The 60,948-nt window shown below is 38.9% G+C and overlaps 1 pseudogene across 1 annotated transcript; it reads left to right on the plus strand.

The window, feature by feature from the left end:
- The first annotated feature begins 32,194 nt into the window (after window positions 1-32,194).
- On the plus strand, window positions 32,195-37,512 carry LOC307126339 (ciliogenesis and planar polarity effector 2-like; annotated as a pseudogene). The gene is made up of 2 exons: window positions 32,195-32,205; window positions 36,904-37,512. The product of its transcript is annotated as a ciliogenesis and planar polarity effector 2-like (transcript).
- Window positions 37,513-60,948: the final 23,436 nt, after the last annotated feature.

A 60,948-nucleotide genomic window follows, 5' to 3' on the forward strand; every position in this document is an offset into this window, starting at 1 on the left:
TCCGTGGGCGTGGTCGCATTAGCAGATAATGAAGTGGCTCGCAGGTGACTGTCATCTCTCTCTTTTCAAACAGATTACATAATCAGAATATTTGTTTTCAATTGGGTTTACATTGTTTAAAACCTGACATTTCAGCATTTCTTTAGACATATGTCTCATGTTTGTGAGACGAGTTTTCCCTAAGCTAGAGGTCCTTTTCTGAAGACTGAAAGAACGTCTTTGACATAGAGGCTGCAGATCGCGCATCATGTTTGTTTTCTTTATTTTGCAAAAAGCACAACATTTTGTTTTTATTGTGAGTGTACACAAAAAAAAGAAACTAAACAGATTATAATGATGTATAGCACTTGCCTGAATGATAAAAAAACTGAATGGTTATTTGAGTTTCTTTGGCACTGTTAAGAAAAAAAGCAAGTCGATCGCGCCAACGTGACCGCTGACTCGAGGGGGTTAAGGACAGAATTTTTTTTTCCAGTAAACCACTGTTTAATAAAATAAATAAAAAAAACTGCTGTACCGAGCACGCACCGAACTGTGACTTCAAAACCGAGGTATGTACTGAACCGTAAGTTTTGTGTACTGTTACACCCTTAATATATATATATATATATATATATATATATATATATATATATATATATATATATATATATATATATATATATATATATATATATATATATATATATATGAGCATACTGACACCTTGTCCGCTCTCAGTGGGTGCACCTATAAGCCTGTATCCTATTTTTCCTATTTTCTGTCGGGTCGTTTTTTCCCGCGCTGTCTGCGGATGTGACGTCACCACCGCTGTGAGAGCGAGCAGAAAATAAGAGCAGTTCTGTTTTTTGGCCACAGGTGTCAGTCGTGAGTTTAAATTTCAGAAAAACGCATATAGCCCCTTTAACCACATTCTCAGCTCTAATAGGCTTATGGACACTGAAGAGGACCTGATTTTTATTTGTCGTCACTATGGATTTCCAGAAGAGGAGACGAATGCAGAATTGTCACTTTTCAACACAATGTCAACTGATACTTTTCTGATGCAGGTTGGCCTACAAAAAAACAAAACAAACAATCTTGCCTGTTTATATATCTATCTGTTTATATATATTGTGACGACTCCTCTGAGTGGGGTTTCCCCAGGCTCAGGTGGATGATTGGCTGGCTCCACCCTTTAAAGTGGTTATTCCGTACACCTGTGGTGGACTTCCTGTCGAGCGTGTTGAAAAGGAGCACGAGTAAAAGGCCAAGGAGGGCGACAGACTGGACATGATTTTCATTTACGTTTGGGTTCCTTTAAAGTTGTTTTTCCTTTGATACATCCAACACTAGCAACAGCACATTACTTTTCCATGCATTCATTACATTACACCACTGATTCCTGACTGTTACATTTATATACTCTTTTCTTTCTGTATAGGTCTATTTTTGTTAATAAATTTGGGTATTTTTTTGGCTTTCTTGTGTCCCTCTTTTTGTTGCGTCCCTTTTTGAGCTACGGGACGTAACAAATGTGGGCTCGTTCTTTGTTGATACTTGGAGACCTTTGATAAATTTGTTCGTTTCGTCGTGTTTTGCGAAAATTTGTACGCGCTTTGAAACGATTGGCTAATCGTGACGTTGTAAGGGGAAATCCAATTTGAATAGTTTGACGTCACATTACGTGCGTTTTGGGACACCTGAAAGCGTTTGGTGCAGTGTTTGGCCGCCGTTTGGATTCACCGACTGGTAAGTTACCTTTTGTGCAATAGTTTGACTTGAAGTTTTTCCCTGTTAGGTTTAGCGACTTGTTTCCTTTGAGACATGTCGTTTTTCTTTTCGTAGTGTTGTGGTGAAAGCGGGTAGCAGCAGTTGTCTCGGGAGCACTTCCATGGTGTGTGAACTGTCGCTGTTTAACCAGTTGCAGTCCCACCCACTGGGTTTGCGTGCTTAATTTCCCCCCGCCAGTATCTGCATGAAGATTAGGTTTTAGGTAGGTAGATAGGCGTATTTTAAAGAGTTAGAGAGTGGGGAAGGTTTCAAGTATTTGATTGCACATTTGGTAACGGGCAGTCTGTGGGTTATTTGCTTATGGCTGATGTTGAGAAGTTTTTTGAATCACCTTCGCATGTTCTGTTACGTAAATGCACAAAAGAGCAACTTTTAATAATCGCTGAGTATTATGAAATATCTCTTAGTGATAAGAGAATAAAAGAAAGTAGCATTAAAAGTGAGTTGAAATATAAATTGATTGACAAGGCAATTTTGGAAGCTGAGATGGAGGAAATTCAGGACGTACAAACAGCTACGCGGTCTGCTTTGACTTTTGATCAACAAAAAGAGTTGTTATTGTTACAAATGGAACATGAAAAAATGAAGCAGATGTCTGAGCAAGGTAGAATTGAGTTAGAAAAAGCAAAAATGGACTTGGAGTATTTAAGACTTAAACTCAGGAAAGAAGGTAAAGTTAGTGAAGATGGTTTCGAGGAGAGTGGTGTGCGTGGAAGTTTTCCGCTGCATCAAAGTCTAAAACTTGTTCCTAAATTTAATGAAGATGATCCGGATGTTTTTTTTACTCTGTTTGAGCGCGTTGCTGAGTTACAGGGTTGGTCTAGGACGAATTGTGTGCTTTTGCTGCAGTGTGTGTTAGTTGGTAAAGCGCAGTTAGCCTTTTCTGCTTTAAGTATAGAGGAGTGTAAAGATTATGAAGCTGTTAAAGCTGCAGTGTTGAAAGTTTACGAGTGCGTACCGGAAACATATCGACAACGTTTTAGGTCGTGTAAAAAGGTTCAGGGACAGACACATTTGGAGTTTGTGAGGGATTTAAGACGACATGTTACACGTTGGTGTGCATCGCTTGATGTTAAAACGTTCGAAAATTTACTTGAGTTGATCATAATTGAGCAGTTTAAAGGTTCGGTTTCCGATCAAATTGCGACGTATATCAGTGAACACAAAGTTCAGTCTCCTGAGGAGGCAGCATCGTTGGCTGATGATTTCGTGCTCACTCATAAAAGTATTGCTGTTGATTGGCGGGCACGGGAGGAAGTGAGCGCGAGCCGTTTTACAAATAATACTCCACAGAGTGGTCGCATTTCTCCATGGAGATTTGATCCGTCTAAAACGTGTAACTACTGTCGTGGAAAAGGACATTGGAAAGCTGACTGTTCTATTCTTATAAATAAAACTAAACGTGCTGATGTGGATCCGTTTAAGCCTGCTGCAGCCGCAAATTCTGTTCAGTTGAGTGATGCTGAGACAAATGAATTCCAACTGTTTAATGATGTTTTTTCCACTTATGCTCCTTTCATTACAGAAGGTCGAGTGTCATTAGTGGATGGAGTTGAAGAGATTCCTGTTAAGATTTTACGAGATACAGGAGCGATGGATTCTTTTATTTTAGAGTCAATTTTGCCGTTTTCCTCTAAATCGGAAACCGGTGACAGTGTTTTGGTTCGAGGAATGGGTTTGAATACGTTAACAGTTCCTCTGCATAAAGTCAAGCTTTACTCTGATTTAGTGACTGGTGAAGTGGTAGTAGGGTTGCGCCCTGCTTTGCCGATCGAAGGGGTTCATCTCATTTTAGGAAACAAACTAGCAGGTGATCGGGTGTGGGCTAATGTAACTACTTCTCCTTTGGTTGCCTCTAGTGGAGAGCTGGTTCAACAGACAGTGGTTGTCGACCCTGTGGGGGCTGTAACACGTGCCATGGGAAAAAACATTGAGGGTTTAGAGACGCAAGATAAAAATGAGTTAAGTTCACCAGGTGCTGTACTGTTTATACCTGACTTGTCTGCTCTGTCTTTTCCTCTGTCTACAGACGAGCTGAGTAAAGAACAACATTCAGACTCCTCGTTGGCTGAGCTCTTCACTGCTGCGCTTCATGACCGTGATGTGTCAGATAAGGCCAGAGGTTATTTTGTACAGGATGGATTGCTGTTAAGGAAATGGAGTCCTCATGGTGAGAATTTTGTGGGGGACCCGATTGTCCAAGTAGTGGTTCCCACAAAATTTCGGGATACCGTGTTGGAAGTTGCACATGACAAGTCTGGTCATCCTGGGGTGCGAAAGACTTATGATCGCGTTTTGCAAAAAATTTTTTGGCCACGCTTAAAGCATGACATTTCTGTATACATTAAAAAATGTCACACTTGTCAATTGACTAGTAAGCCAAATCAGAAATTAAAGCCTGTTCCACTGCATCCGATTCCAGCACATTGTGACCCATTTGAACATATTATTGTAGATTGTGTGGGTCCTCTGCCATGTTCAAAGTCTGGGAGCAAATATTTGCTTACTGTTATGTGTTTAGCCACACGTTTTCCTTCTGCCTATCCGTTGCGTACGATTACCTCACGCTCAATTGTAAAAGCTTTGGCGCAGTTTATGTCAATTTTCGGCATTCCTAAAATCATTCAGAGTGATCAGGGTAGTAGCCTTACCTCTCATCTTTTCCAACAAGTCTTGAAACAACTAAGAATTAAGCACAACCTTTCTAGTGCATATCATGCACAAAGTCAGGGAGCATTGGAGAGGTTTCATCAGACTTTGAAGTCTCTCCTTCGTGCTTATTGTGTGCAGTTGGATAAAGATTGGGAGGAGGGGTTGCCCTGGTTGTTGCTGGCTGCGCGTGAGGTGGTGCAAGAAAGTACCGGATTTAGTCCAAATGACTTAGTTTTTGGTCACAAGGTTCGTGGGCTTTTGACTGTGCTTCAGGAGTCAATTAAAAGTTCTGATTCGCCTAAAAACTTGCTGTCGTATGTATATGGTTTTCGTCAGAGGCTGTTACAGGCAAAAGAGCTGGCTGGTGCTAAACTTGAAAAACAGCAGGAAGGAATGAAGCGATTGTATGACCGTAAAGTAGAACCTCGGGTATTTGAGCCAGGAGACCAGGTTCTGGTGTCACGACTGTTGCTTTCTTCTCCTTTTGAAGCAAAATTTGAGGGCCCATTTGTGGTAAAAAGTAGATTGAGTGATGAAAATTATGTAGTTGTAACTCCGCATCGGAGGAAGTCCACCCAGCTATATCATGCGAATCTACTGAAACCATATTATGAAAAGTCTAAAGTGGATGATGAAAGCTCTGTTCATTCAGCACTTTGTGCGGTGTCAAATACTACGAGTAATTTTTGCTCTGACGAAAAGGGCATGGAGGGTAATGAGCCTGATGATGGCGTTTTGCGTGGACGACTAAATAATTCTGAGTCTTTGAAAAAGCTTGACGTTATTCTTGCTCATTTGCCTACTTCACAGTCTAACGAGTTGGTTACTCTTATACAGAGTTTTCCGGAATTGTTTGGGGATGCGCCGTCTCGAACCAGTTGGGCGGAACATGATATTGATGTCGGTAATGCTTCTCCCATCAAACAGCGTTATTATCGCGTGTCACCAGAAAAACGGAAGCTGATGGAAGCAGAAATCCAATACATGCTGGACAATGATATAGCGGTCCCTTCCGGTTCAGATTGGGCATCTCCTTGCCTGCTGGTTGCGAAGCCTGATGGCTCCGTAAGGTTTTGTACAGACTTTCGCAAACTCAATAGTGTGACAAAACCTGATTGTTTTCCACTCCCGCGAATGGAAGACTGTATTGACCAGGTAGGTTCTGCAAAGTTTGTAACCAAACTTGATTTGTTGAGAGGCTATTGGCAGGTGCCTTTGAGTCAGAGAGCTCAAGAGATGTCTTCATTTGTTACTCCATCAGGCCTCTATTCTTACAACGTTATGAGTTTTGGACTGAGAAACGCCCCCGCCACTTTTCAACGTCTAATGAACCGTGTAGTTGCAGGCCTTGAGGGGTGTGCGGTGTATTTAGACGATCTTGTAGTGTTCAGCGATAGCTGGGACTTGCATTTAAAACGTTTGAGTGCAGTTCTGAGGCGTTTGTCAGAGGCAGAACTGACGGTGAATCTGGCAAAGTGTGACTTCGCTCGTGCTACAATAACTTACCTTGGTAAAGTTGTGGGGAATGGTGAGGTTCGCCCAGTAAATGCTAAAGTTCAGGCCATTCATGATTATCCTGCACCCACTACGAAAAAAGAGCTTATGCGTTTTTTAGGGTTAGTGGGTTATTATCGTTCTTTTTGTTGTAACTACTCCTCTGTTGTTGCACCACTTACTGATTTGTTGAAGGCCAAGGTAAAATTTGTTTGGTCGTCAAGTTGTGCGTTGGCTTTTGAAAATGTTAAGTCCCTACTGTGCTCCTCCGCTGTCCTTGCTGCCCCTTGCTTTGAAAGGCCTTTTTCTCTACAGGTGGACGCGAGTAAAGTTGGTGCTGGAGCAGTCCTTCAACAGGCTGATGAGGGAGGAGTAGTTCGTCCTGTCAGTTTCTTCTCACGCAAGTTTAATTCTTATCAACTCAATTATTCGGTGGTGGAAAAGGAAGCATTGGCTTTGATTTGGGGGTTACAACATTTTGACGTCTATGTTGGTTCGAGTCAACCTGTTGTGATTTATACTGATCACAACCCGTTGACGTTCTTGAATTCTCTTCATTGCCCGAATCAAAGGCTCATACGTTGGTCTTTATTTCTGCAGGCCTATGCCCTGGACATTCGACATGTTAGAGGATCTGAAAATCTTGTAGCCGATGCGCTGTCACGCGCCCCTGTGAATCATTAGATTTTATTTTTGTTTTGTCTTTTTCCTCTCTTGGCCTTTCCTAGGTCCTGAAGTATTGTGTGCTAACTCTTGTTTATTACAGGGATTCTTGACAGACCCCTGTCTTAAGGGGAGGGGTGTGACGACTCCTCTGAGTGGGGTTTCCCCAGGCTCAGGTGGATGATTGGCTGGCTCCACCCTTTAAAGTGGTTATTCCGTACACCTGTGGTGGACTTCCTGTCGAGCGTGTTGAAAAGGAGCACGAGTAAAAGGCCAAGGAGGGCGACAGACTGGACATGATTTTCATTTACGTTTGGGTTCCTTTAAAGTTGTTTTTCCTTTGATACATCCAACACTAGCAACAGCACATTACTTTTCCATGCATTCATTACATTACACCACTGATTCCTGACTGTTACATTTATATACTCTTTTCTTTCTGTATAGGTCTATTTTTGTTAATAAATTTGGGTATTTTTTTGGCTTTCTTGTGTCCCTCTTTTTGTTGCGTCCCTTTTTGAGCTACGGGACGTAACATATATATATATATATATATATATACAGGGAGTGCAGAATTATTAGGCACGTTGATTTTCTGATCATATTTTTTTTCCAGGCACATTTGACCAATTCCAAACCACAGTAATCCTAATAACTACTATTGATTTAGTATTTAATAATGTATAAGTGATATATAATTGTTCATGAAGGCTGGAAATGAAAATCACCTTATATTCAGGTGTGCAGAATTATTAGGCATGTTTTCTTTTACAGATAAATTGAGCCAAAAAAGAGATTTAACGCAGACTGAAAAGTCAAAAAGTATTAAATGCCCATGAGAAGGATGCAATACTAATGCAATACTAGACATTGCAGTTAAGGCATGACCATTGGACAGTGAAATGCTCGTTGGGTCAGCAGGGTCAGACAAAAACAGGTGGCGGAGAAAAGACACCTGTTAACTGCAAAAGAATTAAGAATTAAGGTGAAGAATAAAGGGTGAAACCATCAGGAACCCTTTAGTCTCCAGCGCCACCATTTTCCAGAGCTGCAACCTACCTGGAGTCTCCAGAAGTGCAAGGTGTCAGGATCTCAGAGACTTCAGTTAGGTAAAGAATCCTAAAAAATGACCCCCACTAAATAAGAATCACAAGCTGAAGTGTTGTAAAATACATGAAGAAGGTTTTTTATAGGCTTTATGGACAGATAGGTTGAGAGTGACTCTTGAAGGACCAGCTCCACATCCTCTAGTACCACTGTTTGAAGAATTCATCTTCCAGAATCTGGCAGTACGTTTTGGGAGTTCATTTTAGTCCATCCTGAAGTCCGTTTTGCAGAGATGGACTAAAAATGAACTCCCAAAACGTACTGCCAGATTCTGGAAGATGAATTCTTCAAGAGTCACTCTCAACCTATCTGTCCATAAAGCCTATAAAAAACCTTCTTCATGTATTTTACAACACTTCAGCTTGTGATTCTTATCTAGTGGGGGTCATTTTTTAGGATTCTTTACCTAACTGAAGTCTCTGAGATCCTGACACCTTGCACTTCTGGAGACTCCAGGTAGGTTGCAGCTCTGGAAAATGGTGGCGCTGGAGACTAAAGGGTTCCTGATGGTTTCACCCTTAATTCTTCACCTTAATTCTTAATTCTTTTGCAGTTAACAGGTGTCTTTTCTTCACCACCTGTTTTTGTCAGATCCTGCTGACCCAACGAGCATTTCACTGTCCAATGGTCATGCCTTAACTGCAATGTCTAGTATTGCATTAGTATTGCATCCTTCTCATGGGCATTTAATACTTTTTGACTTTTCAGTCTGAGTTAAATCTCTTTTTTGGCTCAATTTATCTGTAAAAGAAAACATGCCTAATAATTCTGCACACCTGAATATAAGGTGATTTTCATTTCCAGCCTTCATGAACAATTATATATCACTTATACATTATTAAATACTAAATCAATAGTAGTTATTAGGATTACTGTGGTTTGGAATTGGTCAAATGTGCCTGGAAAAAAAATATGATCAGAAAATCAACGTGCCAAATAATTCTGCACTCCCTGTATTATACCACATGATATCATGACCTCAAAACAAATACTGTTGAAAAGAAAATACCACAATGTCTCTTTATTCTCTTATTTATTTATGCAGGATGAAGATACAGATCCAGGATCAGCAACAAGATACACTTCAAAAGATATGATTCAACATTTATAGATTTACTGCTTTAACAAAACAGTCATGTGATATTCATGAGTCCTGTCTGTCTCAGTGATGAAACTCTTTATATAATGTGACATATAGAGACAGCTCAGAGCTTATGAATATAGTGTCTCATACTGACTTTATACAGTAATCTATAGCAAACATCAAACACACATTATTCCTCATTAATGCAGGTTCATATGTTAATGATTCTTCATGATTATCATCTTAAATCATTCGCTGAAGGTTCAGAGTTACTGGAATCACATTCTGCAAAGCTCATCTTATCTTAAGGGGAACAGCAGGAAACCACTGAAAGTGCAGTGGTTATACAGGGTATCATCATATATCCTCATGCCAGACCAAAGCCTCACATAGACAACATCTCCAACCTCCAGGAGCAACACAACTCCATTTGAGGAGTTTAATGAACCCTGAGGCTGATTATCAAGTGCAGTAACCACCAGCTTTCCATTCTTAGCAATAGATGCAGTTGCTGCTATTGGGCCACCACCATGAACAGAGACTCTGAACATGTAGGCTCCTCTCAGTGGGGCTGTGAAAACACCTGAATCAAACAACAAGAGACACAGAATCAGCTTCATCAGTTGAATGACCAAACACTGTGTTATAGTTTTGAAAGATGGCAGATCATTTAATTCTCTTACACACATTACACAACATCAGGTCTGAAGATTTTCAAAAGCAATCTGTGATCAATCCTACATACGGTTGCCAAACCAACCGTCTCCATTGACTTTGCATTGTGTGAGGCTGCCTTCTCGTCATTTCGGACTCAGTGCCGCCGTTCCCATTACGCGCATCATGCGCTGCGCGTAGAGCACCAAGTACTCAGGGGGGCACCACAAGAAAATGCTCTCAGCACCGCTTCATCAGCAGGAAGAATGGGTACATTTTGGGATCACACTCAGTGTGCCTGTGTGTGCAGTAAACATTTTGTCACTGTTAAGTCAAATATCCAAATGTGAGTTTTATATATTATATTTCCTGTCTCTGGTTATGTTCCCCTTTAGTGGGTGTAGTTCTCAGTGTAATATAACATGTTGGGATCTGTCTCAAGGGCCTGTATCCACTTTTGTGTCTTGTTTTTTGGGTCAACAGCTTATAAAAACTTCTGGGTTTTGTTTGTCACATATCAGCTTTTAGACATTGTTCTGTTTTTACAAGTCCGAAATGACAAGGAGGCAGCCTCACGCAATGCAAAGTCAATGGAGAGCGTTGGATTGTTTTCCCTCCCGGTGGGCGTGGTCTTTGACGCGTGTCGCTCTGTCTCTATTACTTATTTCTTTTGTATTTTTGTTTAAGCTTATGATTGTGGTCTGAAGGGATGTATTTCTGACATGAAGATTCCTCTGGTCTAACACTATAAACTGAGTTTATGACTCATTTCATTGATAATTACCTGTGATTGGGTTGTAGGCGTTCCCTATGTTTGTGAAGACGTTCTTGTAGGTTAATGTGATCTCAGTGGTAAAAGGACCAAAATATCCATAGCCAGATTCCATCAGTGAAGCTGAAAAAGCAATCTCTCTGTCTGTTGTTGAAAACATAAGCAATATTGTGATATATTACTGTATTACACTGAGAATGTATTCACTGAATTTAACATCACTCAAGCTCTCATTGACCTCTGTTCTCCAGCCTCAACTCCTCCACTTGACTCAGAGTAAGATTTGTAGTTTCTGTGAAGGAATAAAGATTCTGTTAAATCACATTCACACCGATTATTGTAATAGATAACACAATTTACACAGTACACACTCAACTTTACACTGACATTTACACTATACGATGTATTGCACTGGTGTTTTACTCTGAGGATCATTGATAAAAGAGTGAATGTTTTGGTGAGGTACCATCAGTTTTCTTCTTCAGCTCTTCCAGGCTAATCGTCTGTTGTTCAGCAGCCTGTTCAGCATCTCTCAGTCGCGTCTCTAAAGCTCTGATGTTTTCTTTCTGCTCTATGTCCGTGGCTGTCAGTTCTCTGATGTTTGCTTTCTGCTCTGTGTTCGTGGTGGTCAGTTCTCTGATGATTTCTTTCAGTTCTCTGTTGATTTCTTTCTGCTCTGTGTCCGTGGCGGTCAGTTCTCTGATGTTTGCTTTCTGCTCTGTGTCCGAGGCGGTCAGTTCTCTGATGTTTGCTTTCTGCTCTGTGTTCGTGGTGGTCAGTTCTCTGATGTTTTGTTTCTGCTCTGTGGCCGTGGCGGTCAGTTCTCTCAGGGCTGCATGGATGTCAGGGAAGCACAGATAGCAGTATTGTTGGCTGTCAGTTGAAGCTTCAGCTCTCAAAGTGTCTGTTTGAGGTGGATTCTGTCTTCTGTCCTCAGAGCTGAGCTGTTGACTGATCTCGTTCTCATTGAGTTCTCCATTGACAAACACAAAGGTTTCCAACAGCAGCAGTAAACACACTAAACCCTTCATTCTTCACTGATGTCTGTTTCCAGCTCTTGCTCTGTCATCCCCACAGCCTCTCATGTCCTTTTATAGTGTCCTGATTTACTGCTCCAGATAAATAAGTAGTTCAAGTTAATTGTTAATCATAACTAAAGGAATGTCCCAGGCTCAGTAGATGTTTAAGATTTAGCTGTTGTCATGTTCCAGTGATTATTCCTCCATGTGCCAATGTTGGCAAGCTCTGATATAGACGGTCACAACACTCTCTGGTATCCATGTGCATATCTTACAACAGTTACCAGGTTTGCCAGCTTTATTTTATGTTAAAAAGTAAAGATTGGATGTAAATTTACATAGAAAAAAAGTAAGTAATGTTTACATATATAATGTTGAAGCCTGGACTAATGCACTTATGATAAAGTTTACATTAACTTGTTTTATGGCACAATAATGTGAGCTGTTGTTTTGCGGTGTGTACTTTGATCGTAACACCTAACCTTATATTAATTATTATTCTCAGGTTAGGTAAAGTGTAACAAACTGACACAAAGAGACACAAAGGCTGAGGATCCAAATTAAGTTTTATTTAAAGGGTAATCCACAATCGTAGTCCAAAACAGGCAAAGTCAAAACACAAGCAAGCAGTCCAAACAAACAAACACAACAAGGCAGGGAACACAGGCAAAAGACTAATCCAGTAACACACAAAAATCCAAGAGACATGAAACCAGGGAGAATGCTCAGAAATGCAGTGTTAATGCACGTACAAGACTTCGTAATGAATGACTGACAAAATCATTTTCTATCCTGTTCCCTTACGTAATGTCACATATATCAGGAGAAGTGGATGATCTTGTGTTGTAAACATATAATGGCGGCGCCCCGCCCACAGCCTGTGATAACTTACCGATCAACAAACATATACATTTCTTTTAAGTATTTAAACCATAAGGAGTTCACTTGCATGTATTTAATTTAGTCAGTAAATATTTTTTTATAAAAAGAATAAAAAAATAAAACATTTGAACAGTCATGCATTGCAAGCATTTTCCCCGCTGACAAGTTACCTCACACTCACGTTGGTACTAACTTGAGACCAGTTTTTATCTACTCCAGAGAAAATGACAACTTATTTAAAAGAAGACAGCTGACAAATGAGGAAATTGGGGACATTTTTTTAATTCTGATGTGGAGAATTTGGACAGTGGCAGAGAGTGCCAGGCAGAGAGTGCCAGCGATGATGACCTTCCCCTGAACCTTGAAGCTCTTGACAACATTGAAGGTGAAGACGAGACTTCATCCACAACGCCAGTCCATGTTTTACCCATGTCAAATGACACAGCCGAGGTAAACTCAGCATCCTGGAATGTAACCAACCTTTTTTATCCTCCTGGCCCAGGCAATATTGAAGACCAACTGTGTGGTGTGCAAAATCCACCAATCCCACAGTGAGGTCAACAGTTTTAAATTGTTCCTCACCGAAGAATTTATCATACACATTTTTAGTGACAATTCTCCTAATGGGGGTGATCAAAAAACCATCGATTCGTGATTACTGGAGCACAGACCCCATTTTGACACCATTTTTTTGGGTCTTTGTCTTTACAGGACCGCTTCCTTCTGCTCCTCCACGTCTTCACTTTGCCAACAATGTAACAGCAGTTTTCAATGCCCCTCAGAAAAAAATCTGAAATATTTTTACGGCTCTCACCATAAAAGATGAGTGTGGATGAGTCTCTGATGAAGTGGAAAGGCAGGCTGGCATTTTGTCAGTTCATTCCATCTAAACGGCACAGATTTGGGGGCAAGTTTTTGTGTGTGTGTGATGTGCTCACTGGTTATGTGCAGGTAGTGGCGTAACTTTGCTTTGAAAAGTGGTGGGGACACCGCACAACTCGTTTTGCTATGTGTTTATTTAATAACCGAATTTACTTGGGGACTGATTTCAGAGTTGGAAATGCACTTAATTTTCACTTTGATGTACATGCATCACATTCACAAATTATTCTATAAACATCCAATAAGCAAAACGTAACATACAACACATAGGGTAACGTTAGCCTAATATCAATCAAAATATGCAAGATAAATATGGCAAACTTACCATTTCATAGTCAGCTCAGCTGCAGCATATTCATTAATTGCACAATTCTTGTGTGTGAGTAGCTTGTGTGTTTCCATTACCCTTAAAATTGCCAAAATTTAAATTGCGAATTGAAAATACGGCCAATGGAAACATGTCAATTTCGCAAAAACTCCCATATATCGCAAAAACGTTTTTACGCTCGCATGAAGTGGTTTTTCAGGCAATTCGAAAAAGGAAATTTTCGCAAAACTGCAATGGAAACACTTTTTTTTTCCGCATTTACAGGTCACGTGGTACGGTCATGCATTGCATTGCCTACATATTATTTATTTATTCTACATAACAGTAAACTGTCTACTTTTAATTGTGTAGGCCTACACTCACAATAACAGCAAAGGCCGTGGACTCGGGGAACAGATTATTTTGCACTCCACTCCAAACGCTGTTCATTTCAAAAATATATTTTGTTTATTAAGCGCAAAGTTTTTAATTTCAAAAGCATTTCTAAATTCAGTTTATATTTCCAACAAACGAAATTCCAAGCCAAAATAACAAAGTGGTAAAAAAAAAACCTTTGAGTTACCACCATGCAAATTCAAACATTTGCCTCGTCTCTGTATGTGGCAATGCATCACAATAACCTGGCGTATGTAAAAGTCGATCATTCTTTACTGTTGATGGTATGTTTGAACAGAAGACGAGACAGAGTTCTTTATTAAACTCATTAAAGACAATAGAATAGAAAATGCCACAATTTATCAAGACCTTGAAGCAGATAAGAGAGAGAAACACCCAGAAACACCTCATATGTGCCACTCAAGTATAAGGTACTTTCCTTGCCATCAGTGCTTGTATAACACACACGTCTCTTTCCATAAAAAATAATGGCGTCCGGTGGCTGGGATATACATAAACCTAACAACCTACGTAGCATAATTATTGGAATGACTTATCATGAGAGGAAAAAAAATGTTTTAGACGCATAACATAAGTTAATGGAAACACTGTCATTTTGCTATATGTTTTATCAACTATTAGGAAATATCGCAAAAGTTTTGCGCAAATCTATAGTGGGAAAAAAAGCTTCTGACCGGTGGAAAAATTTGTTGAATGAATTAGATTATGAACAATGACGATTTGTAGATCGTGCTTTTGCTTTAATACACACCTTCCGCAATCTATTTTTCAATTACTACTTTTAAAAAGTGGTGGGTACAATATCGAGCCTGGCAAAAAGTGGTGGGGACATGTTCCACCCGTAAATTACGCCTATGTGTTAATGGGGATAAAATGTTTGTGTGTGCATTATTCCTAACAATTGCTTGTAGAAATCTTGTAGAAATGAATCACTAACATAAGTTCATTGAAGATAATGGGAATTGAAACCTTATGAGATGATTCATGCATTAAGACTATAATGGGGTCCGTATAAGGAGTTGTTTGGTTAACAAGGCTCAGAAGAACCTTGTGTGTTTTCTAATAAAGAAGAAGTTTCTCTGTGCAGAGTAAGAAACACGAAGTGAAAATGGAGTGAGATGTTCCAGCGAGGCAGAGGACCAGAATTCATGTGATTTCCGAGAAGAAAGACTGCCCACATCTCTATTCTGTATAAATATTTGGGTCCGGGAAAGGCAAGCGAACAAACGAACTGAACATAAGACTCGCTAGGATTGTGTTATCAGAGACAGCTGTGACCCAGAGCTCTGTATGCTTCATTCATCTGACTTAATTAATGATTAAAACAGTTAATCTAAACTTCGTCTCTGCTCTCCTCATTCAACGAACAAGTGGGCTTGAGGAATTGATGCCAAGCCCAACAGTTTGCAGGACATGATAATTTACTCCGGATCTACCAGTGACATACAACACTACCAAAGACTTGGGATTTCTGGGTCTGTTGTAATTATTATTATAATTTTTTTTCAATTTGTGCAACTCAACAGATTTTTTATTTCAAAGACATACAAGTCATTCACTTCTCTTAACAAGGGTATGAAAACAACACAATCCAAAAGCATACAGAAGCATGCATAAATGTCTCATCATTCAACATGTTGATAATAGCACGCTAATGTGTCTAACAGATTTCGACACTGCCAGCATCCGTGTATACCATTGCAGCAACCAGTGACACAGTCAATATTAGAGGAGCAGACTAGGAAATGCAAGACGTGTTATCTTGCCAACTCCACTTCTTCAATTGAATTAACACTTTGGGAAAGGCACATAGAACTGGTCTCTGAAAATCAGACCTACACTTTCACAAAATGATCCACAAGGAAATACAATGGAAATGTAACATTAACTACTACACGGCAGACCACCATCACACCTTTGAGTGTATCCATTTTGCCTATAGTACCAGACAAAATGATCCCATGTAATGTGTCACTCAACCACCTGACCTCAGAAGTTGAAGGTGCTGCAATTCGCATCATGTGTTAAAAGTGATCTGTCCCCCAAAGATCAGTTTCATAGGTGCCACGGTTGCAAAATTTTAAGGAGGCTCCAGTTAGCCCACGAAATGCAGTGGCACTGTTACTTTCATGGTAGGAAATGAGGAAGTGTCCCTGACGATCACTAACTTGCTTCTAACCAAATTCCCAAATTCCCTGTAATCTTGATGTCATGGACAATCAGGAGATCGAAGAATTCCTCCTCAGCGCAGGACCTTTAACTGTTGAGTACAGTCCTGAACAAGCAACAAAGTCTCTTTCTAGAGCAACTGAGATGGAGCCGCAACAGAAATCGCTTGAAGACATTGACAGTGATGAAGAACTGTGTGCTGTGTCACAAGCACGCCAGGCTCCACCCTCTCCCAGACACAACGTTCACAGTCACCAGAATACTGATCACACGCACCTGCACTTCATTATCACTGCAATCACCACCTGCACTTAAGCCCCACGCATGCACTCAGTCACTGTCCGGTCTCGTTTGCACACGCTCACGCTATTGCTTGCTTCTACAGACTCACCTGTGTTACCTACCTGTTCTCCCAGTCTCCTGAGTGTCTCCTGGCTCCCTGTATCTAGTGATGGCCAAATGAGGCTTTCTGAACCACTGAGGCTTTCCAGCCCATTGGTTCACCAAAAGGTTCATTTAGCCGAAGCCTCATGAAACAGTGTGCTCCCTAGTGACACCTGCTGTGCAAAGCAATGTATCGCACACAAATCTATTCATCCTGAGCAACCAAATTGTCATAGTGTGGGCACACCCTTTTTCTATTGCCTGTGTATTAAATAAAGTATTTTACTCTGCTTGTATTAACCTATGCACACACAACTCACACAAACACACAACTTTGTGTTCAACTATTCAGTAGTTCTTTGGGTTAGTGATGACAGTGAATGGCCCAAATGATTGTAAAGAAATTATTGTGTGTGCAGTGCTGATTGGGAGTGCAATAGTGCATGGAACTGGGAGGCTATACATATAATAATAATATATATATATATATATATATATATATATATATATATATATATATATATATATATATATATATATATATATATATATATATATATATATATATATATATATATTTCTATCTGTATTGTTTGATGAAACTTTTATCTTTTGTGTGAACTTTGTAAGGTGTCCTTGAGTGTCATGAAAGGCGCCTATAAATAAAATGAATAATAATATATATATATATATATATATATATATATATATATATATATATATATATATATATACGTATTATAGGTATTACAACTAGATATAGGCTAATTTACTCTAATAATCTACTGAACTAATTTACTCTAATAATCTACTAAACTAAGTATAATGTAATATAATGTATAATACAAGCTATGATATATAATGATAACTATGCTACTACAAACACGCTACTACTCGCTACTACGTACAACCAACACCTCAACACCAATGCAAACGCCTACTGCAAACCCCACAAGAGGCGCGAGGTTTCGAACCACTTTTATCCGGAAGCGATACTCAGAATGAAGCAATGACGTATTCAACAGAAACCGAGGCCTCGTTTGTCATCGTCACGTGATTTTCACGGAAACGATACAAGCCTCGAATCGGGGCTTCATCTGGAACGCCCCTTTTTGCTCGACACAAGCTCCGGAGCCTCGCTTCAGATGTCCCATCACTACCTGTCTCCATCGCTCCATTGTCCTGCTCTCCAAGTCATCTGCAACCAGACGTACAGTATCACTATTGACATTACCATTCTACCGGATACTTCTTCTGTTACTCACCTCATCTGCTCACATCCTGGTCCTGCTTAATAAACTCTGTTTACCCCTGTCATCAGTTCTCCGTGTCACCTCTGTATTGTAATAGAAGACCGGACCAACACCGCACAGCACCAGCATGAGCACCCTGGATCCCTTAAAGGAGCTTGTCGACGATGTTCAGCGAGCTCTTCCCTCCAGCACACCTGCACCTTCACCAGCGAGCACTTCCGGAATCAACACCACCGCTTCTTCGCCCCCCGAGTGCGCCAGTCCCATGGCCAGACCAGCGTCCTTCTCTGGTTCGGCGGAGGATTGCAACGGATTTCTGCTTCAATGTTCGCTGGTCCTGGAGATGCAGCCGCACCTGTACCCACACGATCGCGCCAAGGTGGCGTTTATCACTTCGCAGCTATCTGGTAAAGCGCTCCGTTGTGCGGAATCTCTGTGGTCCAACGACAGTCCTGAGATCCAGACCCTCTCCGGTTTCATTGCACACTTCAAGGAAGTCTTTGGAAAACCGTCTTGGGATTCGTCGATTGGTGAGCAACTCTACCACTTGAAACAAGGTTCACTGTCTGTAAATGAGTATGCGCTCCAGTTTCGAACCCTCGCTGCTGCCAGTGGTTGGAATGAGCAATCCCTGATAACGACCTACCGACAGGGTCTGGATCCTCGGGTGCGGCTGCATCTCACTGCATACGAGGATACCACCGGGCTTGAACGATTCATCCAACTCTCCATCCGCTTCGCCACTCTTATGCAGTCGTGTATCGAAGAACACCAGGGCCAGCCGTCATTCTCTCCTTTCCTCCGCCGACCAGATGGTGTCAGCCCTCCAGAACCAGCCCACGAAGCTATGCAACTGGAGAATTCCTGACTGACAGCGGCTGAGCGGCAGAGGCGGCTGACCCAGAATCTCTGTTTGTACTGTGGCCTTCCTGGGCATTACATCTCCGAATGCCCAGTCCGTCCTCCACGTCCTATGCTGAGTGCTATCATTCCTTCCCTTAATAAGATGAAACCACTTACCACTACTGTAAACCTTACTGCTGCCGGTATCTCCCTTCCAGTTACTGCCCTCCTCGACTCTGGGTCAGCCGGCAACTTCATCTCGGGCACCCTCTGCCGCCAGCTCAAGCTCCGCACGACTGCTACTCCGACCATCTACCAGATCCAATCGATAACCGGGAAACCCCTCAGTCGGCAGGCAGGTCAGTGGGAATCCTCCATATGGAGCGTCTACATCTGCTGGTTCTGGAAGAATCCACCGCTGACATCATCTTAGGGCGCCCATGGTTAGAGCAGCATAACCCAGTCATCTCCTGGAAGACAGGAGAGGTCCTGAAGTGGATGCACTGGTTAGAGGGCGCTAAGCACCCCTTCTTTGTACTCACCGACCACAAGAACCTGGGATATCTCCGAGAGGCCAAACGTCTTAACCCACGCCAAGCTAGATGGGCTCTATTCTTCACACGGTTTTACTTCAACATCTCCTATCGACCTGGCACCAAGAACATCAAGGCGGACGCCCTTTGACATGATCACGCTATATAACCAACTGGATGAGGACATGTTTCCATTCCTGAAAGCTCTTATGCAGGCAGCCATAACCATAGATATACATAATAAAGGCTATAGTTATGGGTGCTTGAACAAATTATGAATCATTTTTCATAAGTATGCAGTGTTATAACTACATCTCTGTCGTTTATAACAAACCAAACAGTTTGAAAATCGGTAGAAAATTGAGCAAGTTATGGTTACATGTATGTTCAGAGTCTCTGTTTGGTCCTGGAGGAACTCCAGCAACTGCAGAAATGTTTAAGGGTGGAAAGGCTGTGGTTATTGCACATGATGATAAGACTCAGAGTGGGTTAAACTCCTCGAATGGAGGTTGGAGATGTTGTCTATGTGAGACTTTGGTCTGGCAGGAGGATACATAATAACCAGTATAACCTCAACACTTTCAGTGGTTTCCTGCTGTTTCCCTTAAGATAACGGGTATGGAGGACCAAACCTGCAGAAATTAAAAATGAATAAATAAAACAACAAATATATAAATGAATAAATAGACAAATAAATGGGATAATAAGAAAATAAAGGAATAAATGACTTGATAAAATAATTATGATTCAATTTTAATTTAACATTTGTTTTATTTTTATATATTTATTTATTCCCACATGTATTCATTTTTAGATTTATTTATTTATTGATTCATTTATTTTTTACTTTTCCATGTGCAACATGTGAAATGAGGAAGGCGGTGCTTGTGCAGCTTTAGTGCATCATTGGTTGAGAGCTCAAGGATAGAATCAGGCCAGCTGCGATAGAGAGGAGAGTATTCCCAAAAAAATGGCAGCAAGTAGTAATTCGTTGTCCAAATTGTTACGGGATGTGGCAGATCAGCTGGAGAGTTGTAAGTTATTTTCACATATTTCGTATTATGTCAAAATATTTTCCAGAAATAAAAACACGAATCTGAAACTACTTATGTTGTCCCTCACAGTATCGTCATCATCGAGTCTCGAACCGTCAACGTTGTCAGACAATAACGTTAGGTTGATGACACCCAGAGTCAGACACCCAGTGGATGGTTGCTTTCTAGCCTGGCTGTTATATAATGACGAGAAAAAAAATCTTGACTTCAAATAACTGAAATGTTTGCGTTTGTCCACCACCAATTCTTTGAAAATCGGAACAATCCAGGCCGTGGATTAAATAAAAACTCCTGTAAATGAGCTGTTACATACCTGTAAACTATGCGTTTGATGCACAAGTGTTTGTTGTACTTAAATCATAAAATTGTCATAAAGAAAATGTCAAATAAAATATTATAGAAATTAGTGGTTATTGTGCAGTAGTGTATTTGATTTTTTGGCCAGCTAAAAGCAAAAATAAGACAAAATAAAACCTGTTAATTTGACAGGTCAGGATTGATATTTCTGTCCCCTTCACTTCTAAAATGATGGCTATACTCCTGGTTTATTTACTTTCCAACACTTTCTAGCTGAGGTTGCAAGACTATTTACACCTTACAACAGAGGAGGAAGATTTGCAAGACAAACAAGCTTGTCTGTGATGAGCCGTCCAGTATCCTGCAGCTTTAATCACAACTTCTGCTGTCTTGATGACAAAAAAAGCAGATTTGGTACCCCGTCACTGTGCAAAAGACAGATTGTTCTCAGCTGGGTTAGGAGAGAAACGTGTCACATTTAAAGGTATGTAAAAAGCAGCTGATTGGAATGTTAGTTTTGTTTGAAAGTGATGTTTTCTTGAACACATTTGGATGATTAATTCTTATGTATCTTATGTCTTTACTGTTAAAGGGAGAAAAAACAAGGAAATTCTGTTATCATTTACTCACCCTCAAGTTTTTGAAAACCTGTGTAAACTTCTTTATTATGCTGAACACAAAGAAGTTATTCGAGGAATGCTTGTCAGTAGGACAAAATACTATGGTACTCAGTGGTGCCCCAAAACGGTTTGCAAATATTCTTTTAAAAACATTCCTTTAAAAATAGTAAGGTTTGTCAGAAGTCATTTTAACATCTTAACATGCAATACAAAAGTTGTCCGGAGCTTTCAAAACTGAACTGAACTGGAAGTCAAAGATAAGTGATAACTGTCAGATTTGTCCTAGCAGGGCTCGACATTAAAAGGTTAATTCACCCAAAAATGAAAATAATGTAATTTATTCCTCACCCTCATGCCGTTCCACACCCGTAAGACCTCCGTTCATCTTCGGAACACAAATTAAGATATTTCTATTGAAATCCGAAGGCTCAGTGAGGCCTGCATAGCCAGCAATGACATTTCCTCTCTCCATTAAATAATGGACTAATCTATCTATTCTTTTATTAAGGCCTACCCTAATAATAATAATAATAATTTTTATACATAAATTGGAAATGCTAAATCCTCTTGATATCGATAGCTGATGCATTTGATAGGCTCTATAGCCTACACCATGGTCTATCGTCGCACTAGGCACGGGGGTTTTAATGCGCATATTTGACTCATACAGTGAGAGCAGACAAGTCGTGATCGGACCGCACAGTGTGAGCACATAAATCGTGAGCTTTGGCTTTACATCACATGCAATCTACTCGTACAGTGTGAGTAGGTAACCTTGCTGAAATCGCAGTGTATGCCCAGCTTAACAGAACCCATTGAATTCCATAGTAGAAAAAAAATTAAATTAAAATAAAGCCATCTTTTACTCACCCTGCTGTTGTTCTAATGCCCTAATTTCTTCTATCTTTTTTGGACCTTAAAAGCAGAAATCTTAAAAATAGTCCTGCAGTTGCTCCTTCCTATAATGGCAGTGGATACACTGTAACCCTATACTGTAAATTTACAGGGAATTTCTCACAGTATTGTACTGTATTTCCATAAAGCAGTAATATACTGTATCTTTTACAGCACATCTGTGAATATACAGCACTTTTCTGTATTCAGCCCGCTAAATTCATAATACAGTATCACACTGTAAAGACATTGAATTGTGGGATTGATTTCTTTCGCGCTCATTTAAGATCAGATGCGAACAGAACAGCGGCACTCAACTGAACAGAATCATTAATCCTGTAATCATGTTTAAACCCGTGTATATCTGTGAATATGTGCGCAGTTTTTACGTTTTTTTGTGTGCTTTGGTTGAATCAGTTCGCGTTTCAAAACATTACGTTAGTTGCCTGTGACGCAGCAGAAAATGGAGGACGTTTAACATTACATGAAGACGGGAGGAAAAAATGTGTCATCTGTAGAAGACGATGAGGAGTTTAGAGCTTAAGAAGATGGAAAATTGTTCGACTGAGTATTGATACGGTAAGCCAACTACGTTTTGCGTTCGCATTTTGACATTGTTTACACGAATGGTTTGATTTTGAGAACGCGATTTGTTACCGCGCAAACAATCTGTTCTCACCTCTTTACCAAGATAAGTTAATGCAATATTTCACATAATATTCAACATTTACCATGTCATTTGTGTGACCTGCTTTTGATCCCTATTTTCTTCCCTCCGTTTCAGGCTTGTATTATAAACCGAAGATGGCCCAGTGCATGTAAACAAGCAACGTAAGTTAAGTGCTTAGTAAGCAAGTTCACATCAGTGCTAGTTATAGTTTGTAAACAAAAATGCTATGGTTTAAGTTCTGTGATCGTGCTTTTGAATCATTGTCAGCATTTTGCCAGCACATGAAAATCCATAGTCATGTTCCTAATACTTCTTTCAAATGTGGTATTCCATAATTTAGTTTTTCAAAAGCAAACCAACCAACGATGACGTTCGGAGCATACTCTCCAGAGGAGAAGTTAGATGGTGTTATCCTTCAAGCAGATGTAAGTAAGGATTATTCAACAAATCTCATTCATCTGTAATGTTTTATGTTTACTCATATTTGTGCTGTCCTTTTTAAAAAATTGTTTCAGGAATTTGCAAATCCATCTGATGTCCAACAAACTGTACATTTGCCAGAGAGTCCATGCCTTATATTTCTTGGTATGTAAAAATTAAAGTGGTAGTTTCACCCTAAATTGAAAAGCAAGTTATCATTTACTCACCCCACTGCAATTTATTATTTTTTTATTCATTAATATTTTTGTGTTGTTTCCAGTCCAGATGTCTATTAAATGCTTCTTCATGTAAGAATTTTTAGATAAGTTAAGTATTGTCTTGTTTTCTGAAAAAAATAAAAAACATTAAGTGAGTTTATGCTTAAAAGCATCAGAGTTCTTTTAATAGTTATGCAGAACTGTGAATAGACAACATAGAACATTCTTTTAATTATTCATTTATTTTATTTTTCATTTACAGGTCAATCTCTGAGCAACCAGCGCTGGATGTCAAGTTGTGTGTGAAGGAGCACAGCCCAACTTCATCACTGGCCTGGCAGCGCTGTTTGTCTCCTTCTATAACTTCAACTTGCAGTACAAGGAAGAGGCCAGCATGCACCCTTGAGTTTGTTCAGAGGTTTGTCATTAGCATATTTGCCATTAATATATTTTAGATTGAATTGTCAGTAACCTCATCTTGACAGCATATGTTAAGGACTTCATTTTTTGTTCACAAACGTTTTGTACAGCTGACTACAGGGATGAACAACATGGCCCTGGTTTCACAGACAGGGCTTATTTTAAAGGGATTGTTCACCCAAAAATTTAAATCCACCCATGTTTTACTCACCCTTAAAGGGTCAGTTCACCCAAAAAATTTAAATTCTGTCATCATTTACTTGCCCTCAAGTTGTTCCAAACCTGTATGAGTTTCTTTGTTCTTCTGAACACAAAAGAAGATATTTTGAAGAATGTTTAATCAAGCAGAGCAACCATTGACTACCATATAGACCCCTTCAATGTTTGTAAATATCGTTGGATGCGCGCGCAGCATGGGGTCAGAAAAAATGACGGGGCTAATAGACCGGCATATTGTGTCAAGCTATGCACAGTCTTTGACGCCACAGGACCGGGAACAATACTATGGAAAACTTGTTTTAGCTAATGGCGATTGTCTGCCTGATCCCGAGCTCCTAACAGAATGGGTTGACAACGTTAGCAAGTAGCCAGATATTAACTGGCCCGCGATATACTGCTATCTGGTGGACAAGCCGAGTGTTTACACGCGCGAAAAACTAAGAGCCTACAAATCCCTAGACGCTTATAATTACGTAGTCTGTGGGCATGTCCAGACGGTTTTATATAGCGACATAGGCGATGATTTTTGTGTTTTAAAAGCGGAGGTTTTACCGAGCCAGCGCCAAGGGAAAAACACCTCTATGTATCAAGCCTGGGTTGTGATCAACAAGAGGGAATGCTACATCCATACTGCAAATTGCACCTGCATGGCAGGGTAAGTATTTATAATTGCACAAAAATACATTAAAAAAATACTCGTGCATGTCATTAAGAAACATAACATGGTTTGAACAGGCATACTTAGCAACACGTAGCCTACATAACATAGTAGCCCACTGTAGCTTGTCTTATCTGCAGTATGTCTAGTAGTATCCCACATGAAAAATACTATAGTATATCATAGTAAAATTACTCTAGTAAATACTATAGTGTTTTTGAACCATACTATAGTAAAGATACTACAGTGAATTGTATTGTAGTATATTATAGTATTTACTACACTTTGTTAATTTACTGTTGTATATTTACTAAAGTATAGTTCAAAAACACTATAGTATTTACTAGAGTAATTTTACTATAATATATTATTTTTTCCATGTGGGATGTCTTACATGCAGACCCATTTGCTGAGAGCAAGTGTTTATTTAAAGACCCACTCATAACATAAAGGATAATGGTTTGACATGTAAATTATATGTGATTTAATTTCAGGCTTGGGTCATGCTGCAGTCATGCAGCTGCAATTTTATTCAAAATTGAAATCTGTGCTAGAATGGGATGGACAGAGAAACCAGCAGTCACTTCTAGAGAGTGCATGTGGAAAGACTTAAGCAGGAAAGAAGTTGAACCAGCTCCATTAAAGAAAATCAGCTTCTTCAAACCAAAGAGGACAGGCAGGCTAGACAGGCAGCTTCCAGAAGCGGTCAGGAGTAGGTCTAGTGCCACCACCAGAGCCACAGGCATGTAATAGTTGACAGAGCATAGATAAGATTCCTTTTGCCAAAGTTAATTTTGTTTATTTTCTTTACTCATCCCAAGTGTTTTGTCATTGTAATATCACAAGGATCAAGTTTATTCTGCAGGGTTCCTACGGGGTTTGGAAAAGTATGGAAAAGTATGGAGTTTGATTTGAGTAATTTCCAGGTCTGGAAAAGTATGGAAAAAATAAATCAGAGTATGGAAAAATATTTAGGTTTTCAGACTATTGTCCCTATTTCATTTTCTAAATATAAAATTAAGAATTTCTAAATGTATATAATAAATATATACACAATCGTTTTTTTCAATGAATGAAAAACGTGTGGCCTAGCTATGGCAGTAAAGGTCAGACCTGTGTGTTCCTTCCTTTTCACAGTTCAACAGTGGTTAACACAGCACTTTGTAGTTTGAGAAAGCAAGTTGGGTTTGAGGATAAAACAGAGTCGATGGTGGAGTTCTTAAAGGAATAGTACACACAAAATGAAAATTTGTCATTTATTCACCCCCATGTCTTTCAAAACCAAAAATTATTGTTGAAATGTGACTATACTGTTGTCAATGTTCTATAGTGATATAATTGTCTTTCTCCTTCCCCAGTGTTGACAGATGCAGACATCCAAGAGTTGCAGATTATAGCCCCTGGTGCTGCAGTACTGACAAGTCTAGAAAATAGTGATACCGACACTGCATCCGATACTGATACAGAGGAACACTCAAACTTACCAGAGCCCTTGACTGCTTTATTTGATGAAACACTCAGGGAGATCTCACCACAAGAATTGCAGGTGAAAAGTGAGGAAACGTTCCACAGACTGAAGAATAAACTACAACCTCATCAGTGTGAAAGGCTGGAATTTGTCACAAGACAACAATCAAGCTCAAAGGACTGGCAAACCTACAGGGCTGGTCGAATTACAAGTACTAGGTTTCATCGTGTGGCTACAGCTGACAATATCAGCAACACCTGCCTGAGTGAGATAATGCAGTACAACCACACAGCTAAATGTCCCATCTGTTCTCTGGGGTAAGTCCATGGAAGAAACTGCAAGACAAGCCTACACTGCCCTTATGGTCGAAAACCATCAAGACTTCAGTGTAAGTTCCTGTGGCCTAGTGCTGCGGCCTTCTGAGCCACACCTCGGATCATCACCAGATGGCATAGTACAATGTACCTGTTGTGGCAAAGGCTTGATAGAAATTAAGTGTCCTTACAAATATCGGGATGGTCTTCAGGGAAGCGCAGAGGACAGGCAGTTTTGTCTGGACAAGTCTTTCAATTTGAAGAATTCACACCCGTACTACTATCAAACCCAACTACATATGTTTGTAAGTGACGTAAGCTATTGTGACTTCGTGTTGTGGACGAGAAATGAGGTTATAGTGCAACGTATTCTTAAAAACACAGAGTTTCTGCAGGAGAATTTGTCAAAGGCTCGACATGCCTTCATTTCAACTGTGTTGCCCGAGATCCTAACAAGAAGCCATGACCCTTCCTTGCGGGCACAGTCATTCTGCAAAATCTGTGAAAGGCCAAATTTCGGGAAAATGATCAACTGTGCCAGATGTGACTGCCACTTCCATTACAGTTGCGCACAGATCAAAAGGAAGTCAGCAACTTGGTTATGTAGAGAATGTCAAATCAACTGACTGTTTTCTTCATCAAATCCAGAAGCCTAAGTGTTGACTAATTAACTACCGTTTTATTTATGTGTTCTATTTCTTGAATGTTGTCTGTAGACAGATGCACTTGTTATTGTTTCTTGTTTGTATGCAGATGCACATCAATTTTGTTATCCAGTATCTTAAATAAAACAAGTGACAATAAATGTTACACTTCCATAATGATTCTTTATTGGAACAGGTCCAGAAACAATGTTAAATATTTGGACAATATACAGACTATATACAAATATACAAAAGTGATTGTAAAATAGCATTAATCATTACATTTTTCAACTAAATTACTTATTTGGGAACCACACTTTTACAGAGGTTTGTTAGAGCAGCGCACACAATCACTACATCATCTAGCATATCAACCTGAGACACCGGAATAACAGTTTGTAAAATCTTTAAGTTTTTCCACCGACCAATGACTCGCTCAACATGAATCCTAACCCGAGACAGTTGTCTGGATGTATCTACTTCTTGTGCAGACAGTTGCTTTTTCCCTTTAGTAAAATGAGGGATACGAAGAGTGAGCCGCAAACTGCAAGCTAATCCCGTATTAAAAATCCCCTATCAGCTAAAACCTCATCCATAGGCTCCAACAGTTCAAGGAAACCAGATTCTTTGGTGATCTGTTTATCAGAAACCCGTCCACCCCACCCCGGAGACAAAAATGAAATTGCCCCAGCAGGTGTGATGGCAATCAAATATTTCATTGTGTTATTGTGTTTGTAATTAGACCAGGTCTGGGCCCTTGCAGTCAAATTACTAGGTCGAGCTATAAAAATTTCTGTGCAGTCTATTATGCAGCGGCATTTTTTGAAGTGTCGTTTGAACGTTTTTGGCATATTTTTAAGTATAGCTCCCTTATTTGGCCATTTAATTAATGGCTTGAGGACCACAGACATAACAGAGATCCAGCTTCGATAAATATTTGATACAGTGCTTGTCGTTACATGAAATCTATATGCTAGGTCAATGTTACTGAGGCCCATTCTTAATTTCATTAAGACCATCAACAATTGGTCCTCTAGAGGAAGGGTTTGGTGACATATCGCAATACTGACACATAATTTTTTTAGGACCCTTTCAAAAATTACAGAGGTTAATCCAGTGAAAAACAGTAATTGTCCAATGCTGCTCTTAACATTGCTGTATGAAAATTTGGATTGCTGTAATTCATGCCTCAGTTCATCATTCTCACTGCGTAATTTAGAACAGTCCTGCTCCAGGTTGATGTAGTCTTCCTGCAGTTTATGATGTCTAAAGCAAAGATCATCATACTCCTTTCTCGACACTGGGCGTTCTCCTTCAGCTTCTTCCTCATCTTGAACAGAAAACAAATTATGACATCTTTGGAAGGTGTAGCTTGTGGTACCACAGGGCTGGTGTATTAGACTGCATTAGTTTTAGCTTTGCGTTTAAGAGATTATTCATACCACTGCAATGATCAATGGTACAGTCTTGTTCCATTTCAGCCATGGAAGAAGCAGGTTGCATGTCAGGGCGTTCATCTCGCTTCCTTTTCCTGTGATACCTAAAGGAAAACAAAAAGAACAATTACTGCTGTGTGAAACCATTTAATCATTGTCCAGTTAAACTAGGCCTGCACAATATTGCTGTGATATAGAAATGAATAGAAATTCTCAAAGAATTTACATGAATGAGTATTGCTTGAATTCAAACAAGGTGCACAGTCCATATAAGACAGAAGGAGAGAGAAATGTGTGACTCAAGAGAGGGCTAGTGAGGAGAAACTCTTTTTTTGTTTTTATTCATACCTTTCCATTTTTGTCTTAGGTGTCTGACTTTGTTTTGTGTACACAAACAAGGAGGGCACAAAGTCGGGACTACTGGAGTCAAGTGATGCCTCACCTACAAAAAAAAAAGAAAAGAAAGAATTGCACACATTGATTACAAAGCGATGATTTGATTAATGTTGTCATAGTTAAAGTGCTAATGTAACAATAGTCTGCTAAGTATGTAGCATGCCACAGGTCACAATTATTACCAGATATCAGACTTCACCAAACTATTAAATCAGTCTACAGTTTACAGAAAACATTTTGTTTACTTAACACGGCTTAACTCTACCGTTGTTGTCACAATGTTGGCGCTAGCCTGCGGCTAACTGCTAGCAGCTGGCAAACTTACGTCTTACGGTCCATGACATTAACAAAACTATTAACCTGCATAACTTAACGTTATAGGCTAGTGTACAGAAAACTGTTCATAAAATCTAGGCTTTTGAGTTTAATCTAATAGAGAATTTAATCTAGTAACTTTACCTGATATGAAGTGAGCACTACAAACACGAGCCTCTTTGATCGTAGCATTGTCCCAATCTGCCCGTTTAATAGCTTGCAGCCACAGAAGTCGTCTATTTTTTTTAAATGGATGAGATCATGCAGGAATCCTGAAAAATTTGACTCCACAACTGGTACGATTTTCGCAGTTTACGACGCAACAAGTAGGCATTTTTTCTTGACGAGAAATTAACTGGTTGACACACACTTCAATGGGACGGAATTAACTTTCTGACCCCGACATGCGCAGTGCGAACTGCGAATTTTCCCGTGACGTCACCCGTGAAGGGGTCTATTAGGGGAAAAAATACTATGGTTGTCAATGGTTGCTCTATCTGCTTGGTTACAAAAATTCTTTAAAATATATTCTTTTGTGTTCAGCAGAACAAAGAAACTCATACAGGTTTGGAACAACTTGAGGGCGAGTAAATAATGACAGAATTTTCATTTTTGGGTGAACTAACCCTTTAAGTCATCCGGTGTGTATATGACTTTCTACTTTCAGAGAAACACAATCGGAGTTAAATTAAATAATGTCTTGCAAATCCAAGCTTTATAATGGCAGTGAATGGCTGGTTCAGAGTTGAAGTCCCAAAAACGTGCATTAATTTATTATAAAAGTGCTCCGGGGGTTAATAAATCGACATGCCTTGTGGGTCAAAGTTCACTCTTTTGGCGCAAATCAATGTTTAGGGCAGTCTGCATGATGCAAGTTATTACAGTTAATAATGTTTTAAATATGTATATTTTTCTTACACAAATGCATCAATTCATTTAGAAACCCTTTATTAACCCCCGAAGCTGTCTGGATTACTTAAATATTGGATGGATGCACTGTTTTAGGCATCAACTTTAAACCAGCCATTCACTGCCATTATAAAGCTGGTAAGAGCCAGAACATTATTTAATATAACTCCTATTGTACTCGTCTAAAAGAAAAAAGTCATATACACATAGGATGGCTTGAGGGTGAGTAAATCATGGCTAATTTTCATTTTTGACTGACCTATCCTTTTATGCCAGGTGTAGACCTTAGTAAAATTAGGGTATTTAAGCACCTTTTATAAAAATGTCATTTTTTTTTAATTACTGGTGTGCATCTTGAGACAAAACAATGGCACGGACATTTTAAGATATGTCAGTGCAAGTTGTGTTCAGTTAAGACCGCTCAAACACACATTTTAAATGATGTTTAACATTATCACGTAGTCTTGCAATTGAGTTAAAGTATTGAAGTCATAAGGGATTCTGGCAATGTGCTGCATTTATGGCTGCATTTCCAATGATACTTAGATGGGACCTGATTAACGACCTGATGAGGGGATGATACTGTAAAATTCCATCCATTAGCCCAAAAACCGAAAACTAATGACGTGGTCAAAAGGAATTCTGCGTGTAAGCCTTTTCAGCCTTTCGGTGAAGTTCTTTTAATTTATTGATATCTCATTTTAAATCTGACTCCATTAATTAATTTTATCTGACTCCAATTCTATCTGACTCCATAAAGAGTGTTACATTTAGAGTTTATCAGCTGATTTGAAGATTAGTTGCGATTTAATTTAGATCAATGATTTTTCGTATTATCACTTATTTTCAAATATTAATATCCTCCATGGGACACGGAATCTCAAATAGGCTAAGCGTCCGGATTTCGCTTGCTCTAACGGTCACAGATTAGTCAGTTCTGATATTACAGAGGATTGCAGGGTGAACTATCTTACCTCTAAAACATGTAATTTTAGTGATAGTCACGGAAACTGCAACTTATAATAACAGTGGCAGGTCAGAAATCAGGTTTTCCCTCATGCATGGCTCAATGCTCCCGCTATGGAGTTCCCAGTATGGCCTGCCCTGACAGAGAGATCTGCGGTAACTCCTACAAACCCCGCATGGACATGAATAAAATAATGATTTCAGAAAGATACAGAATAAATCAAGATTAACATTTATTTTGGCCAGACAGGAAAAGTAAATACTTAAACAAGAATCCATGGTACACAACTGATCAGTGTAAAAACATAAAACACAATTGCAAAGCAATATGAAAATAATTTAAAAGAGTCATCATGTCTGGCACATCTACATGCAGTTTGCACGGGGGTCTGATTACAGAATATTCCCCCAGAGAGTTAGAACATCCAGCCTTAAATACTCCAACTAGAACAAAAGGGCTGTAAATATTTGCAACACCCCCACCTGGTTTTGGGGGAGTGGATCAGATATCTTTGAAGAGACTACTCAAAGGAGAACTGAATTCTCATTAGTTTTCCAATCTTTCTAATACTACCAGTGACTGCAGTGAAACTGAGACCATTTTACCATTCGCACTGAGACCTTTAAAAAGACATCAAACATGAAAGGATAAAACAATAAATTTACAAATAACATCATCACTGATATATCTGCATTTGGTGACTTGAAACCAGGACAAGGAGAGGGCAAAATGGGGAGGGGGGAGGAATGTTTGTCAGGGTGTTGTCACAGTTTCTGTGAGATCTTTTCCTCAAGATTAGTGACTTTTATTGTTCAATTGCTGAGGTATGTATCTCAGCTTTTGTCTTAGCACCAAAACCGACTCTTACAGGCGGCCCCTGGCCAATTGGGACAAATTCAGATTAGTTCCCAAGGGGACATACTTGGACATTCCTTGTTTCCATATTTTGGATGTAATTTCGGAAGTGTTCTTGGTGCTGATCCTGGAGTTAACAACACAAATCAATGGGTGCCGGATTCAAGCAGTCACCTGAAATAACAACATTAAGACAGGCTGAACATGAAGATGAAAACACTGCTGAAATACACCTCAGCGGCACAGTCCCTTTAGGTGTAGGCGTACTGTGCTGATTGGATGCTGAAGCACTTAGGCAGGATATCTGTTATCCCGTTGGTCAGGTTTGTTTCCACCTGCTGATGATTGTGAGGGTTTTCAGTCTGTAGAATGACTTGTTGTCCCAAGTCAGTTGTGTTAGCCAGCATGAGCAGAAAGTGTCAGTGGAAAGTGTCTTTACACTTTGAGGAAACATCTGTGTCCTCCCCAGGATTCTTATCAATAGCTGACCCTTAGAGAAATCCTCGGTCACCTTCAAGCAGAAGGTTTGGTATGCCGGGCAGGTCAGATCTCCATGGGTGAAGGAATCATTTCACTGATGATGCTCCATTGTGTGCGAGACACCTGAACAAATTCTGAATAACCATGCAATAATTGAACACAGATGACTTTGTGGTTATTGTGAGATGGAAAAAGAGAGTTGTTGGATAATCACAAGAACATCAAAATAACAACACATGATAAACTCCTGTCAGAAGTGCGAGTGGTAAAAACGGTCTCATTTCTCAGTGTCATATATTTAGTGAGCAAGTCTCATTTGATCGTCAGATTCTTCAATACCACTAGTGATATTGAAGTGGAATTTAAACATGGTCTGGATGAATTTTAAGGAAGGGTATCAAAACCGTCAATAGAACAGTAGGTTTACCAGCAGTATGCATAATTAAAACATATCACATAATTAAACATGAAAATGAAAAGGATATTTGCCATTATAAAATTGTTTGTATCAATTGTTTTGAATGCAAATCATTATTGAATTATTATGTTTCAATCAGATTACTTAGAGCATGAGATTTACAGAAAAAGAGATTTAAAATCTTTAGTTAAACTTTGGCACTCATCTTCTGCACATTTGATGTACAGGCTAAGTCACACTCAATGATGCAGGTCTGACTGAGAATTGTTTACTTAATTTATAGAAATGCCTGCATCCCAGATCTAAGTCTTTAGATATCTTTTATTGTCATTAGTCATATGTTGGAAACCAGGGGCCCTTCCAGTTTTCAACAATGCTAAGGACTGGACATATTAAACATTTTGTCCATCAGTTTACTGATCAATTAATTGTCCATTAATTAATGTGTGACAAAGCCGTGCACATGTTTTATGCATCTTGCAGTGTTTACATACAGGAAGTTGACATGGCTGTAAGCCGTACAATTATTCAAACCAAATAAAAGGTAATTATGAAAGTAAAATTGTTCAAACCAAATAAAAAGGGAATTATGAAAAATAATTCATTTTGTCCTGTATGTATGAAGATTAATAGTGTATGATAAATTTGCATTATGTGTATGATTTTGGCCTGGATAGTCCCATGATCTATGCCAGGAAAAATGTGTTGTGCGGTGATAGAATTAAGGATGTGTGTTGTGTATGGATGTGTATAGGAGATGGGTGGTGTCTATCCTACCATAATCTGTGTTGTATAATTTTATTCCAGTTTTTATACTGGGAAGCCATGTAACTATGTGTGCTGTGAAGTGTGAATGGCTTCATGAAGTCTTTTCACACCCATCTCTGAGATGTTAAGTTGTGTGTGTGTGTGTCCTGACTTCAGACCCAGTGGAATCTGGATCTGAAGGGTGGCAGCCATTCACCTGAAAGGAAAACAAGCACAGAGCAAAATACAGTTTAATCTTGAACCTTTACACAAATTTACTTAAGATAGATGAGGCTATCTTATTTTTCTTTACTGGTCTTTAGCCAGATAGATTGTTGTAGATGGCTTTAACCTGTTACGGTTTTATGCCATTAGGAGAAAATTTGTTGTAGTTTACAAATACATGTATCATAATCATGATCATGTTTCTGTGAAGAAAAGGTTAGATAAACTGATTTATAATGGTCAGATCTGACTGTGTGTAAATGCAGTCAGACCAGTTGCACCTTAAGTTGCTGTTGCAGTTGTGTTTACACAATCTGCTGCATTGTGCTTTTATAACACCCAGGTCCCCTGGGGCAATCTCTTTAAATGATGCTGTTTATACAAGTCGGATCTGTTGTTTAGAGCATTGGGCCACCAGGTGTTTATGGTGTCATTTGAACTCTTGACCCTTTGGATCTCTGTGATGTGTGACCCCTGTAGAGTGAATGCCTTAAGTTAACATAACACACAACTTTAATTACATTCCCAGTAAAATGACTTCCCCAATCAGGTTCCATGTAATCTGCTGCTCCCAGAGAGGAATTTGCTAACACTTGCGAGTTTATTTGCAATGGAAAACTTGTACCTCCCCTTTCTCATTGGGTTGAGATCAATGAAATGTAAATTGTTAGGCCTTGCCTGAATTCAACTTATTCAAGTTACAACAATCAGGTTACTCATTTAACTGGGCATTGTAATTTTTCTCATTTAAATTCTTGCACAAATAGAAGATACAGAAGTTCTTTCTCTTTAGGTTTTTTCCTCTTCAGTTTCTTCCTTCACAATTCTTTCCTTAACCATTTATATTCTCCTTCCCATCATTTCAACACTAATAGTGCTCTTGCCTCCCTACTTGCACATCCCATCTTTCTACATTCTAATCCTTCTCATACTTTCCCAACCTTCTTTCCTCTTTTAAATAATGCTGAATTATCCTGAGATTGAAACCATTTCTGGCATTTATAATATAATTTACATTATAATCATAATATAAATCATATTATATTAAAATAGTATGAATTAAATAATCATTTTATTTGCTGGTCTCAAGAGGATCTCTGCTGAGTCATTTGTCCAGAATAATCTGTTATCATCTCACTGATCTTTAGATTGACCTGCAGCTGCTGCTGTGCTGGCCTGATCATTGGGTGCACAGCAATAAGACCAAACTGGAAGCCAGTTATAAACTTAGTTGCTGTGAACGCTCAACAAACTGCAAACACTGAGAGCACAGATCAAATTATTGCTCAATTCAAAGATTTTTGTGACTACACAATATGGAATTGGGCACAATTTTCTTGTTTTAGGCTGAGAAATTATCAATTGCATTCTTTGGAGAATCTATTTGCATATGAAAAGGAAGGTTTGACAAACACAGGTCTGATGGAGAAAGCCAAAGATTATCTTTGGTCTGTTAATTTTCTCAGTCTCTTCTGAGACATTAATAAACACACAAAAGTGCAGTGATTGCAAAGTCTGAAGTAAGACCCTAGTAAAACGCTATAGTTTATAAGACATTTATAATTGTGACATCAGACCTGAACCAGTTTTGTCCACCTTCACATTTTACACGCAAAGGATTCCAGTGAGATCGTTTCAATGTTATTTTAGCTCATCGACTCACAAGATTTCATTCACAAGTTAACGTGACCATTTGTTCTTTTTCTTTGTCGCGTTGTTGCAGCAAAGCAAATTAACAAATGTAACTGGACATTTTCCTCAGAATTCAAGGTTTTAATTTACAGAGCTCTCTTGAGTACAGAAATAAAATTTCCTCTCTTGCTGCGTATGCAAACAAGGAGAATTTTAAAGCAAGGGATATCATTTCTACTCTACGCTGTTGCTTTCATGTCCCTGATAAGCAATATGGTTGTCTTCTTTTCACGCCCCATCAGATTTATACAGTATTCAGTACTATACACTCCCAACATTTCTAAAAGGCAAATAAGAATGGACTTACCATAACAGCTGAAGAAAGAGAAGAAGATCAAACCTCTCGCTTGTGGCATCCCAATATTTAGCTGAAAAGACACTCGCCGCCACCGGGAGATCACGTCGAGGTCACCAACTATAAAATTCCATCCATTAGCCCAAAAACCGGAAACTAATGACGTGGTCAAAAGGAATTCTGCGTGTAAGCCTTTTCAGCCTTTCGGTGAAGTTCTTTTAATTTATTGATATCTCATTTTAAATCTGACTCCATTAATAATTTTATCTGACTCCAATTCTATCTGACTCCATAAAGTGTGTTACATTTAGAGTTTATCAGCTGATTTGAAGATTAGTTGCGATTTAATTTAGATCAATGATTTTTCGTAGTATCACTTATTTTCAAATATTAATATCCTCCATGGGACACGGAGTCGCAAATAGGCTAAGCGTCCGGATTTCGCTTGCTCTAACGGACACAGATTAGTCAGTTCTGATATTACAGAGGATTGCAGGGTGAACTATCTTACCTCTAAGTGAGTCACACATGTGCACTCATAATAAAACATGTAATTTTAGTGATAGTCACGGAAACTGCAACTTATAATAACAGTGGCAGGTCAGAAATCAGGTTTTCCCTCATGCATGGCTCAATGCTCCCGCTATGGGGTTCCCAGTATGGCCTGCCCTGGCAGAGAGATCTGCGGTAACCCCTACAAACCCCGCATGGACATTAATAAAATAATGATTTCAGAAAGATACAGAATAAATCAAGATTAACATTTATTTTGGCCAGACCGGAAAAGTAAATAAGTAAACAAGAATCCATGGTACACAACTGATCAGCGTAAAAAACATAAAACACAATTGCAAAGCAATATGAAAATAATTTAAAAGAGTCATCATGTCTGGCACATCTACATGCAGTTTGCACGGGGGGTCTGATTGCAGAATATTCCCCCAGAGAGTTAGAACATCCAGCCTTAAATACTCCAACTAGAACAAAAGGGCTGTAAATATTTGCAACACCCCCACCTGGTTTTGGGGGAGTGGATCAGATATCTTTGAAGAGACTACTCAAAGGAGAACTGAATTCTCATTAGTTTTCCAATCTTTCTAATACTACCAGTGACTGTAGTGAAACTGAGACCATTTTACCATTCGCACTGAGACCTTTAAAAAGACATCAAACATGAAAAGGATAAAATAATAAATTTACAAAATACATCATCACTGGTATATCTGCATTTGGTGACTTGAAACCAGGACAAGGAGAGGGCAAAATGGGGAGGGGGAGGAATGTTTGTCAGGGTGTTGTCACAGTTTCTGTGAGATCTTTTCCTCAAGATTAGTGACTTTTATTGTTCAATTGCTGAGGTGTGTATCTCAGCTTTTGTCTTAGCACCAAAACCGACTCTTACAGGCTCTTGGAGGCGCCGATGATGCCTCCTCATATGAATGTGGACATCGTTCGCTACAAGGTTCTTATCTCGGGTAAAACTGGAGTCGGGAAGAGTGCTCTTGCTGCCCGTCTCGCTGGCCTCGATCTCCCCAAAATGCATTATGAGAACACAGGCATAGAGACAACAGCGGTCTTCTGGCCTGTGAGACTTAAGGACAGTGGCCGTGTGCTGTTTTTCCGCTTTGAGCTTTGGGACTGTGGGGAAAGTGCCATGCGAAGATTTGACCACATGTTACCGTCATGTAAGGAACAGGTGGATGCCATCCTTTTCCTGTTCTCCTTCACTGATCGTGGCTCCTTTGATGATCTTTCAAATCAGATATCACGGATCACAGAATCTTCAGATCCAATGGTTAAATTGGTGGTTGGCACCAAATTTGACTTATTTATGCACACAGACGTGACAGAGAGTGACATAACACATTTTCAAGAGGTGTGTGGTCTTCCGGTCTTCCGGTCTTCCGAGTGGGAGGTGATGTGAGTGCGGGGCTTGGTGAAGTAGCGCCTCTCCTAAATGCCCTTGCAGAACATCTGTGGCACCAGAGATAATACACAATTTAATATTGTTTTTTTTACAATTGTTGTTTATTCTGTTATTTATTTTCCTATTATCACATTTATTTATCCATTTACATTTACGTATTTATATATTTATTTTATTAATCATTTATTTATTTACTTATTCATTAATTAATGTATTTTTAATCTCTGCAGGTTTGGTCCTCCATAAACTAACCCTGCTCTGAGCGGCGTTATACATACGGCACCTGAAGGCAAAACCAAAAACTTTTTATAAAAAAACATAATTTAGTAATAGTAGAGTAAGTAAAACGGATTAAAATATATTATTGTGAATAAAGACCCAAGAATAACAATAAACATAATAATAACATTAAACACAATGAAAATAATCATTGTGTTGTAAAAGTTAAATAGACGAATATAAGGATTGTAGCTCTTTCACAGCGACACACACAGGCGAGTTCCTTAACACAGGCGTTTATTCCTTTGGCCAATCCGGTTCACGTCCTGAGAACTTCATGCTCATGAAAACAAAATACAACAAACACAAAATGCCGCTTGTGGTGGTCGAGGCCATACTAAATCAAAACTTGAGATGTAGGTTAACTGAAACTATATATCCGAGTATATCCGTTTCCTTGGACTGTGGATTACTCATTCCGGAGGACTTTAAACAGCTGGACAACACACAGATACTGCTCCCGGAGTTGTCAACATTGCCGGTGAGACGGATCTGACTTTGTAAATAGTACATATAGACTTATAAAGACAATAAAATAGAAAATAAAGACCTATGCACCTCGCTCACACACACACACACACACACACACACACACACACACACACACACACACACACACATTCACGATTGAGCAAATGTTATTTTGGGTATAATATGTGTCTTGTTATTACACTGGTGATTTTGGCTATACGATCTGATTTGTCTTGTGTTTTATACTCCTCCATTATTTTGCTTTAGCTAAAAGGAACGAGTGGTCCCATTAAATAGTGTAAACTCCACAAAGCTGTTTAGTGGAGTGTTACAAGGTTAACTGAAACTAATCTGAGCCGTGCATTCATTTGAGTGATGATGGATATTATGGGATGGCTTGACGCAGGAGATGCAGAGAACTTGATCTTGACCCATACGGAAATGTAACATATGACATATATGTCCCTATATCGCAAATGACGCTGTCATATATGCTAAATATAAGACAATATATTGCTATCACATATATACATATCTCTAGATATATGTTGATATAAGTTTATAACATATATACATTTTCCATATTAAATTAGTATATTGACATATATTAATACGATATATATGACTATTGTTTATATAATATTGTGTTATGACCATATATGTCACCGATATGTTTAATTTATATATGCCCATTTATTTAAACAACATACATACATTTTATATGCCTATGGTTTCCTTATTAATTAATTCCTTCTTTTCCTTATTTGAACAGCTTGAACTTTTAACAAGTCTACACAATCCACATTTCATTAAAAAAAAGTTTTTTTGTATACATATATACAACCCCAAATCAGAAAAAGTTGGGACAGTATGGAAAAGAAAAAAAAAGAAAAAAAGAAGTGATTTCTAAATTTACTTTGACTTGTATTTCATTGCAGACAATATGAACACAAAATATTTCATGTTTTGTCTGGTCAACTTCATGTCATTCAGACCTGCAACACATTTAAAAAAAAGTTGGGACAGGAGCAATTTAGGGCTAGTAATGAGGTAAAATGGTTAAATGATGATGTGATTTGAAACAGGTGATGTCAACAGGTGATTGTAATTATGATTTGGTACAAAAGCAGCATCCAAGAAAGGTCTAATTCCAGTTTGCCAACAAATACGTGAGAAAATTATTGAAATGTTTAAAAACAATGTTCCTCAAAGAAAGATAGGAAGAGATTTGGATATTTCACATTCAACAGTGCATAACATAATTAAAAGATTGAAGGAATCTGGAGGAATTTCAGTGCGTAAAGGACAAGGGCGCAAGCCTAAGCTGAACAACCGTGATCGGTGATCCAGAAATTTCCTGGAACCACCAGGGGCCAACTAGGGGTAGCTATAAATCAAAAGATCACTGAGCTGAGGACATCCAAAAAGACTCTAACTTAAAAAAAAATTACAGGCTGTATCATATACCTGTTGGTGGATTTTCATGTTCTGTGCTGTTTTATTCGTTACTTGTTTTGTTGTAATATTGTATTTATATATAATAAAGTTGTGTGTTCAGTAGTTTTCTAATTTTGCGCAGCTTAATTTTTCTTTTTATATTAAAACTGTTTTAATAAAGTTTAAATGTTTTAAATGTTTTACTGTATTACTTATTTTTTGCTAACTGCACCGTTTAACATTTAAGGCTTAGGCATGTCATATGTATTGCATTGCAAGTGTGTAAGTGCACATCCATAACCTATATTTAAAAAATATGTACGAAATTAATGAAAGCATGTTTTTTTACATTTGTTTAGTTTACACCATTAATTCAAAATATTTAGCAATTGATATACATAATATAAGAACATAACATATATTTAAAATATATGTGCACACTGTTTATATATATATATATGTAATTTATATATTCCATATACATTTATCAAAAATATATTTTATATATTTCATTTTAAATGTAAAATATATAATAAGACTATATAAAAACATATATTAGGGACATATATGTAACATGTATGCAAGCAATATGCTATGCATATATGTGTAGTTTGTATATTGAACATATATACAAAGAAATATATAATAATAATAATAAACTATATTTTATATAGCGCCTTTAAATGTTACATCTCAAAGCACTTTACATAAAAATATGAATTAAAAAACACATAACATTGCAGGCAGTAAAAAAAAAAAAAAAAAAATAGACAAATGAATCACATAAAAGCTATCCTAAAATAATATGTTTTAAGTAAAGATTTAAAAACACTAAGGGATTCTGCATTCCTAATCTCAGAGGGCAGGGAATTCCACAACTTAGGAGCCAAAGAAGAAAAAACCCGATCACCCATAGTTTTCAGCCGTGTTGTTTGGACATTTAAAAGACCAGCTTCAGAGGAGCGTAGAGCACGTGTTGGCGTATAGAGGGTTAAGAGCTCACACAAATATTGAGGGGCCAAATTATTCAAGGCCTTATACGTGAGCATTAGAATTTTAAAATCAATACGAAAACTAACAGGTAGCCAGTGCAATTTTTCAAGGATTGGAGTGATGTGCTCCCTTGCACTGGTCCTAGTTAGAATTCTAGCAGCTGAATTTTGTACCAACTGTAATTTGCTCAGGGTAGCTTTAGAAACTCCAGCCAGCAATGCATTACAGTAATCAATGCGTGAAAAAACAAAAGTGTTGATTAACTGTTCTGCCACAGAGAAAGTCAACATCGGACGTATTTTTGCAATGTTTTTCAGATGAAAAAATGATGCTTTGACTGTGTTACGAACCTGATGGTCAAATGTTAAGTTGGCATCAAATATCACCCCCAGATTTTTCAGTTTAGTTTGAAATTGTAAAGCAGAGCCATCCACACTTAAGGTTATGGACTCTGCTTTACGCAATTGATGAGGTGAACCAATAAGCATTACTTCAGTTTTGTCACTGTTTAGACAGAGAAAATTTTCAGACATCCATTTTCTAATCTCAGCAAAACATTGAGAAAGAAAAGACACAGGCATATTGACATCAGGTTTTGAATGTATATAAATCTGAGTGTCATCGGCATAAAAGTGAAAGTTAAGACCAAGAGTTCGTAAAAGTTGGCCAAGTGGAAAGATGTAAATATTAAAAAGTAAAGGGCCCAAAACTGATCCCTGGGGGACAGCAGAGTGCACTACACCGACCTCAGACTTGTAATCACCCATCACAACAAATTGCTTGCGATCAGAGAGGTAGGACCTAAACCACTGTAATGCAGTTTCAGAAACTCCAAAGACAGTCTGTAAACGGGTGATTAAAATGGAATGATCTATAGTGTCAAAAGCGGCACTAAGATCAAGAAGAATCAGTAAAGACAGACGACCAGAATCAGAAGCCATTAACAAGTCATTAGTGACCTTAACTAACGCTGTTTCAGTACTGTGGAGTTTGCGGAATCCAGACTGAAGTGGCTCAAAAAGATGATTAGAGGAAAGATGAGAAAGCAGTTGAGAAGCCACGGTTTGTTCTAAAATTTTGGCAAGGAATGGAAGATTTGAGATGGGACGAAAATTATTCAGATTATCAGAATCCATGTTGTTTGTTTTTGGTACAGGGGTGACAGCAGCAGTTTTAAGTGCTGCTGGCACGAAACCAGTGCCCAGAGAGTTATTAATAATTCTCAAAACAACAGGATAGAGGGAATCAAAACATGATTTAAAAAGACAAGATGGTATAGGATCAACTCTGGAAGTTGAGGCTTTCAGTTTTGAAACCAAAGTAGACAGAGACTGGGAGTTGTGAATAGCAAAGTTAGAGAGAGAAATACCAGAAAATGCAGAATTTTTTAAGGCAGCAGAAGTATTAGTGGAAACAATGTGGTTACGTATATTATCAATTTTGGTGCTAAAAAACTCCAAAAACATATTACAACGGTGAGTTGAAGCAGGAACATTAGGGTGTACTCACACTAGCCAGTTTGAACCGTGCCCGAGTGCGTTTGACCACCAAAGCGCGGTTCGTTTGACTAGTGTGAGTGATCTGAACCGTGCCCGGGCGCGGCTCGAATAGCCGGCCCTGGCCCGCTTGGAAGAGGTGGGCCAGAGCGCGGTTCAGTTGGACTCGGGCGCGGTTCGCATGCAGTGTGAGTGCTAACCGTGCTGGAGCACGGAACAGCTGCGCGCTACTATCAACATTACGACAGCAAACACCAAACTATTACTACTTGGATACACTTTCCAATTAAATCAAGTATATTCACGTTTATAACGGTCCTGGTTCTCACCTCATTGATGAACATGAATTGTAGTTTGCGAGTAAAGCTGCAAATTCCTCTGTCAAAGTCAGCTGCCTCCGTAATAATATTCTGATATGTGCAGTGCAATCAAGTGAAAATCGCTGCATGGCATTAAATGATAAATGTTTTAGGCAGTCTATTAGCGAAAACACTTTTATTCCCGTTTTCTTCAAAACAAAAAGTTGCATCATGAATGACGTAAGCGTGCTCCGGTCCGGTATGTTAAGTGCAATGTGAGTGCAGGCCAGCGGGGGAGTGGGGAGGGGGGACAATCGCGCTCGGGCACGGTACAAGGCAACCATGCCTAGTGTGAGTACACCCTTAGAGAGGGTGTGATTTTTAAGCAGCTTATTAATTGAGTGAAACAGTTGTTTAGGATTTCTCTGGTTGCTGACAATTAACTGAGAAAAATAAACAGATCTAGCTGACACAATTTCAGCCTTATACTCAAGTAAGCTGTCTTTCCAGGCCTGGTGATGAACAGTTAAGCCTGATATGCGCCATCTACGCTCCATTTTGCGACACAAAGCCTTCATAGCACGCAGATCATCATTGTACCAAGGAGCAGAGCGTGCAAAAGAAATGGATCGTGATTTCAAAGGAGCCAGCGTGTCAAGGCCAGACAAGAGAACAGAATTCAGCACTGAAACATTATCATCCAGATCATCAGAAAAAGAACCACAACTTAAAGAAGAGTCAATAAAGTCTGAAAAATCAGTGGGCTCAATAGATCTCCACTTGCGATAGTTAATGATACGAGAAGCAGTAGTGTTTGTGACAGGTAATTCCATGTTAAAGAAGACAGCCCGGTGATCAGACAGACCCAAGTCCGAGGTTGACAACTGAGACACAAATGCACCATTGGTAACCACAAGGTCTAAAATGTGGCCTTTGTCATGTGTGGGACAGTCCACGAGCTGGTTAAGTTCAAAGCACTCCAAGATGGACAAAAAGTCTTTTGTTATTGTGGAGTCTTTTATATCCATATGGATGTTGAAATCTCCCAGGAGAAGAACTCTTTCAAACCTGAGGCAGAGAAAAGACAACATATCTGATAATTCAGATAAAAAGTCTTTATTTGTCCTAGGAGGCCTGTAGACTGTAGCCACTGCAGTAGAGAGGGACGCAGAAACACTCAAAGCAAGACATTCAAATGAGTCTGTTTTGGGGACAGACACGGGACACATGTTGAACTGTTGACTGTGCAACACAATGATACCCCCACCTCTACCAGAGGTACGCGGGAGATCAAATAATCCATAGCCAGCAGGAGTCAGTTCGTTAAAAAGAAGACCATCAGATTCTTTGTGCCATGTTTCAGTTAAACAGACAAGGTCGAGCTTTTGTTCTAAAATAATGTCAGATAAAATAACAGCTTTGTTGTTGACAGAGCGCGTTAAACAGTGCTGATTTCAGCAGACGCGGGTGAGCAGATGGATCCGAAGCAACCTCCGCACGCCTGAGTGCCGATAAATTATATAAGTTAACCCCTGTAGGTCTTAACTGCAGTCTATGGGGTTTGCGCAGAAATCGCGGGTAGGCGACAGCTTTCAATATTGAGCATAAAAAACTACGCCTTGAAGAGCGATGTATGTAACGCTTATGCCGCAGTATTCCAAGATTTCTGCAGAGAGCACGTATGTCACTCGCGACATCTAAATGTCCGTTCAGGTTCAACAACTGACGAGCAGTGTACCTGAGAGCCATTCGGGGAGGATCCACACCAACAGCAGCCTCACAGCGGTGTAAACAGTGTACGTCCTGGGCCAGGCAACAGTAGAGTATATTCCAGTAAACCGCACTCAGAGATAAAAGCAGTAATCCAGCACGCGATGCATAATTCCACATCACGAACGAATAAAATGACATTGGCTCATAAAAGAAACTACAAAAAATGGGAGAGAGGAGCGGCAGCCAAACGCGCCAGCGTGCCCTTTCAACCGGAAAACCAAGATAGAAGCCTAACCATTGTAAATAACAAGCAGTTCAAAACAATATTATAACACGACTCAACAAAAATTACAAAATAAAACAACATAAATATTAAAAAAAAAAACAATTGAACAAATATTTTAACATTTTATAATTGTATTTAATATTTTAATTTTCACAAGTTTATACTATATAAGTTACTTTTTTTACTTCAAATGTTTTGTTACGTTTGTGCTTGAAAAAAACTCTTACTGTCCTTCATTGGGCTAATTAAGGCTCATTTTAAGCAGAAAGTATGTGTATTCTCACGTTATTGTTGTTAGTGTAATTGTTTGGGTTTTTTATAGTTCAGATGTGTGCTAATCACTGCGTTGTGACTGCGGAACTTTTGGGGACAAAACAGTCCCGCACCTGTTGAGGCTCTGTTATAAAGCACATGCAAACAGCATTACTGTAATTTAACATGAACAGTTAATATGTTTCTACCTTGAAAACGATAACAATGTTTCTTTTTATATTTGATGATCGTTCTGCTCTCGGTTACGTTCTTCATGAAGTAGCGGCGCGTGCAAGTAGAGTCAGCGTAGCTCTCAGTGCCATCTGCTGGAGAAATAACCACTACACGATTGCTCCTATAACCAGCAGCTGCTATTGTTGGTTGGTTTTTTTTTTTGCAATATATCTACGGGTTGTTTAGAACGAGCTGTAAAACGGGGACATTTCCGGGGACAGCTCCAGTCAGGGAGAGAACACCAAAAACCAGGATTTCCCTGGAAAACGGGGATGTCTAGTCACCATACTAAATACTTAGTAAATATACTAAATATTTACCTCTAAATTATGCACCATTTATCATCTGCAATATCAAGGTGTAAGCACTAGATAGCTGTATAGCCTTAAATATAAATAGTTGCTGCGGAGTGAGAACACAAGATAAAGTACATACCTTGTATTGGGTTTCTCCTTTGGATATTTGTAACCAGTCCTACTGACCCACTCCGAGCGAGATTAGAACCGGAGTATCCGGTGTGGGAGGCGGGCACTCACAAGGACGCTAAAGACTAGCCGCTAGCACACCTCTTGAGGCAAGGGGGAGTGAGTTTTACACGCACAGCTCTTACTGGCCTACATCTTTTATATATATAGATCAGTGGCGAGCGGTTTTAACCCGGGTATGCTGAGTGACGTGTTGTGTCAAAAAGTCACCTGTACGTTGGATGAGTTTGAAATAAGCGCGTTCGCCGTCGCTCTAGTCAGTGTGTTAGCTGATCAGTTGCTTAATCTATTTGACCATTTATTGAAAGTGGCCTACATTTACCTGTTGATTCCTTCCCAAGCATCCGTAAAAGCTGTTGAGTTGTTTGAGTTGAGTCTGGCGTGACGCACAGAAAGAACGTTTGCAAAATATGCTGTATTTTTGTAATTCCGCTAGGTGGCACTAATGTCACATAAACTAAATGCTTCACCTTTAAACGGTACAGCGCATTGGCTGAGGACACACATTTAAATCAGAAACACCATGAGAGGTGTCAATTTAAATGTGTCTCAGAAGTGTCTAAAATATATAGTGTGTGTATATATATATATATACACACTATATATTTTAGACACTTCTGAGATAGCCTATTATGAAGTAAAATATCACTAGAATAAATGTAAGTAGTAAAAATATAATTATTCTTTTAAATAAGTTGAAATAATGCAACTGATGACTTTAACAAACACACAGACTACGGTTAACAGCCTCGGATAGTTACAGGTCAGCTTACAGTAGGTCAGTCTTTAACAGTTAACAGTTTTCATTCAAAATAAAATGCTATGAAAATAGTTTTAGTTATGACTTTTTTCACTGGATTCAGTCTATTTAGTTTTGTATCAAACACAATGGCCCTCATTTATCAATCTTGCGTAGAAACGGGCGTATATATTGGCGTAAGATTATGCTTACACTCCTCTCACCGCCTGATTTATGAAGCTGTGCGCACCTCTGAAATCCAGGTGTACGCAATACCTGACCTTGATAAATGCTGCGGCTGAAAACGATCGTCATTAGAATAACACGCCCCTATATATTCAAGTCTCTGGCTGCGTTCGAAACCGCATACTTCCCTACTATATAGTATGTAAAAAGCAGTAGGCGAGCGAAGAGTATGCTCGAATCCTTTGTATTCATAAAAGAGTAGGCGAGAACTACCAGGGTTTTGGAGTATTTCTCGCGAGATTCGGACGTGCGTATACTGATGTTGCGTTCGAATATGCCTACTTACCTACTATATAGTAGGCGAAAACAGTACGTGAAAGGAGAAGTATGTTCGAAACCTCAGTAATCATAAAAGAGTAGGCGAGAAGTTCCCGGATGGCTTACTGATTCTGCCCAGATTGTGAAGCACCCATCGTCGGATACTTTTCTATCCCTGCCTTCCCATGAGGCCACAGGAAAGGATACGTCAGGCGGAGAAAAGCCAATCAAATGTGAGTATTACAAACCAAAATCACCGTTCCTTGTGTTAAAATCGCATTTGTTGGACTACTGTAGAGTAACGTTAAACTGTTGAATTGTTGAAAGTGTAAAGACAACAGTCAGTATAGTGTAGTTGTGCTTGGGCTGTAAAAACACGTTTTATTATGTATGAGCTCCAGTAACACACACACGTCTCCAAAGTGGATTTACATAAACCATATACTTCAAGATAAAGATGCTTACTAAATGTTTATTTAACATCTGACAGGAACATTTTCGATAAGTATTGCAGATGACATCACAGCATGAAATAGACATCTGATCAGAGTGATGTGTGTGTGTGTGTGTGTGTGTGTGTGTGTGTGTGTGTGTGTGTGTGTGCTATAATGTAGAGTTCCCTGTTGTCATTACTTTACATGAACGTCAGTAATGTTAATAGATCTACATAAAGTAACTAAACATAAGTTATCTTTTTTTATTTGTCCATTAGTACTGTTGATGAATTGAGGAACATTAACACATCAGCAACTACCTCAACATTTAAGGCTATTGAGCACATAAACGTGTATGCTTTTATCAAGGTGTTGTTTAAGATACAGGTAACATGAAAGTTGTCTGATGTTACAGGGGCAGAAGAGCACGTGTGTGTGTGTGTGTGTGTGTGTGTGTGTGTGTGTGTGTGTGTGTGTGTGTGTGTGTGTGTGTGTGTGTGTGTGTGTGTGTGTGTGTGTGTGTGTGTTATCTGGTGGAGACTGGAGAGAGGGTGATGAAGGAAGCCTGTTATCAAAGGCTTTGAGTATACTACAGAAATGAATAAAACATACATTTAAATCTTAAGTTGTATTTTATTTTAATTTCAAACATAGTTATTTCAGCACTTTTTTGATTCTTGATGTCTGTGCATTTGCTGCAGAGCTTCTGTGGATAAGCCTTGCTCAAGGACACACTGGTGGTGACGGCTGCGGAGATCCAAGCAGAAACCTTCTGCTTATCAGTTCAGTGTTTAGCCCACTACACGACAATACTATTTGTATTGTAAAGCTACAATACAAATAGCATGTAATTGTAAAAATATTAAATCAAATATGGCAAGAAATGGGATGCTGACAACAAAACGTTTTAAGTAGTCATGCTGATGGAGAGCAGGCAGACGGATGTTTGGAGCAGACATCAGCAGTCAGAGATTGTCCCGCACATGTTCTCACACTCTTGCTTCAAGGTTGTGGGGTTCAGAAGGGACATGATGGAGGGACATGATGGACATGATGGACGGCTAGGACAGGTGAAGGTGTTCACGGTGCTCAACTGCTTCATCAAGCTGTGTTGAGATGGCAGCAGATGTGGGGTTCACCGTCTGTAAATGTGTGATTATGTTTGTTAGAACAATACGTTTGAATAAAGCTTTGTTTCATGGTGACTTATTCATTTGTGATGTTTACTTTTATTCATTCTTTTACTCATTAATTCATGTTTCGTATTGTTGTCAGTAAATAAAATATTTTATTAACTCATGCATTTATTCATTGCTTGACTGAAAATTGGTATTCACATCAGCTGCATTTGTCTAGTGTGTATTCATGCATCGCTATGTCATATGACAACAAGTTGCATTTTGCTTGTTTTACTAAAACAATATAATTTTCAGTAAAAAAAAAAAAAAGTAATAATTAAGTATTGGTCAGCATTTGTTATTATTATTATTGTAAGTGTTTTAGTGGGCTAGCAATGCAATTCATTCTGGGGTAATCTTAATTTTGAATAGTGAACTTACATTTTAAGAGTATAAAATCATCAGTTTTCTCCAAAGGTGAGATCCTCGAGCAGCTGAAAGACGTCTCTGTGCAGACTCTGAGGGAAACCGCACAGGTCAGGCTGTGGAGTTACTGATGCTTTGAGCTGTTACTGCACCTGTCACTCATAGGCCTATCTTTTATTTTATAATTACATGGTTGTATCTTTAACAATCCTAATAATAAAACAAATATCATGGGTTTGCATACATTATATACAAAGAAAAAACAATAACAAGGTTTGATATCTTTGAATAATTCATCATAATGCAATTAAATTTTATTTCATAAGCTTGAGGGATAAAACAGGAGTTAAATTTAAAAAGAAAAAGGAAAATATAAAGGAGATTTAGGCCAATTTTGCTTGTGGATGAAATGTTTTGCATATAAAATAAAGAAATTAACAACATATTTAAGAGATCACGATTGTGGGTTTTGGTAAGGATAAAACTGGGTCAGATTAGTAGGGTTAATATCACAAAATAAATGGGCAGCTGTTTCTTCAACAAGCCCACAAAATTAGCAAGTTTAATCAATATTAAGATATTTATAGATCGATGAATTAAACCTGTCACTCGTCTTTCAAGTTGTTGCGCTTGAGATAACGTCGTAGGTCACATGATAACGTCAACATGGCGCATAAAGTGCGGATCGCATTCATACTTAACGAGATCAGGCAATATAGTACCTACTCTTTTAGAGCTCGTTAAGTACTTATTGAAAATGAGGACCTACTCAATGAGTATGCGGTTTCGAACGCAGCCTGTGTGTCTGTGTGACGTGTCCACTGGTGGAGTGGCCACAACATTGCCTGAGACTTTATTTCATCTTCATCTACTAAAGATGAAGCTAACAATGATGTGAACCATATGAAAAAATAATCAACCGTTACAATGATAGATAAATAAATGTACACTGTTTAAAAAAACACACAAAAAACATGGTTCCCAATTATTTATATTCACGATTTCTAGTATTTGTACAGGCTTTACATTTTTATTTAAATGTTGTAGCAACTCATTTACTATTTTATTTTTGTAGCAGATTTGTTACATGACAGCATTCATTAAAGTTTCTTAAAATGTTAGTTCACCCAAAAATGAAAATTCTGTCATTAATGACTTACCCTCATGTCGTTCGACACCCGTCAGACCTCCGTTCATCTTCAGAACAGAAATTAAGATATTTTAGTTGAAATCTGATGGCTCTGAAAGGCCTCCATTGGCACAATGGCACTTTACACTCTCAAGACCCTTAAAAGGTACTAAAGACGTCGTTACAAAGTCCATCTCACTACAGTGGTTCTACAATTACTTTATGAATCGGCGAGAATAGTTTTTGTGCGCAAAAAAAACATAAATAATGACTTATATAGTGATGACGATTTCAAAACACTGCCTCATGAAGCTTCGAAGCGTTATGAATCAGAGAGTCGAATCATGATTCGGATCGCGTGTCAAACCGCCTGAAATTTGGCGATCCAAACTGCTGATTCGACTCACTGATTCATAACGCTTCGACACTTCATGAGGCAGTGTTTTGAAATCGTCATCACTATATAAGTCGTTTTTTAGGGGTTTTTTTGCGCACAAAAACTATTCTCGCCGATTCATAAAGTTATTTTAGAACCACTGTAGTGAGATGGACTTTGTAACGACGTCTTTAGTACCTTTTAAGGGTCTTGAGAGTGAACCGTGCATTGTGCCAATGGAGGCCTTTCAGAGCCATCAGATTTACACTAAAATATCTCCATTTGTGTTCCGAAGATGAACGGAGGTCTGACGGGTGTCGAACGACATGAGGGTAAGTCATTAATGACAGAATTTTCATTTTTGGGTGAACTAACCCTTTAAGGGTCAAGATCAAGTTCTCTGCATGTCCTGCATCAAGCCATCCCATAATATCCATCATCACTCAAATCACTTCCTGTCCTGTCTGTTCTTGGCCTCGACCACCACAAGCGGCATTTTGTGTTTGTTGTATTTTGTTCTGTTTTCATGTGCATGAAGTTCTCAGGACGTGAACCGGATTGGCCAAAGGAATAAACGCCTGTGTTAAGGAACTCGCCTGTGTGTGTGTCGCTGTGAAAGAGCTACAATCCTTATATTCGTCTATTTAATTTTTACAACACAATGATTATTTTCATTGTGTTTAATGTTATATTTATGTTTATTTTTATTCTTGGGTCCTTATTCACAATAATATATTTTAATCTGTTTTACTTACTCTACTGTTACTAAATTATGTTTTTTATAAAAAGTTTTTGGTTTTGCCTTCAGGTGCCATATGTATAACGCCGCTCAGAGCAGGGTTAGTTTATGGAGGACCAGACCTGCAGAGATTAAAAATACATTAATTAATGAATAAATAAATGAATAATAAAATAAATATACAAATACGTAAATGTAAATGGATAAATAAATGTGATAATAGGAAAATAAATAACAGAATAAACAACAATTGTAAAAAAACAATATTAAATTGTGTATTATCTTTCCCTTAATTTATTATTTTCTGCTTTTATACATTTATTTTTAAACTTATTTATTTGTTAGTACATTTTTATATTTATGCATTCATTTATTTTTATATTTATTTATTGATCCATTTGTTTGTACTTTTCCGTGTGCAACATAGAAATGAGGAGGAAGCTGCTGGAACCAAATAGAAAAATAAATACATGTGGGAATAAATACATTTAAAAAGAAATGAATGCATAAATAAATAAATATAAGAATAAATGTCAAATAATAAATAGTAAAATTTATTAACAAAGAATTAAAAGGTTAAATATATTTTTTAAATGTATAAAAGCAAAAAAAATTATAAATTAAGGGAACGATAATACAAAATTTATTTTGATTAAAAATGAATCATATTTTATTAAGTGGTTTATTCTGTTATTTATTTTCCTATTATCACATTTATGTATCTATTTATTCATTTACATATTTGTACATTTATTTATTTACTTATTCATTCATTAATTTATTTGTTTTTAATCTCAGCAGGTTTGGTCCTCCATAATAGTTCACCCAAAAATGTCCATTCTGTCATCATTTACTCACTCTCAAGTTGTTCCAAACCTGTAGGAATTTCTTTCTTCTGTTGAACACAAAAGAAGATGTTTAGAATATATTTACATTTACATTTATGCATTTAGCAGACGCTTTTATCCAAAGCGACTTACAACTTGGGGGTACAATAAGCGAATGGTCGTGAAGAGTCGAGTGAGCGCAACAAGTACCTGAAATACTTAGTCCGTGTACATTTCTCAGTGTAGAACAGGCTAGAGTAGGGCGGGAAAGAGGAGGAGAAAGAGGAAAGGAAAGGTTTTTTTTTTTTAAGAGGTTAAGTGCTCATGGAAGAGATGAGTTTTTAGTTGACTTTTGAATGTTGTCAACGAATTAGCATTTCGGATGGCGGTGGGCAGATCGTTCCACCAGCTGGGAACGTTGAATGAAAATGTTCTGGAAAGGGATTTTTTGCCTCTCTGTGAAGGTACCACAAACCTTCGCTCCTTAGCTGAACGAAGGCTTCTGGTGGGGGTGTGGCGACGTAGAATCGAGTCAAAGTATGCAGGAGCTGAGCGCATGGTGGTTCTGTAAGCAAGCGTCAGCGCCTTAAACTTGATGCGAGCAGCGAGTGATAGCCAGTGCAGTGAGATGAAGAGTGGTGTGACGTGGGTCCTTTTGGGCTCGTTGAAGACCAGACGCGCTGCTGCATTCTGGATCATTCGAAGTTTTTGGATCGCACAAGAGGGGAGTCCAGCCAGAAGCGCATTGCAGTAGTCAAGTCTAGAAATAACCAGGGCCTGGACAAGAAGCTGTGTTGCGTGCTCTGTTAGGAACGGTCTGATCTTCCTGATGTTGTAGAGCGCAAACCTGCAAGAGCGAGCTGTCTTAGCAATGTGATCTCTGAAGGACAACTGGTCATCAAATGTAACTCCAAGATTTCTGACTGATTTTGAAGGGGAGATCAGGGATGCACCTAGCTGGATGGTGAAGTCATGTTGCATAGTGGGACTGATGAGGAAAGATGAGGAACTCAGTCTTTGCCAGGTTGAGCTGTAGGTGATGTTTACTCATCCATGCAGAGATGTCAGCCAGACAGCTGGAGATTCGTGCAGCTACTGTGGGGTCGTCTGGTTGGAATGAAAGGTAGAGCTGAGTGTCATCAGCATAGCAGTGATATGAGAAGCCATGTGCCTGAATGATGGGACCTAATGAAGTAGTGTAAATGGAGGAAAGGAGAGGTCCAAGCACTGAGCCCTGAGGAACCCCCGTGGTCAGTTGATGCGCTTGGGATTCCTCTCCTCTCCAGGCAACCTTGAAGGACCTACCTGTGAGATAAGATTCAAACCAAAGGAGCGGAGTCCCTGTGATGCCCAGTGATTAGAGGGTGGACAGAAGAATTTGATGATTTACCGTGTCAAAGGCAGCAGATAGATCAAGGAGGACGAGGACTGATGATTTGGACTCAGCTTTAGCTATCTGCAGGGCTTCGGTGACCGACCGAAGTGTTTTATTTGTTTTATTTGGGAAGAATAAAACACTAAACTAAGCGAAGGTATTTATCTGACCAAATCTTTTGGCAAAAAAAGCAAACAACAGCTACAAGTTTCAGGGAAAAAAGCACACATTTCACTGGTCCTCTTGTTTTTACATGCGTTCGTAATTTCTTTGTATGACAGCCTGGCCAAAAGTAATGTCTGCACAATTTCATGTTTCATTGCATTTAACACACACACACACACACACACACACACACACACACACACACACACACACACACACACACACACACACACACACACACACACACACACACATATATATAATATATATATAATATATATTTCTTTCTTTTTTTATAAATTATTATTTTTTTTAAATTGGCATCTTCACCTTTAGTTCAAATATTTGAACTAAAGGTGAAGATGCCAATTTTCCTAGGCCAGACATCTCTTTTGGTCACTGTATGGCTGTTCAGTTTTGAAAATCCCTGTGTTTGTGTGGACAGAGCCAAAGACACATGGCACACATGAGGGCTTGAATACACAGACTACTGATGACAGGGACACCTGTACTAAAGACAAGGGACACCTGTGAACAATGATCAAACAATGAACCGATCAGAACATAGGTGTGTTCGACATCGGCTTCGGCATACTTTACCACAGCTGACGTGAAATGAATGCAATATTTGGCAATACACAGATGTTTCAGAGACATTATTGTCATGTAATACTTTACTCAGCGTGTGTTTGTACAAGAATAAAGTTCAACATTTAAGCCTACACTATCAATGAAGTGGGGTCTACGTTTTTATCAGTTTTATTTTGATAAACATGACAATATAACATCGCGATTACATAAAAAGAGGTTTTACTGTTATAAAAAACTGATTTGCAAGCATTCGTGGAACTGAAGGTTTTAGAATAAACACGAAACGCACGTGATCGCTGTCATGCGGTGAATCTGGCCAATCGTGGAACAGCTGTGTTGCTGCACCGGCTGTATTAACCGGCTGCTCTCGAATCGCTCTCGCAGCACAAGTCGGACAACATTTCTAACCAGCATGCACTGCTTCACCGCTGAGTGAAGTCAAACAAGCCTCATGACAAACATAGATCACATGACAAGGGAGCACATGGCAGGATCACATGAGGGCACAATGCTATCACATGACAACAGGAAACATGACATTGAACATAACAAAATAACATGTGTGGCACCCGTACAACCACTCTGTGTGTTACTTAAATGAGAATGGGGGGTGCTTGGGTTCGGTGTAGTTCAGGTGGATACCATGGTGCACCTAATACGTTTCTAGTGAGTTGTAAAACCTTTTGACATAAAACTATTTCAAAATAATGAGACCCAGAGATGATTTGTATTTTAACCAACAAATAGGGCAAAGCCCTTGTTTAATTGAATAAAATAATTTGGCAAATAAAATATAAAAGCTTCCCCTAAAACACAATATTAATGAATATGCAAAAATAAATAACCAAAAGATTCCCCAAACACTTAAAGGTCCCATGGCATGGCATTTTTCTATTATTTTATAGTGTTTCCTGAGGTGCACTTATATTGTTAGTATGATTTTTACATCATAAAATGTCATAATTTAGAAATAAAAGGCATTTTTTCTATACTGCTGTTTGCCCTGTGGCTGACTGCCCTGTTTCAAGGGGCGTGTCTGCTGTGAGACTTCAGTAAAAACGCCCACTGTTGTGATTGGCTGACATCTTTGCATTTGAAATGAGCGGAGGGGGCGTGGTTTAACGAGGTCTACGAGGCACGAGCTGCTGCCAGAGAGACGGATGGACCTGAGTTCACTTCTCATCAGTTCTCAGCACGTCTCAGTTCAGGGTGAACTGTTGTAGTTACTAGCATATACTTCAGGTTATTAGTTTATTTCTAGTCGGAGGGGCTGTCACTCATGTCAGAAAGTTAGTAACTTTAGTAAATTATGGATCAGCGCTGACTCGAGACGCGAACCGTTTAGAACGATTCAGTGTTATTTGGTGAACTGGTTCGGTTCACTAAAAAGAACCGATTCAAAAGAATGATTCGTTCGCGAACCGGACATCACGGAGACGGAGCGATTGCTAACAAAGTTATTTATAGTAACTACTGAGTTGTGAGAGCGCTGTCTGTCAGCGTGAGTTTATTGTGTTTGTATCTGAGAGTTATGAATAAACACGAGTTCCAGTCACGCCGAGTCCGTCTTCATCATTATTCTACCAACTTTGTAACACATGCAATGTACCATTACAGCGAGATGAACGAGTTAGTAAGTTTGATTAAAGCATTATTTCTAGATATGTTCCAATCATATGAAAAGCGTCAGTGATGCGCATTGAGTAACGTTACACAGCGCAAACAAAGACACAACAGCAGTAATCGAATGTAATACAGTTTATTGTGGGGATAGCTGGCTAGCCTAGCCGGATACCCTCACGCTTACCCCCCTTCTGCTTAATCTCACGCCGCGTTTGGTGCCTCCGCTGTGGGCCAGATGCAGTACTGGGGGTCGGGGATGTTGAAGGCCGAGCTTCGGCGTGCGTGAGGTTTATCTCTAAAGATGTGGCTCTGCCCGTCTGCCGATGTTAAGCAGAAACTCCCGACTGTATGCACATTTAAGAACAGATAGACGCGACGAGGACGTACAAAAACACTGACTCACAAGATAGAAAACATGAAAACACCGTTCTGTCGGGAGAGAGAGAAGCCGCAGTGTGTGCACGAATAATAAATAATTAGCTACACATAAGAAATCAATGATCACAGATCAGAAGGAACTGAAGAAAGACTTGTTTTCATTTGTACATCCAAACACTGAGAAACTGCCAGCGTTCACTCGTTCACAAGCAATGATCTCTCGAGCGTTTGCATGGGCGTGCCAGATTCTCTGGGCGGAGGAAAGGGAGGTAACCGTTCCTGCTTGGACGTCAAACCAGGAGACTTCAGGATTGGCTCGTCTGGGCTGTCATTTTCTCAAAGGCAGAGAAAGACAGCCAGAACTCGGTTTTACACCGATCAACATTTCTATCCACTTGGGGACAATATTCAGGCTAGGGGAACTCATATTAATGTTGAAATACCTCATAAAATGAAAATTTCATGCCATGGGACCTTTAAATAATAGCCCCTTTAAATTTAGCTAGAAACTCCAATAGTTTCAATCACACTTGTTACACCAGAATAAGTGTCTAAAAGTCCTCCTCCCTTAGCTCTTTTAGAACATTTTGAATCCACTCACACGTCCACACCGAACTGGACGCGCGTCTAAATCAAGGCGCTGCAGGAGCTGTGTCTGGATGATGGCCGCTTTCAGCTGTACTTCCGCCTCTCTCGCGCCTAAGTTTGACTCAGGAGAACGAACTCCAGAGGACGGGAGGACACAAGTCTGGTACTCTGCTGATGGAAAAGCAGCGTTCTTGATAGCGCCACTCAGCTCGGTCTCACTCCTGTATGAATATTTTAGGCTACAATAAAACGAAATATGTCATAAAACACCACTCTGACTCTTTTCATTTTCATTAAAAAAATATGAAACATTAATAGCCACACAAATGTGGTTCAAGCAATGCATATTGATTATCTTCACTGTATGTATATTTATATAAAACTAAATATAAAACACAACCCTGCCTCTTTTTGTTTACATAAAAAAAAAAAAAAAAAACATTAATATGTGAAAGTTACACACTGTCTTCACACACAGACGAGCGGTCATTCTATCACTTAATGTCGTTGCGGAGAGAGACTCTATTCTTTCAGTGAAATCACAAAACAACATTCACACAAGCGTGTCCCTGCTCTTAATATACAATCATTGATGAACATCTTTATGAGAGCGGATTAGAGCCTGAAACCTTTGACACGGTTTACAAAACCTCTACCACCAGACCACTAGGGAACTCAAATGTTAACAGCAGATCTACCGGTATGTATTTATTCACTAATGCGAAGAATCTCAGGACTAATAATATATTTGGTGCAAATATTGTTTGCAAATAGTCCCAAAAGGATTATTTCCCAACTAGAATAAGACCTAGAATTTCGTTCACTGTTCTGTTTCTTTATGCTTTATAAAAAATGCAAATATGTGGTTCCCCCAGTGTTCAAGACATGGTTACGGCCTTGGCGAGACGTTCTTCTAACCATAAATATCTCTGGTTCTAATAACGTACTGTAACAGAACAGTCACTGACAGAGGCGCGTGATCATTTCTGTGTTCTTGCTCCACTTCATCTGCCAGTAAACCCATCGCTCTAATAGCTCTGCTGCCGCCATGTTTCAACACCTGGCCCCGCCTTGATGCGATGATTGACAGGGGCGGAGATTTGATCGGCTCGGATTCCACATTGTTTCAATTATATGTTAAAACTAGTGTAGGAAATAGTAAATGTAAATTATATTATTCCATTTGAATGATCATTTTTCTCCAAATGTTGCACACGGTATGCAAAATGTAAATTTAAATACTGAAATGCATTGCTATTTTACATATTAGAAAAAAAAAGCGCTATATAAATAAAGGGGACTTGACTTGACATATTGCATTGCAAATTGAATGGCCCCACTTTATATGAGGGTGGCCTTAACTACTATGTACTTACATCAAAAAATAAGTACAATGTACTTACTGTGTTCAAATTGTATTGCAAAACCCCTTTGCTGATATTGAGGTGGGATACGGGTAGTGTTAAGGCCCGGGTATACTTCAGCCGTTCGTGTTCGTGCACCGCCCGCATGATGTAATTTTCGTCACTCGGAGGGCTCGCGGCCGGCCGCACACCCCGTCCGCGCGCAGCCCAAATTTTCAGACCGCGCGGACAGTCCGCGTGCAACAGCGAATGCGCCAGCAGTACAGAAGAGTCCACTAGGTGGCAATACGCACAGTATTGAGCACAGTGTTCAGCCGTTGAAGAAGAGTGTGCAAAGACCAGTTTAAAAACAACACGCTTGAAAAAAAGAGAGAATTTTTTATTCTTCAGTGTTTCTTCCAAACTATGTTGCAATGGTGGATGCACTACAATTCTTCTCCGATCATGCCCAGTGAATGTCCCGTTGATGACAGTACTCAGTGCTGCCCTCCGATGTCTGGTAGAGCATAGACTTTTTTTTACTGCGCATGTGTCGAACGCGATCATCCGCGCTTCCGTGTTGTAGTATACTTTGAAAGACGCGCGGACAGGGCTGCGCGCGTAACGCGTCCGGGCGCGGTAAGTGAAGTATACCCGGGGCTTAATGGACAGGTGTGGTGGTATGGGTAAGTTTAAGCGTAGGGTTTGGTGTGAGGGAAGTGTCAACTGTGTAAAAACAAATGTAACTACAGAAATTAATTACAGACGTAATTACATGCAGGTATTTTTTTTTTTTTAAATGTAAGTACAATGTAAAAACATGTATATACACAATAAGTGCAATATATCAAATTATTATTTAAAATGTTAGTACATAGTAGTTAAGGCCACCTAATATAAAGTGGGTCCAATTGAATATTGCTACACATATGCTTCCATAATATGATGATACGTATTGTATCGTGACTTTAGTATTGTGATCCGTATCGTATCGTGACATTGGGCAATTTAATATATTTGCCTTCAAAGTACATTTTGCCATTGGAATGAATGGGATTTAGATGGTACAGGTTTACAGCTAACACATTTTAGCCTATCCCATTAAGCTTATTCCCTCAAGGTGTAATTCATGACATGAGATATGTCCCACACTCTTTGCTATGTTGCCCACACCTCTCTGTCATTTATCAATCTCTTACTTCTCACTAATATAGTCTCTTGTTTCCACAGGTGGGGATGCTGGCCTACATTGGGGGAAGAGATACCAAGCACATCATTTTTAACATTTTGGCACACATTTTTGCAGACAGTGGAGCCGAATCAATACATTGGAAAGGGATGAACAACAAGATGGCAACAAGACCATTATAGCTCGTAAGTATTATAATAGATGCCTTTCACTCAGTCTTGACTTAATCACCACTCTCTCATTCATTGACTCCACACCACTTTAGTCACATTTATTATTATTGAATTGTGCAAGCATTTTACTATAAAGTCATGTAATAAAGAGTCTTTGAATATTGAATCTAATATTTACTCTTTGTTTCTTTGCTTTGTGTGCGTCTTACAGGAGCAGTGAGGAAGAGCCGCATGTCTGAGAAAGCCACAGACACAGAGATGAATCCTTACGCCATCAGAGGGTTCAATCTGGCCTGCGACCCCGAGGCGGCCGTGCCCGATCACACCCAACGAATGAATACAATCTGTGTTAATATTGTGTTCATATTAGTTTTTACTTGGTTTTGTATTTTTGTGTAATTTGAGTAATTAACATTTATCTTTAATTTTCTCACTTGATTGTATTAAGGATGTGTTTTGTGTTTTTTTTTTGTTAATCAGGGGCCCGTTCTTCGTACGTCGCTAACTCAGTTAGCTGGATTTGATTGTTGACGATTTGACATGATCTTGGATTGTTTGGTTCTTCGAAGCTCATCCTGGACTTGCTGTCATAGTAACAGGTCCGTAAGCTTAAACCTGCTCGCGAGCAGCTCATTTCATGTAAACAGGATTAGATTGCATCTTGAGGTGATAATTAAAATCTGTCCCAGCCACTGCTACTTTATTACAAGAGTTCTTTACTGAACCAGGGGCAATAATAATAATTTTAAATAATAATATAAAAATGTTATATTGTATATTTATATGAGAATGTATAATGTTGTGTATAATACTATAGACAGCCACTTGATTGAGCGATTTATTTGTGATGGAATAATTACTTTATATAATTTTGTTTTTATTGGTTTACACACATGTTGTACAGTTACTCTGAGCCGTGCATTAAGTGATCACGGATATTATGGGATGGCTTGATGCAGCGCAGGAGATGCAGTTAATTTGATCTTGACCCATAAGAAACTTAAATACTGTCACGTTACAAATCTGCTTCAAATTGAATTAAAAATTAAATTACAACATTGAAATAAAAATGTAAAGGGTGTACAAATACTGTATAAAATCGTGAATATAAATATATATATATATTAATTATATATTACAGATATATAATATCTGTTTCCTTATAAAGGTTCAGAAATTCGTGGGTTTTTTTTGTGTAATTTGTCAAGTTTTTTGCCAGGTGGCTTTTTTAATTATATGATGTCATTACGTTGCTGTCTTGACGCCAGCCAATCGCTGCATTGCTGATCGTGGTTTCGAGTATCGATGCATCTGCCCTCTTCAGGGGAAAAAAGAACGCGCAGTGATCTTAGATCATTTAATCCAGATATTTTAATCCAATCCGCAAATTCGTTTGAAGAACCAAATTAGCCAGAGATCAGTTATCACGATTAAAAGATTTGGGATCTGACAAATCATCTTAGATGTATTAAGCGAGGTACGAAGAACGGGCCCCTGGTCTACAGATCGTTGTTCATAGTGTTCTCTTTTGCCTTTTTAAAATAAAAAAATATTTAGAAAATTACAAATTGTGTGGGTGTTTAGGCCTTAATTGTCTGATAGCCCACAGACCAGATGTAAAATGTAAAATATGAGTCGCTGATCTGGGCCACCCGTCATGGCATTAATAACTGTACTGGGCCAGTTCTGTCTCTGATCCGTAATTCCAACCGGTTCCGGTATTGGGCCGGTGGAAAGAATGAGCCCGGGGCCAAATGCTAATGAAGACCTGGCCCAAATACATTTTGCTGTCTGGGTCAGTAAAAATATTTAAATTTCACTCATTAAAACTTTTTGTTT

This window comes from Gobio gobio (assembly GCF_949357685.1).
Source record: "Gobio gobio genome assembly, chromosome: 5".
Classification (NCBI taxonomy): Eukaryota; Metazoa; Chordata; class Actinopteri; order Cypriniformes; family Gobionidae; genus Gobio; species Gobio gobio.